At 36.7% G+C, this 72,089-nt stretch overlaps 3 protein-coding genes across 3 annotated transcripts; all 3 read right to left on the minus strand.

The window, feature by feature from the left end:
- Positions 1-20,095: 20,095 nt before the first annotated feature.
- LOC126681916 (uncharacterized) lies at positions 20,096-22,716 on the minus strand. Its single transcript, XM_050377473.1, has 4 exons — positions 22,420-22,716; positions 21,740-22,287; positions 20,976-21,643; positions 20,096-20,799 (listed from the first exon to the last, which is right to left on the minus strand). Exons 1-4 carry the CDS (start codon positions 22,714-22,716, stop codon positions 20,096-20,098), a joined length of 2,217 nt encoding a protein of 738 aa, XP_050233430.1.
- Positions 22,717-30,925: 8,209 nt separating this feature from the next.
- LOC126681917 (uncharacterized) lies at positions 30,926-35,177 on the minus strand. The gene is made up of 3 exons (XM_050377474.2): positions 35,081-35,177; positions 32,022-32,493; positions 30,926-31,973 (listed from the first exon to the last, which is right to left on the minus strand). Exons 1-3 carry the CDS (start codon positions 35,175-35,177, stop codon positions 30,926-30,928), a joined length of 1,617 nt encoding a protein of 538 aa, XP_050233431.2.
- Positions 35,178-39,935: 4,758 nt separating this feature from the next.
- LOC126682942 (uncharacterized) lies at positions 39,936-41,731 on the minus strand. The gene is made up of 2 exons (XM_050378721.2): positions 40,601-41,731; positions 39,936-40,460 (listed from the first exon to the last, which is right to left on the minus strand). Exons 1-2 carry the CDS (start codon positions 41,664-41,666, stop codon positions 40,108-40,110), a joined length of 1,419 nt encoding a protein of 472 aa, XP_050234678.1. The 5' UTR covers positions 41,667-41,731; the 3' UTR covers positions 39,936-40,107.
- Positions 41,732-72,089: the final 30,358 nt, after the last annotated feature.

The raw sequence follows: 72,089 nt of genomic DNA on the forward strand, positions 1-72,089 counted from the left end.
AGTTCCAGACCTTAATGAAGATAATAGGACAATTAACCGTAGATACGTTAGGGGTTTGGGACTCGAATTTGATGAGCTATATGAGTATGTTCACAAGCACTTTGGGACGCTCACTATGATGGCCCGTAAGATCGAGGCTGGCCGCGAGTGGGATGGCAATCCTGTTCGACCCTACTTTTTCAGACGTGCGTTCTATTCAGATTATACTAGTCGATCCTCTGGTATTAGGACTAACCCCCACTCCGTGCATAGAGGCGGAGTCAACTCCAGTAGAAGAGTTAAGGGTCGACACATTGGAATAGTTATTAGGAAACCTAGCGTTCCACATCAGGCACCCTTAAGTATAAATGATTAATATGCTTTGAGTATTTGTGTTTATATGTTGCATTGTTGTGTATATGTTTACTGCATGCATGATAGAGCATAACGAGTAGAATGTACCTATAGGATAATACCTCAGATAGGTAGGGCCTATAGGAAGCGATATTGACAATCACGTGCTTAAGAAATGAATATATAAACATAATTTGCAACAGCAATCATATAATAAACGATAAATAATACATTTATCGCGAACGTAATTCCTGTATTATGTTCTAGAAGTTGTGAAGAAAGAGATGGGTTACCAACAGGGAATCGATGTGAAACATCGGTACCTGCGTTTGTATAGGACATGGTACAGAGTGTTAAAGAAGTGGTTGTGGTGATTACAGCAGTAGAAAATGTTGAATTAAATTAAGTTATCGGAGATATGAAGAAAGAAATGAAATGACAGAAGAATAGTCAGAGAAGACGATAATCAGTGACAGCAATACAAAAATTTGAAATGTACCCAATAATAATTAAGAAAGCCGTTAATAGTCGCAGAGTGTCCAATCTAGAGTAAACTTATGTTTTATGAAAAGTATGAAGAATTTTTAAGATTTTTCAAAGTACAATTGTGCTCTGTCATCGCATATGACATCACATAATCATGATAGGAATGCGTTAAAGAATGATTTTCAAAGCATAGACCATGCCTCATATTTTCGCAATGATGAAGAAAATGCAATTTGAGCAACTCTTTGGTGATGAGAGGTGTCATCACTCTGAGCTACAATTGTATTATCGATTTCAAACGATTTTAGAAAAATAATTTAAAGTGCTAGCTAGCCAAAGAATGTTTTGAAATCATTTGTTGAGTAAGTGAACTCAGATGTGAAACTCTGCGACGAATAATAAAAGATTCCTAAGAAATAAGAATAAGACTTGTAAAATAAACCTCAAAAACAGAATAAAGCCATGTTAACAATTAATTACAGTAAAGCTAGTGAAGCTAAAGGAGAATGCGAATAAGGAGTTACAGCCGAAGAGCATACGCAGTTAGGATGCGATGCGCTAGCAATGTCTGAGGATACAATATTTATTCTCATGATAGAATAAAGAACGAAATGACAGAGAATTATGTTAGACGAAAGAAACATACGAGTACGCAAGGATGAAGAATATAACGATTGTTCTTATGTTGGGATAGGTAGCGTGACGATCGAAAATTATATTGGAAAAGAAAAATTGGAAGTATGAAGGACGAAAAGACGATAATATGAATGAGGAATATCGAGAGATATTTTAAGGATATGTAACCTTATGGATGTCAGTAATAGAAAGTACAGAAGTAGAAAGAAAAAGGATACAGACGATAAAGAAGATAATCCAGTAAAAGTGAAGGTTAAGATTAGATAGATCAAGAGAGATAATGACGCTAATTGACTGATATTAAGTGAAGTCATTAATATCAGCATTAAGAGCTATAGATTGCGTTAACTGAAAGGAGAAAAGTTAAATTGTAAAATTCTAGTATAAGGAGAAAGGCACACGTATAGGCATACGTGTCAGTAAATGTAAGAATTGTGGATAATATGAAAGAAAGTATAATGAGGAAACTCATATACCTTTAAGATTTAGTAAGATGAATAGAGGAGAAAGTTCTAGAAATACGTCAGAAGGATCATCAGAATAGAACAATAATAATGGAGCTATTATAAATGGAGAAAAGACGTAATAAATACAGTAAGTAAGGGATAAGATGATACTTCATTGCTATTAAACAGATAGGAGTGAACTGTATCTAAGAAGTCGTGATGTCACAAGAACGAGAAATGATGCTAGTGCAGAAAAATTAAGTTATTTAAAGACAATGAGAACCATGTTATAAGTGCTAAAGAAGCATAAGGTGTATAGGACAACAAAATCGAAACTATTCCCTAATTTTGGAATTTATAAGGTTGAGTATAACTTATACATTAGGAATAGTCGGAAACACTTCAAGAGGAAGATGAGAGCCAGAGTAAAGACAAACTAAGAAATGATTGTAGTCAGTGCCAAGAGGATACCTTGAAAAGTGAGAACAACGTTGTGAAGCTATTCGAGAGTAAGAAGAAGAAGTGTAAGATACAAGAGAAAGTTGTTTATACAGTAAGGAAGAATAACGATAAAGAAAGTAAATACGTTATTAAGGATCTACTGAATTTGTTAAAGATTAAAGGTAAAGATGAAGTTAAGCGAAGGCTAACTAACGATAAGGATTCTTGAAATAGTTAAATGTTAAAAAAAAAATAAGATTCTTACGAGATCATCATGAAAAAGGAACGGTAACGCAAAGGTAAGACATCTTTGACTGGAAAGTCAATAAAAGACTCGAGACGTACCTCAAAAGGGTAATGAGAGGGAAGTGAAAAGGATAAGAATACGAATAGTATTAGTAACAAAGGCAACTGTATAAGCCATACGATTAAAAGTAACATGAAATGAAACGTTTAAGACAATAGTAAAGGATGAAGGATCACGACCAACAGAACGACGGGAAGTTCACGATAGATTAAAGGAGCAAAGGAAAGAGAAATGGAAGATAGTGAAAAGAGTATTAAGTTTAGCTACGTTAAGAGAAAGTGAAAGTATTTAACATAACGCAAGTTGAGAAAGATTGGTTAATGAAGAATAAAGTGTCAGACAATGATAGAAAGGAGTGAGAAATGACAAGAACCAGTTAAGAAAGGAAAGTGATAATTACAGACGATAGTAAAGATCATAACTGTAAATTATGATTACAAGAGAAAATACTCATAGGGAGTATGAATAAGGTAAGTACGTCATTAAGATGAAATTGACACGTCGTGACCATTCACGTATAAAGGAGACGAGTAGCAACCCTATGGCTACTAAGAATGAAATGATGAAACGAGAAAACATTCGATTATGATTAGTGACAACTAGGTGGCAATGATGTAAGGACTATGACATCAAGAATACGTCCAAGGACTATTCTATCTCGGAAAAGAAAACAGATGAGACGAAGGTACCAGTAAGAGAATTCTCAATGACGTAACAGCAAGCAACTATTAAGAGTTGAATAGACAATAGATTAGCAACAAGTATGAAGTTATAGCTGTGCATGGAAAACTAAAGTTAAATAAAAGGAAAAGCTGTGATCAAAACGTATTAATGGACGTCAAGGAAACTGTAAGGATAAGTTAAGATCCCAACAAAATTTATGAAAATTCGAGGACGAATTTTTATAAGGGGGGAAGAATGTAATACCCCAAAATACTTAATTAGCTAATTGGACCCGTGTCCAGTCTGGATTCGCCAGAATGGCGAAATCAGAAAGATTTCCGATAAGACTAAGATAAATAAATTTTAGTAGGTCGGTATTAGAAAAGATTATTGCGGAGAAATTAATATCATATTTCAATTATAAAGTTAGAATTGGAATTAAAAGGAAAAATGGCAAGAAAAGCCCAAAATAGAGTACAGGGACCAAAGTGGTAATTTAGCCACTTTGTGTCGGAAATGAAAATATTGGATTTTGACGGGAAAGTGTTAATATCGAGCCTTGTATTATTTATCAGATATAAATAATACGTAACAGTAATAATTTAAGAGTTTATCGATTTAGTTATGGACTAAATCGTATGAAAGAAAAGTTTAAAAGATAAATGATAACAAATAAAAAGAACAAGGATCAAAGTGGCACTTTAGCCGAATTATATATGAAATGAAAGATGGAATTATAGAAGCAGAGAAGGATCGAGAGAAATGGGAAAACCTTCGACGATACCGTCGTTTCGCCGCCGTTTCGCCGTTCGACGTCCGATTCGAGTGATTTTCGCGGCGATTTCTTCAGAATCGAATCCTCTATCAATCCCGAGCATCAAATCAAGGTAAATATCTCGAGAATTTATACAAAAATAGGATTTTATTGGCTGTTTTGATGGAATTGAGTTTTAGGATTGAATTCGACGTTTTTGAAGTTATTATAGCGTTTTAATGAAAACCGAGATGCGGGTTTTGTATAGTTGAATGTATAGCACGTCGAGATGGCTGAAAAGCCCCGAAAAACGACTTTCCGGGGGGCTGTCAAGGGTGTGCGTTCGCACACATTGAGTGTGCGTTCGCACACTCCTTGAAATTGAGGGTGTGCGTTCGCACACTCATTGTGTGCGTTCGCACACTACCCTAAACTTGGCAGATTCAAAATCCCAACGGTCAGTTTATAGATTTGCCTCTAAGGAACGCGTCTGTCAAATTTCATGTCGATCCAACGGTTCAATTGGGAGAGATCGTCATTTTACTAAACAGTGTCAGTGTGCAGGCAGCACCTGCACATTGTCTTGAAAACTCCTTAAAACTTCATTGAAATGAAACTAAACCCTAAAACTTAAAAGTATTATACGTATAGGAATACGAGATTCACGTCTAATCATTAAACATTAATTATTTATCAGACGTGTCAGAGCAGAGAGGTCAGTAGACATGGGATAGCAAGGGCATATCATTTCATCGACCATATTTGTGATTGGATTGCGGTCACTGTGAGTTGTATTTACTTTCGTGTATTATATATTAAAGTTATTTTATATAGATATATATACTGTTTACACGCATCGCATTACATATAATTGATTGAAATGTTATATGTTTACTTAATTTCTATATACGAGAACTAGTATGCGATCCGAAGAAACTAGCTACCTATTGGGTGTCAATAGGCTGTGTGATCACCAGTATCGAGTCAGTCTAGTATGTTTGCATTTGAGAAATGATGTGACACAGCTGGGAGCTGATGATGATTATGAAATTTACGATTGGGTATATGATTTTGATACGAGTGAGCACTCGGCTACGGTGTAGTCTGGAGTCCCCGTATCTAGTGGCTGGGCCACCAGCGAGTTGGACTCGCAATTGATATTTACGATTGGGTTGAATGATATATGATTATTCGAGAGATGTGTCGCATGCTAGGATATTAGTTTCGTACGGATCAAATACCTATTTATATGTTTTATATTATTGTTTTATTGAGATGCGATGCTATGTTTTTATAATAATACCGTTAGTAAACTGCAAACTCACTCAGTATTTTCCCAAATACTGACCCCTCATCTTTGATGTTTTCAGGTGCTTAGTATGTGGACCTAGCTAGAGGCCAATTTTGAAGTCCAGAAATCAGCTGTGTATGTTTAGTTTCTGACTTCTGTGAATGCTGCAGTAGTGGTCCCGCGTTAACAGAGTCGTAGCCTAGACAACAGTATATTTTTGATTGTGTATTTCACTTGCTGTCTTGTTTATATGTTTTGATAGGCTACGTATAACATGATTTTTCACGGCACCAGATGCCGATGATAAGCTTGAGACACTAACTGATGTATGTAGTACCGCGAGGCCAGTTCGTACAGGGTACGGTAACTAGAGCCCGCGAGGTTTTAAACAGTTAGTGTATATACTTGGTTATATGTTATATATGAGTATTTTCTTCCGTTGTTTGTTATTATTTATTTATTATTTGCGAAAAATTAATTGTGGTTTGAGGCTTGCTACGGGTTCCGGAGCTACCACTCTCGTTCCCTAGCGCCGGTTGCGGCTCAATATTTTGGGTCGTGACACTTGCTTACGCTGGTATATGACGAGGATTTATTTCCCGTCCACTCTGGGTTTATCAGTATGCTATGTCATACTTACGCTGGGATCATTTCAATAATATTATTCCATAATTATATTATTATTAGTATAAAAGGTTTTGATTTAAGGGTTTTAAACTTAATAAATGTAAATAGTATTGCGAACTCATCTCAGTATATCTGACCCCGTTGTTTTCCTAAATTTTCCAGGTTTATTATTTTGAGCGAGTCTGTTCATCTCCGAATATTTATTCCTCGGAGGTTTATTTTCTTCTAATAAATTGTCAAACTACTTTTATTCTTAGACCGCAGTAGTAAATTAGAAGTCTATATTATTCTAGTCTGTTTGTCGGATTTGTCTGACTGGCTTTATTTTTATGCTTTGGAATTATTATTGTTTAACTCTGGATATTTTTATTTAATGGAAGTACTTATATTTAAACTGTTAGTTTAAGTTGGAGTCTCGGTTTCCCCCGAGCATTAGATTTTCTGCAGGTTTATATGATTAGTGGTTTTCCGCAAGGCTTGCTATGGGTTTTGGCACAACCATACCCATACCATAGCGCCGGTCACGATCCATGAAATTGGGTCGTGATAACTCTGCACGGTCGTGCAGCTTCAGTGCTGCACGTTCGTGCAGCCTAGCTGGACATTCGTGCAGCCTAGCTGCACGTTCGTACAGCTCCTATGATGCACGTCCGTGCAAGCCCACTGGCTGTACGACGTGCAACCTCAGGGTGACTCCCCGGGCTGATTTCCGACGTGCTCGAATCCATTTTTCTGCTCTTAACACTTAAACTCAATCCAAACAATTCAATTCTATAATTAAAACGTCGAATTGTTACGTACGCGATCGATTCAATACGCTTACGGTTTAATATCGAATATATAATTAATATATATCGAAATAAACATCGTATAAGAGATTAATACTTCGATTACTAACGGATTCATTGAAGAATCGAAGTCATCGTGCCGCGACGGCCCGTTTGCTATGACTAGCCAGCACCTCAGTTTAATAACTGAGGTGAGCTTCTGAGTCCCCCCCTCTATTTATAGAGAATTAGATTTGGATAAAATACCATTTGGTACTAACTCAATCATGCACTTTAACTCTGATTTTAATTAGTCGTCCGTAGTGCAAACGGAGACTAATTCCAAATTTTACGAAACTTTATCCAAAAATTCAATAAAATATAAAACGAATAAAAATATAATTTTTTATTCGCATCCGACTTTTATTTTATTTTCAATAAATCCCGGAAGATTTATTTGATCCAAATCAGTCCCACTTAATTAAAATTATTATGTCCAAATTCCATAAATATTTGACGGTAGCTTCGTCAAATTATTTCGCAGATATTAACACCAAAATTATTCGCTCGGGACTTATAAATTATTTTATTTTAATTTGGACTAACGAATAATATGTAATTAGTTAATAATCAAAAACTAATTGAAGTAAAAGTTTAGAGACTAAAATGGACAATTGTCTTTACTTGCTGCCCACAAGTGCAGCCTCTCCTTTTAATTCTTTTTATCTTAATTTATATTCGTCCATAACTCGTCGAGCTTTCCGAGTTTTGACATTTTAATTTCGGGATTTTATCCAAAATCTTAAACTCTCCAAATCATTTTAATTTATATTTGACTGAGTTTCATACCCAAATCAAGCTATCGGATGCCATTTTTCGCTCACGGAAGTCCCCGGAGATCGGTGTTGAAGTAGGGAACGTCGTGCTAGCTTGGCACATCGTGCCCTTCATTTTTCATGAAAGGTACGACGTGCCCTTCACTGGTGCACGTCGTTCACCCTTGTGGCGCACGTCGCGCACCAGCACGACGTGCTGAAGTGCAGCACATCGTGCACCAATCGGGTGCGACGTTTCCCAGCGTCTCCGGACCATTTCCGGAGCTCCAAAACTCCCAAAATCAACACCAATACATACCCACTTCATTTAAACACTTATCTTATCATTTTACAACTCAAAAACGTCAAAAACAACTCGATTCCTAACCGTACGATTCGAACGTAACTTTCTATACAAAACAGCCCCTTAATCTTCATTTTTCGTGGTAAAAATATGTAACTCACCTTGTTTTAATGCTTGGGAGGGATAGAGGATTGAATTCCCAAGAGATCGACGCGAAAATCGTCCGAAACGGACGCCGAACAGCGAAACGGCGAAGTGACGAAGTGAATCGGCGAAATGAACTAAATCTCTCGATCTTTCTCTTCTCATCCTGATCCTTTTCTTTCATAATCAATCCCTTATATATATAATGGTCAATGTACCAATTAAATCCTTATTTTCTTTAGTTGTTACTAATTATCCTTTTAACGTTTCTTTTGTTCAATTTAGTCCATAACTAAATTGATTAATCCTTTGACCAATTTTCATACGTATTATTTATATTCAATAAACAATAAGAATTCCAATATTAATATTTTCCTGTCAAAACTTATAAATTTCCATTTTGAGACAGTGGCTAAATTACCACTTTAGTCCCTGAACTTTATTCTATAACTTTAGTTGACATTTTTCCTTTTAACTCCAATTCTAACTTTAGAATTGAAATATAACATTAATTTTCGCCTCATTACTTTCGCGAAGCCGACTTAAAAACTTTATTTATTTTAATTTTTTGGAAGGTTTTCTGATACCGGCACTCCGACGACTTAAAATTGGGGTCCAACTAGATAATTAAATATTTTGGGGTATTACATATGATATACGTTTATAGATATTTATAAATTAAATTTACGCTTAAATTTAATTTATATATTCCCGGCTAAAACATTCTTTACATGTGGCTTATAGAAATACGGGGTATTACATTCTTCCCTCCTTATAAAAATCTTAATTACTCTTACTCTTAACCTCTTAATTACTCTTACTCTTTGGATCAGTGCCCTTCATCTTTTAACGAAGTATAAATCTCGACACTATTCATTCGTATGCATATACATGATTTGTATATTCTATAGCCTCTCTTTCTTTCACTTCTCTTAACAAAAGGGGGATCAACTAGTTTGATTCCATAATACTTTCTTATAGAATTACTTCATGAGTTGTCACGACCCAAATTATTGAGCCGAGACCGGCGCTAGGGAATGGGCAGGAAGCCTAAAATCACTATAAATTTTTCGCGAATAAAAACATATTATTATATATAAAATGCTTCCACAAAGCTTTAATTACATTTATCAAATCTCGTATTCATTTTCTAATAACAAATTCGGATATAACAACTTTTCATAAAAAAACTCATTTATAAGTCACATCAGAGTTTATTATACAAAATACCGTTTGAAATTACGTCATTACTTTAACACTAACACCTACTGACTACTGCAGCTCTAAGAACTTGGACTTTGTGCAAGTCAGAAGACTTTCAACACAAAGGAGATGGTCTGTCTGATCCGACTCCGATCACCTGAAACAAAACATTGTGAGTGGGTCAGTATTTGGGGAAATGCTGAATGAGTTTGCAATTATAGAAGGTATTAAACATATAAATTGCTTATTCAGAAAACGTATAGCAAACAATTAAAATACTCGATGACTGAACACAAAAATTCAATACAAAGTAATTAACCGGTAAGCAAAACAATTATCCGATCCACAGATCAAGTGTTTGCACAGTAAATCAATAATCTGATCCAATAGAAACCCTAATCCTGAATCTCAATACGATCTATAACTTATATACGATTCTTACGATATTAATCAGTTCGATCGATCCAATTGGTCGGGTCCCGAGATAGTTCAACCGAGTTAAACCTCTACCGTCGCTTAATCCTAAAGTGTGGGTCCCGAGATAGTTCAACCGAGTTAAACCCACTAGATACGAGTCCCGAGATAGTTCAACCGAGTTAAACCTCGTATCCAATTCAATATATATATTCCAACTTCGATACGATACGATACAATACGATAACGATGATTGATATTCGATATAATTCCATAGCACGATAACAATCTAGACACCCCTACACTGACATGCTCACCGGTGATCACACAGTCCTATTGACGCCCAATAGGTAGCACGTTTCTTCGGATCATCAAAATCGCAATCACAATCACAAACAAGCTTTCCACGATTATATCACAATACAAGCTATTCGTGATCATATCATAATGCAATTCATATAATAAATAACGAAATCAACATCTCAATAAGACAATAATCAATTTATAACGATAATACGCAAGCATAATAAACAAACTCATAGTAACTGATGCCTTCTATATCCAAATGTAAGCTCCATGCGTCATTTAATTTATTAGTTACTCCAGCTCGTCGGTCTGGTAGCTCGTCGATATATCCATTTCCTATTCAAATCGTGCGTACGTTTAATTTATAAACATAAACTTAATGTCGAAACCCTAAGTTTCAAACTTAGGTTAATACGATCTTATTCCAAATACGACACTAAACTTGATATTTTTTTAGCCGTATTCTTCTACTTAGTCGAGATACTTATTATACTCATCGATCTCCAACTATAGGTTTTATACATATCAAAACCCTAGTCGTATACGTCGTGCTCTATATCCAAATTTTATGTTTTCGGAGACCGTACGTCAATATCGAGTTGAAATGCATCGTACGGGTCTCGGGATGGTATTCCCGAGAAAAAACAGGCTTGGCACGTTGTGCCGATGCATGTAGCGTCACTTAAGGTTGTGTAGCGTCGCTACAGATGGTGTAGCATCGCTCCACCCTTTGTAGCATCGCTACACATGGTGTAGCGTCGCTTGTAGCGTCGCTCCAAATGGTAAAGCGTCGCTACAAACCCTAACGTAATCGCTTTTGACAATCTGACATGTTCCTGACATGCTTATAAGCTTTATTCACATACCCATCACTATATTAACATAAAACTCAACTCATCTATCATCAAAACGTCAAAAACGACGTGGTTACGATTGATTCGATTATCAAAACGTAACAACCCCTAACTCTTCGATTTCAGCACCCAAAACAATAAACTCACCTTGATTCAAAGCTTGGGGAAGATAGAGGATCAAATTCTTGATCCAACGGCGCGAGAATCACCAGATTCGGACGAGAAACGGCGAAACGGCGACGGATCGAAGTTATTGCCGTTTCCTTTGCTCTTTGAATCATCGTTTCCTCTTTTCCTTACTTATGAGGAAAGGTTTATATAAGTTGGCAAATTTGTCACTTTGATCCTTTGTTTCTTTAACTTAAACCATTTCTCTTTCAAACTTTTTATTTTTAACCAAACGGTTAATTATTCATTTAAGCTCGAATATATACGTATTATTTATATCCAAGTAAATAATACTAATCCAAAATGATTATTTTCCGTCAGAAATCATTTACTTTCTATTCTCGAAGATTAATTGGCTAATTTATACTTTGACCCTTGAACTTTTCAAAAGTTACAATTTAGCCCAAAATGTATCCGCGTCCAAAGTTTAAAAGGTCTCTGATTGACCCAAAACTATTACCACTATTACTATAACATATTTCGCGGACTTTGGCGAAATAATTTCCATCACGGGATTTATATTTTATTTTATATTAATTCTCTAACCTTGTCCTCAAATCCCGCTAAAATGCTTAACAAGAATTTGTCTAAATTCCTGATACTATTAAATTAAATCCATCCTGATTTAATTTATCAGACTTCGTGACACGTGGCACGATTTAATTGCTTTAAAATATTTGGGGTATTATGTTGGCAATTAATCGCAAGTTTACGATATCACTCAAGTAATATAACTTGTAAGACCAAGTATCGATCCCACAAGGAACAATGAATTAAACAACTAATTTCTAGTATTCTTTAATTGCCTAGTAGAAAAATAAATGGATTTGTGTAAATTAATTAATTAAAAACTAAAGTAAACTAGCTCAAGTAATTAGACTAAAAATCTGAAATCAAATAAATAAATTGAGGTTTAAACAATAATGACAAAAAGCTCAAGGATTGGTAATTCCAAATAAACTAGTCAAAGAGTGGATTAAAACTTATTTAGTGAATTTATTATGAATCGAGCTATTCTAATGCACCAAATCCCGCTTTCTCAAGCCTCAAATATTAAAATAAAATCACAACCTAATTAACTAATCAATTATTAACTTTCTCTCACAATATTAAAACTGAATTAAATAACTAAATTGTAATTATGAAGCAAACTCAACGACTACCTAAATTCCAACCCGCTCTCACGGTGTTCTCCTCTAAGTTTTTAATTACCTATGTCTATTTAATTAACAATCTCTCAATTAGTTAATTAAACATAAAATCATGAACTAAGTGATCAAATTAATTCAAGCATTAGTTGTAGTAATTAAAACACAATTTTACTCACTTAATAAATCCTAATCCAATTTGAAAACTAATCTAAGTGTTCATATCAATCTTCGAACAAAGGATTTAGTTACTCATGCTCAAACTTAAATTAAACAAAGAAGAAGATGAAGAATTTAACATAATTAGAACAATAAATACCGGAGTTGTCAATTTCGGAAGAATCGTCTTGATTAAACTTGAAATCTTCACAATCGTTCTTTCCAGAAACTAATAATAAACTACTTATAAACTGCTGGAAAAAGAAGCTAAAACGCTATTTTAAGAGAACGAAAATATAACTAATGCAATCTAATGTATTAAACTAGTCTATTACAAGGTCTTTATATAGTGAAGGAAGCTCTGTAATCTTCTAAATTGATTTACAAATCGAATTTGTAATAGGAGTCGCGTTTGAAGTCGGAAAAGGAGATTAAGTCCAAGTCCAAGTCTGATTAGGCAAATTTCACCTCTTTCTCGTTCGTACCCTTGATTCCCGTTCGAGACCTAAGCCAAATTTCCATGGTTCGTTTGTCCTTTGCTTTCTCGTTCGAGAATAAGAGTTTCCGAGAACAAAATCTCGTTTCCCCTTCCTTGGTTCGAACGAACCCTTAAGATTTCCTCTTGAGTCTCGTTCGAGAAACCCTTTCTCGTTCAAGACTCATGCTTTTTCTTCATGGGTCTCGTTCGAAATTGTGTTTTTCGAACGGGACTATAGCTTTGCTGCATAAGGTACGTTTGATACTTTGATATTCCTGTTTGAACCTTTCTTTACGATGTTAATTTCTTCGTCCGCAAGCTACGCTTTCACTCCAACGCTTAATCCATCATTAATTAGCTCCAAATACTCGATAATCACCTAATTTCCACTAAAACACTAACAAACACTATCAAACATAAAAATGCCAAATAATGTATGAAATTAATACTAAATGTGATAAAAACCGAGTACAATCGACCCTAATTATAAGAGTAAAATACTCCTATCAAACCTCCTCACACTTAACCTTTGCTTGTCCTCAAGCAAGATATAAATCTCACTCTAAAAAATATGTTAGAAATCCTTAGCATATATCTAAGCAATGAATCAATAAAAGAAATCCCCCAATCATATGAACAATATGAACAATCAAAGCTTGTAAACCCGACAATTAAATAATGATGCAATCAAATAACAATAATAATTTTAAGACATAATTCAATCTAACAACGGTTACTAACTCATTAGTCCAAGGTCAAATTGAATCACACTTCAAGCTTCTCTATCACTTGCGGGACATGGAAAATAATCAATTTTTTCACTTAGGCAAATCATAGCACAATTTAGTAAAAACTAAGCTAATGGCATCAATATATCAACAAATAGGGGTATATAACAAAGAAAAACTCACAATTGAAAACATGAATACTCACCATAAGCTTGCTCATAGTCCCGAACTCCACTACTTGATTCGGTAATCAACAAAAATCATATGGTCTTTTATGGGGTTGTAATGTGGCTAAGGTAAAAGGGTAGGTAAAAAGGATAAAACAAGGCTAAAATATCAACTTAATAGACTATTTATTACTACTATTAACTTCTAGGTTGATCTAACTCCGCTTTTGCGTTTATGTGAACTCATAACTTTCTTTTCTTTTTGAATTACGCTTTACTTATTGATTTTTTGCAATCTTAGAATTTTTCTTCTTTTTGAGCTTTTGCTTGCAAATTTTTATCTCTCTCTTTTTTTTCTTTCAATCTTTTTTTCAAAGCGCAAACTTAATCTTTTAAGCACAATGTAGTTCACTTTCTCTTTTCACTAATCTTGAGTTTTGAATCACTTATATTCATCATAGTTATAATAAATTATATATTAAGTCGATAAGGTAGACAAAAGAGGTAAAACATAGAATGGTAAAAGGTGTAAAATATGGTAAAAACAATAAAAGGTTTAAGGCTCAAATTGGTGTAATCTAGGGGATAAAGGGTTGTCTATTTAGGTGGTCTAAAAGAAAAGGGTATACCTAATTGCCATAATCATCTAATTGTTGAAAACTCAATCGTGTAACTTTAAACGAACACCGAGCAAGTTCTAGGAATAAAACATGAAATCAACACTCACAACAAGGAAATTAGGCTGAAAACGCTCAAATGTGTGTAGTGTTATGCCATAAAATCAATTCCTACAAAAATTATGCTACTTATGTCAAAAGTTTAAAAACGACTATAAAAATAAACAGTTGACATATCATGAAACCGCATCAAGTTATTCAATTAGGCTTCAACTATTTGAACAAGTCTAAATTTTGAATTCACCCTTATTTCATCGGATTATGTAAACGAATTATTAAGTCATTAAGCAAGCATCGCTTATCAATAGTCGAATTAAGAAGTCGTGTTCATACATTCATCGATTCGGGGAAATCTAAGATTGACAAATTATTTAGGATACACACCAAATCAACTAACACTTTTCATATTTAAAGACAAAGTTTAGAGCAATACAAGACTTTGAAAATAAACTACTTTAACACCCTAATAAATTCTACTAAAATTAAAAATAAAGCTGAAAATAACTACTTCAACATCCTAAAAACCAAAAATAAAGCTGAAAATAAAGAAGATAAACACCGAAAATAACCCAAACGAAAGATAAAATTTTCTTCCCCCCTCCTCACACTATTTCTAGCTATGTCCTCAAAGCTAAGAAATAAGAAAAGTAAAAACAGAAAATTAAAGGAGTTTGGGTTAGAAAAAACAAATCTCGCTCTAGTCAAAGGCCGGTGGATCCGGTGATGGTTCCGGTGATGGATAACGAGCTCCGTCGGCGGCATTAAAATAACCCCGAAGAAAATCCTCTTGCCGATTAAGCCGTGCCCTCATTCGATCTTGCCTCCATTGAAGTTGCGCAAGACCAACATGTTGCTCATGTCAGATGTCTTCAAGTAATTTTTGGTTAGTTTCCCAACCAACCCGGTTTTGCTCCCATTCTGTCCGGTTTTGTTCAACCAACTGAGAAAACCGTTGATTAAACCCGGAAACATTAGCCGCTTCTCCGGCTTGAGAAGTCTCTGCGGGTTCTTTTCCCGCCCGCCTTCCTACTCTTCCTTCTACTTCTCTTGCTTATTCTTCCGCTCTCTCCTCTTTCACCGCCGCTTCTCTTTCGGCTCTAGACAACAACCGCATCCTTCTATGATAGGGAATAATTCTCCCCCGCTTCACGTACCCGGTCACATCTAAATGTGACATGTTGATCATCCGCTCCGGAGTAGCTTAAAAAGTTGCCAAGATAGAAGCCGTGGGCATACAATTGTATTTCTCGGCTAAAGCTGGAATAAACCATCCATAACCAAGCTTTGAAGATTCTTGTGGAACCGCTATCACTTCAAAAGACGATAAGCCGTGTTTACTTGGTATGCATCAACTTCCGGATGTAAAATGGCATTCAACGCCAAAAGATCAATCGTTGCCACCTTGGAGTACTCATGACGCCCGCCAAAAGAATGCCCAAACCACTTCAAAAACACCACAATAGCGATGTCTTTTACTTCATTCATTTTAGACACCTTAGACTTGTAGTCGCTACGATCCGTCAATTCTCTCCAAATTGCCACTTGATCAAACTCTTGTGATCAATTGGCTAATCCCGTTCCCCTCATTCCAAAAGTTCCACTAAATCTTCAACACGAAGGAGATGACCCGTGTTGTTGATGCGGAAGGTGATGGAAGTAGGAGAACCTTGAACCGGTTGAAGAGTAGAAAAGAATTCATAAGTCATTTCATCGTAAGAATGGTGACGTACCTATGCTTACGCCGTTAGACCCAATATGTCTAAATACCTCTCATTTTCATCTTTTATCCCAAGGCGCTCCATATCATCAAAATCAATGAAAAACGGAACTGCTATCTCCCTCTCCTTAATTTCCAAATACAAGTCACCTTCCTCCTCCGTATGGATTTGGAAAGGGGCCTCGTGGCGAGATGTCAAAATCGCCGTGGTGCTAAGTCTAGCGGCGGAGGGACCGGTTGATTTTGAACGAATTTTTCCAACGGCGGGTAAAGATGGAATCTCCACCGCTTGATTTCTAGCGCTTGATCAACGGATTGGTTGATTTTCGGCATGAGAATTTTTCTAAGAAAAAATTTAGAGAATAAGAAAAGAAGAAGATTAGAAGATGAATATGTGTGAATTGAAAAATAAAAAAATGCAAGGTATTTATAGGGAAAATATAACAAACCTCAAGATTTCCCACCAGCAAATTCAAACTTTCAATTTAATAACTTTGAATTGATTTAACGGTTTAGATCGAAGCCATGTAATCAATCCAAGTGAAATTAAGCACTAATGAATGGTTCGGATTTGCCAACTCATCAATCCAAGTGAAAAATTTAAATTTTTCAAACACAAATCTCAAAGAAACACAAGTCCCAAAAGAAACATAAGTCCCAAAAGAAACACAAGTCCCAAGAAATCTACTACACTTTAATTCAAAAGTTTTAAATGAAAAATTCAAATTTCCCACAAAAATTAATCAATTCTCGAACGGGAATAAGAAATTTCGAACGAAAAAAATTCAATTTTTAATGTTTGGATCGTTTGCTTCAACTTTTTCCCGTTCGAAACCTTATCGATCCCAAGCAAAATTGCCTTGGTTCTCGAACGAGAAAGGCATTCTCGAACGAGACCAAGGCAAATTTCGCCTGGGTACGAACGAGAAAGCAAATCTCGTTCGAAATCCTTTAGTCCAAAAAGTACCGAGAGCTTTTAGCTCTAAAAATTTCGCTTGGTCTCGAACAAGAATGGGATTCTCGAACGAGACCAAGAGGAATTCAACATTTCTCGTTCGAAATTTTTGTATTTCGAATGAGAAAACCCTTACCTGAGCTATAATTGAGCAATTTTGCAAGGGTCTCGTTCGAAATTTATTAATTTCGAACGAGACCAAGGCAAAATAGCTCAAAAATTTTCTGGAAACCCTTCTGAAACTTGATATAAACCCTTTAAATACCTGTACTATCAAAAACAAAAACTCAGCCCGGAATTAAACGGAAATAAAAAAAACAAAATAAAATTAAAACATATTAAAAGAAAAAAAAGACAAATAACTATAAAAATACACGAACCTCTCGGGATTGCCTCCCGAGTGCGCTTTATTTTTAGTTAAAAGCTAGACCGTGGCCCGGAATTTATGGAGGAGTGGTGAACATGATTTTTTCCACCACTTGATCCGTCAAAGGTCCAAGATACGGTTTGCACCGTTGTCCATTTACCTTGAAGACTTCACCGCTAGCATTCTCCAATTCCAAAGCTCCATGACTTGCCACACTTCGAATTTTGAAAGGACCGCTCCAACGAGACTTCAATTTCCCGGGAAATAATTTGAGGCGTGAGTTGTAGAGCAAGACAAACGACCCTTTCGAAAAGGTTTTAGGAACGATATGAGCATCGTGCCATCGTTTCGTCTTTTTCTTGTAAAGCTTGGCGTTTTCATAGGCATTTAACCGAAATTCGTCTAACTCATTGAGTTGAAGCATACGTTTCTCCCCCGCCGCTTTAAGGTCAAAATTGAGCTTTTTTATGGCCCAATATGCTCTATGTTCAAGTTCCACCGGAAGATGGCTAGCTTTCCCAAAAACAATATGATATGGAGACATTCCGAGAGGCGTTTTAAAAGCCGTACGATACGCCCATAATGCATCATCTAATTTTAGCGACCAATCTTTCCTTGTGCTATTAACCGTTTTCTCTAGAATTCTTTTTAGCTCACGGTTAGAAACTTCAACTTGCCTGCTTATTTGAGGATGGTACGGAGTAGCGACCCGATGATAGACTTTATACTTCCGCATCAAAGCATCAAATTGCCTATTGCAAAAGGGAGATCCACCGTCGCTTATTATTGCTCTAGGAGTCCCGTATCGATCCATCAAACGTTTGAGAAAATCCAACACAACTTTGGCATCGTTAGTGGGTAATGCTTCCGCTTCTACCCATTTTGAAACGTAATCTACGCACACCAATATGTATTGTTTTCCAAACGACATAGGAAACGGACCCATGAAGTCTATTCCCCAAACATCGAAAAGCTCCACCTCTTGAATGGTGGTAAGAGGCATCTCATCTCTCTTAGATATGTTCCCCACTCTTTGGCATCTATCGCAATGACTAACAAAGTCTTTGGCATCTCGAAATAGCGTAGGCCAAAAGAATCCGCACTCTAGCACACGAGCGGCGGTCCGTGATGTACCATAATGACCCGCATAATCCGATGAATGACATTGACTAAGTATAGGCATCATCTCTTGTAGTGGTACACATCTCCTCAAAATCCCATCTCCACACACCTTGAAGAGGTACGGTTCCTCCCATAGAAACCGTTTAGCGTCGCTTAAGAACTTCTTCCTTTGGTGGTAAGTCAAGTCCGATGGCATTATTTCGGAAGATAGATAGTTTGCAATATCCGCATACCATGGCGTTTCCACCTCCGAAAGTACAATCAACATCTCATCCGGAAACGTTTCATTAATCTCTACACCACTTAAAATTTGTTCCGGAATCTCTAACCTTGACAAATGGTCGGCGACGACGTTCTCCGTTCCTTTCTTGTCGCGGATCTTGAAGTCAAACTCTTGCATGAGAAGCACCCATCGGATTAGTCTCGGTTTAGCATCTTGCTTTGCAAAAAGGTATCGAAGGGCCGCATGGTCCGTGTTGATGATAACCTTAGAGCAAAGTAAGTACGACCGCAATTTATCCAATGCGAACACCACCGCAAGCATCTCTTTTTCGGTGGTGGTGTAATTGAGTTGAGCACCCGCCAATGTTCGGCTTTCATAGTATATCACATGAAGCTTTTTCTCCTTTTGTTCCCCCAATACGCACCCGAGTGCTATATCGCTTACATCACACATAAGTTCGAAAGGAAGAGTCCAATCGGGTGATGAAATAATTGGGGCCGAGATAAGAGCTTTCTTCAACCTAGAAAAAGCAACAAGGCAATCATTAGTAAATTCATAAGGAATATCTTTAACAAGCAAATTAGTTAAAGGGCGAGCAATGGAAGATAATTTTTTGATAAATCGTCGATAAAACCCGGCGTGCCCTAAGAAAGCACGAACTCCCTTTACGGTAGTTGGTGGTGGTAATTTCTCGATGATTTTCGTTTTCGCTCTATCTACTTCAATGCCGTCCTTGGAGATTTTATGTCCCAAGACAATTCCTTCCTCTACCATGAAATGGCACTTCTCCCAATTCAAGACTAAATTGGTCTCCTCACACCGGGCCAACACTCGTTCAAGATTATTCAAGCACATCTCAAAAGAGTCCCCGAATACCGAAAAATCATCCATGAAGACCTCTATAATATCTTCAATCATATCGGCGAAGATGGAGGTCATACATCGTTGAAATGTTGCCGGTGCATTACAAAGACCGAATGGCATCCTTCGGTAAGCAAATGTTCCATAAGGACATGTGAAAGTTGTTTTCTCTTGGTCATCCGGGAAGATAAGAATTTGATTGTACCCGGAATATCCATCGAGAAAACAATAATAAGCATGGCCCGCTACCCGCTCCAACATTTGATCGATAAATGGCAACGGAAAATGGTCCTTCCTCGTCTCCGTATTCAACTTGCGGTAGTCAATACAAACACGCCATCCCGTTACCGTCCTTGTGGAAATTTGCTCACCCTTCTCGTTTTCAATCACCGTCATACCCCCTTTCTTTGGAACACATTAAATGGGACTAACCCACGCACTATCGGATATGGGGTATATAATTCCGGCGTCGAGAAGCTTTACTATCTCTTTGTGCACGACCTCCTTCATATTTTGATTCAAGCGTCGTTGTCTTTAAGCCGATGCTCTTGACTCCCTCTCTAGATGGATCTTGTGCATGACCACCGATGGACTAATTCCTCGAATGTCCGAAATTTGCCAATTAATTTCCAATATATGTTGCTTGACCACTTTGACAACTCTCGCTTCTTGTGTTTCCGACAAGTTGATTGAGATGATGATGGGAAGTATCATGTTGTCGCCTAGAAACGCATACCGTAGGTGAGAAGGTAGCGTTTTACGCTCAACTTTTGGTGGAGTGATAGAAGAAGGTGGTGTAACGCTTTCTCTTCTAATCAAATTTTCAGCTTTCGGCTCATCTTCCTTGGAATATTCATCTCCGGTGGTCTCATGTGTCTCATCGGAATGGAATGTGACTTTTGAAACCGGGAAAAGTTCTTCCACGATTCCATCAATCATATCCAATCTCATGCATTCTTCCTCCTCAAAAGTGTTACGCATGATCCTTTTCATATCAAACTCCACTTTGTCATCATCGATACGCAAAGTGAGTCGTCCGGCGTGCACATCTATCAATGCCTTCCCCGTGTTCATGAAGGGACGCCCAAGAATCATAGGGCATGTTTTATCCGCCGCATAGTCAAGTACGACAAAATCCACCGGAAAGATGAATTTGTCTACTTTTACTAGAACATCTTCTACCACTCCGTATGGCTTTTGAGTTAATGGTCCGCCAATTGAAGCATCATCGATGTTTGCTTCAATGTTTGATCACCAAAAATATCCCTGAAAAGAAACAAAGGCATTAGATTGATACTTGCCCCTAAATCACATAGAAAATTAATTGAATTTAAATCGCCTATTTTGCATGGAATTGTAAAACTCCCTGGGTCCTAAAGCTTGGTGGGCAAGTCACTAAGGATGAGTGAGCTACAATTTTCCGTTAGAGAAATTGTGCCTTTGTCGTCCCAACTCTGTTTCTTCGTTATGATTTCTTTGAGAAATTTTGCATATTGAGGCATCTCACGCAAAGCATCCGCAAAGCATATGTTGATTTTGAGTTTCTTGAAGATTTCCAGAAATTTATAGAATTTTTGGTTGTCCGGCGTCTTTTTCAATCGTCCCGGAAAGGGGACCTTTGGCACGAATGGAGGAGGAGGTGGCGGTTTGACATATGGAAGTTCAGTTACTTCCTCCTCATTCATATCAGTTGTTAGATCAACCGCTTTCTCTTTGCTTGCATGTGGATAGTCAAGTTCTTTCCCGCTTCGAAGTTCAATGGCTTTTACTTGCTCCCTCGGATTTGATTCCGTTGTAGAAGGTAGACCGCCTTGAACTCTATTTTGAAGCGAGATGGCAAGTTGAGAAATTTGTGTCTCGAGATGGTGATTAACGGAAGCTTGGTTTTTGAAACCGGCTCTAACTTCCTCAATAAGCTTGTCAATTTTTCTCCCTTCATCCGCATTTCGATTTTGTTGACAACCGGGCGGGTGTTGTGGTCGGTAGTTGTTGAAGTTGCCTTGGTTTGGTGGACCACGGTTTCCTCCTTGAAAATTTGCTCCTCCCATGTTTGGGTTGGCATGGGCTTGACCCGAATTGTCCCTCCATGCAAAGTTAGGATGATTCCTCCATCCCGGATTGTAGGTGTTGGAATATGGGTCATTGCCTTGCCTTTGCCCATTGACATAGTTGACTTGCTCATTTGAGTTTTGATGTAGAACGGGGCAATCCATTCCCGAATGATTGTGCCCATCGCAAGTTTCGCAACCCATTTGAACTACCGCAAGTTGAGCATTCCTTTGATTAGCTTGTTGTTTGTACATCTCGAGTTGTGCTAGAAGTGTCGCATTCTTTGCTTTCATTGCTTTAAATTCTTGGGTTTGCTTGAGGGTCATTATACCCTTTTGAGATGGTTGCCTCAACCGCTCGGTTGACCAAGAACAACTATTTGTAACGAGTTCCTCTAGCAAGTTGTTGGCCTCATCATAAGTTTTCTTCATAAGTGATCCTCCCGATGCCGCATCAATAGTTGCCCGCGTACTCTCATTGGTACCATTGTAGAAAATAGAGACAAGATGCTCCCTTCCTAGATGATGATGCGGACAATTTCTTTGAAGCTCTTTGAAGCGTTCCCAAACTTGGTATAGAGATTCGCCATGTAATTGGAGAAAATCTATAATTTCCTTGGTCATCCTCGCCGTTTTTCCCATAGAGAAATACTTATTGAGAAAAGCTTGTGCCAATTGCTTCCATGTTGTGATTGAGGTGCTTGGAAGTGATTGAATTCAATTCCTCGCCTTATCCCTCAAAGAGAAAGGGAAAAGACGAAGCTTGATTTGATCCTCCGTCACATTATGGATTTTGAATGTGTTGCACACCTCCGTAAATTTTGAAAGATGGGCGTTTGGATCCTCGCGTTCCAACCCATTAAATTGGCAACGACTTTCGAGTAATTGAATCGTTCCCGGCTTGATTTCAAAGTTGTTAGCAAGGATTGGAGGTGCATAACATCCGTAGTTGGCGTTGTCTACGTTGGGTAAGAAGAACTCTCCCAAGGTACGTCTTTCCAGATGGGGGACAACCCTTTCGTTTGCTCTATTAAGAGCTAGTCCATCATGTGGTGGTGGTGGAATAACCCCATCATGATTCAACGTAGGGTAACGGTCATCTTCCATTGTTTTGGATTTCCGAGCTGTTTTTCGGATACTTCTTTCGAAGGACGTTAAGTTTGATTGAAACGGTTCTAGCGGTTTTTTGGCACGTCGTGTATTAGGCATACACTAACCAAAACTCCTGCGCAAACACAAACAAGAAAACCAACGTAAAATCCAAGAACAATAATCTCACAAAGTATAAAAAGAAATAACTAAAAGAAAATAAAACTAACTCAATTAAGAATAAGATACTCTTAATTAATTGAATCGCAATTGATCCCCGACAACGGCGCCAAAAACTTGTTGGCAATTAATCGCAAATTTACGATATCGCTCAAGTAATATAACTTGGAAGACCAAGTATCGATTCCACAAGGAACAATGAATTAAACAACTAATTTCTAGTATTCTTTAATTGGCTAGTAGAAAAATAAATGGATTTGTGTAAATTAATTAATTAAAAACTAAAGTAAACTAGCTCAAGTAATTAGACTAAAAATCTGAAATCAAATAAATAAATTGAAGTTTAAACAATTATGACAAAAAGCTCAAGGATTGATAATTCCAAATAAACTAGTCAAAGAGTGGATTAAAACTTATTTAGTGATTTTATTATAAATCGAGCTATTCTAATGCACCGAATCCCGTTTTCTCAAGCCTCAAAGATTCAAATAAAATCACAACCTAATTAACTAATCAATTATTAACTTGCTCTCACAATATTAAAACTGAATTAAATAACTAAATTGTAATTATGAAGCAAACTCAACGACTACCTAAATTCCAACCCGCTCTCACGGTGTTATCCTCTAAGTTTTTAATTACCTATGTCTATTTAATTAACAATTTCTCAATTAGTTAATTAAACACAAAATCATAAACTAAGTGATCAAATTAATTCAAGCATTAGTTGTAGTAATTAAAACACAATTTTACTCACTTAATAAATTCTAATCCAATTTGAAAACTAATCTAAGTATTCAATCAATCCCCGAACAAAGGATTTCTCATGCTCAAGCTTAAATTAAACAAAGAAGAAAATGAAGAATTTAACATAATTAGAACAATAATTACCGGAGTTGTCAATTTCGGAAGAATCGTCTTGATTAAACTTGAAATCTTCACAATCGTTCTTTGCAGAAACTAGTAATAAACTACTTATAAACTGCTGGAAAAAGAAGCTAAAACGCTATTTTAAGAGAACGAAAATATAACTAATGTAATCTAATGTATTAAACTAGTCTATTATAAGGTCTTTATATAGTGGAGGAAGCTCTGGAATCTTCTAAATTGATTTACAAATCGAATTTGTAATAGGAGTCGCGTTTGGAGTCGGAAAAGGAGATTAAGTCCAAGTCCAAGTCTGATTAGGAAAATTTCACCTCTTTCTCGTTCGTACCCTTGATTCCCGTTCGAGACCTAAGCCAAATTTCCATGGTTCGTTTGTCCTTTGCTTTCTCGTTCGAGAATAAGAGTTTCCGAGAACAAAATCTCGTTTCCCCTTCCTTGGTTCGAACGAACCCTTAAGATTTCCCTTTGAGTCTCGTTCGAGAAACCCTTTCTCGTTCGAGACTCATGCTTTTTCTTCATGGGTCTCGTTCGAAATTGAATTTTTCGAACGGGACCATAGCTTTGCTGCATAAGGTACGTACGATACTTTGATATCCCCGTTTGAACCTTTCTTTACGATGTTAATTTCTTCGTCCGCAAGCTACGCTTTCACTCCAACGCTTAATCCATCATTAATTAGCTCCAAATACTCGATAATCACCTAATTTCCACTAAAACACTAACAAACACTATCAAACATAAAAATGCCAAATAATGTATGAAATTAATACTAAATGTGATAAAAACTGAGTATAATCGACCCTAATTATAGGAGTAAAATACTCCTATCATATTACATGAGTGCTCTATCATCGGTTAGGTTTTTCTAACTCCATAGTCTTTTATACACTTGGGATGTGTATACTCTTACTATTGGGTTTACCCCTTTAAATAGTATGCTACTTATGGGCAACAAACGATACTACTGTCTATTTGCTGATCCAAAACTTTTCACAAGTCTTACTCGTCCGTAGACTTCACCTTTATCGTTTTAACTCTCATCAACTTGCTGTTATTTGCAAAGTCTTGAGAGTATGGAATATATGATCTTCATCATACTGTTCACAATCACTGATATTGAGTCAAAATTTTCTCGATACCAAGATATTATGACTACAAATCCTGTAACATCTTTACTTATTTCCATTCTAGTTTTGGAAATAGTTGCCAAATCAATATAGTCATTGGCATTCCAGTTTGACTTACTAGTCTTGTAGACACTTTACTATCGTCCTTGTGATATCGTTCTACAGATACATATTCATACCCCTATAGTACCTCTTCGTGGTACTGAGACAAAACATTTTATGTGATATTCAGACTATGCATGTTTGTTCAACGGTCTCGGGCTATAAAAAGAGCGAGGAAGGCTATGTGCTCCCTGTAACCTAGGACAACGGTCTCGGACATGAATAGTTTGATGAAAAGGCCGTAGTTCCTCTGAGACTTGGTAAGGATGAACTTTGGGATGGTAGCCTTAATATTGGGTATGATGCGCTTGCCGTTGAGAGGACGTTGAGAATAAGGGCGAGATCTAGAAGGGTGATAGTCATGGGTCCAGCTTTAAAACAGAAACAGTTGACGACGCTTGACTAAAACAGAGAGGCACCCATAGCCTTCCTCGCCGTTGAGAGGGACGTTGAGAATAAGGGCGAGATCTAGAAGGGTGATAGTCATGGCTCCAACTTTAAAACAGAAACAGTTGACGGTGCAGATAGTCATGGGTCCAGTTTTTAATTATTATTTAATCATATAGAATTTAAATAAGGTAAAATATTTCTAATGAATTACTATTTTAATTATTATTATTGATGGAAACACGTTTTATCAAGACTATGACAGTGAACCGAGTCTTGTCAAGGTTCGGCCAACGAAGCCTACCTCAGGGCTCACCCAGACATAATCAGTGACACGTATTGGCACGGCCGAATCCTAAGAGATCCTCCTGTTTAAGAGCACGCTCGTACACACTTCGCCTATAAGATATTGACCAAATCCTCAAGCGATTGGCAATGCTCAAAACACCGAACTCTAAGGATGTAAATCTTGCTAAGAGATCGAATCTAAAATCAACTATAAACGCTATAATTGCGGAGCGAATGCAGAAGATAAGATCTACTAAATATATCGAAGATTGTCTCCTAAACGGGATCAAAGACTAAATCGGGAAGACATTCCTATTTAGGACTATTCCCTTAATAGGACAAGATTTTAGATCATACTATAAAGTAGGAATCTCTTTTCTACTTCAATCCTACTTCCTAAAGGAATCACTTTCCTTTTAGAACTCTACCAGGTCACATCACACTACTATAAAAGGAGATGAGGTAACGCCTATACACAAGATTCAATAATACTACCTCTCCAGCTTAAACCCTTAAATGACTTAAGCATTGAAGAGTCGACTAACCATCTATCTTGTTTTGCAAGTTACGACCATTAAATGGAGCTCGCAATCCATCAATTGGCGCCGCCTGTAGGAAAAGCTTAAACAAAACTTCATTGAAGGGGATTTTCTGCGAAAAAAACAAAATTATTGAGAAGAGATGACTACCAACAGAGCTGATATAAGAAATAAACAATCACTAGAATCGAAGGACAAGCAGCCCATGGATCCAAAAGAAACACACATCATCACCCCACCTCCGACACTCCTGGTGGGAGGAAGCGGTACAATTCTAACGGGCAACACTCCCGATAACACATAAGAAAATGTCTCTAGGAGAACCTCTGTCACAACCAAAATTATTGAGTCGAGACCGATGCTAGGGAATGGGAGTGGTAGATCCAAAACCCGTAGCAAGCCTAAAATTACAATGAAATTTTCGCAGACAATCAAACATGTCGTGACTATACAAACATATCAAACATGTCGTGACTGTACAAACAGAAGCAAAATCGACTTCCAATCAAAAGGATGGACTTCTAGTCAAGTCCAAAGTCTAGGTACCTGAAAAACATTTATATCAACTGAGTTAGATATACGTTACTAACGGTATTATAAAAATAACATCGCAATTCAAAACAATCATATAGTCAAATTACAATTTTTCATAACAAGTATTTGATCTGGAGGAAACCTTAATCTTAAAACAATTCTTTAACTAGGTACTTCCCTAGTTTTATTGAGAGTACTGCTCAAATCCTTTTTTGGTAAGGTCCCGAGATAGTTTGACCGAGTTCAACCTATACCAATTGGTACAGTCCTGGGATAGTTCCACCGAGTTCAACTCGTACCAATACTCATATCCAAATTCATCAAGGTGAGTCCCGAGATAGTTCCGGCGAGTTTAACTCCGTAGTCACAGGTCCAGAGACAGTTCCACCGAGTTCAACCTCGTGTTTCATTCAAAAAGCTAGTCTATCTCTATTCTCTAAGACCGACTTGGCGCTGGTGATCACACAGCCTATTGACACCCAATAGGTAGTTTCCTCGGACCGCAAATCATATTCATGAACATATAAACAAACCACAACGTAACACAAAATACGCAAGTTTATTTATCCACAAAACAATCAATATATATACATCTTATTTACCAATTCCTACAATCAATCAATATATATATATATATATACCTTTAGCTATAAAATAACTCATATGTCGTGTATCTCATGGTAGAATAATAATTTAGTTCGTACAATTTCAAATCACGATAAATTATCATATAAGCGATGTATTTTATGAGTTTCATACAAATATTTACTAATATATTTATAGCTTAATAATAGGCGAGAGTATAGGCGAGAGTATAGTATACTCACGTAAGAAGGGTTATAAAAGATGGGTTAAATGATGAGTTATAAAGCATTTTATAGAAAGAAATTCATTTGAATAAATAAGGTCTAGTGGTATTAAAAACCTAAATTTTTTCTAACTTTTTGAAAATATATCCAAATCTTTCAAAAGTTCTAAATCTATCCCAATTTGGTTAATTCATTCAAAATCTATCCAATTTTTAAAAATAGGTTTTTTTTTTCAAAATTGATTTAATAATTCCATGTGACATCCTAAGTCAGAATTCTTGTTCATTTGATTTTTTAAAAATTTCACATATTCAATTGCTATTATAGAGATAGTTAAATCAATTTTTGTAAAATGGATAAATTTACAAGGAATTTGTCAATATAAATAGGTTTACAATTTTTAAAAGTTCTGGATATATTTCTAGAAATTCGAAAAGGTTTAGCTTTTTCACACCATTACGCCAATAAGTAAAAGTAATGCAATATAACCTTCCTATTGAAGCCACCTGACGTGTCATTAAAAGAGTGTATGTCTTAAAACATGTTTTTTAAATATACATTTTATAGGGAAATTGGACGAATAAAATACTAACACGTAAGGAGGGTTATAAATGGTGGGTTATAATACATTTTTTATAAGAGTAATGTTGTATAACACCTTTTTAGCCCAAGATGTTGAATTTGTACTTTCCAAATCACATCATAGTCATAGATCCAGGCAATCAACAACCAATCAAATATATTTCGTCCATGTAGATTTTTCATTAAAAACTTAGTTCAAGATCTTTTACATATGTCATAATTTACGATTTTATCTTTTACGTTTGAAAATCAAATGATATTGTCCATCACTTTTGTTTCGTCAATTAATTTCCGTTCATTTTTTGTGTTAGCCAGTCAACCAAAAAACCTAAAATTTCAAATTTGTTTTTAAACTTATTTTTGACACAAATATAAATGTAAAAAATTCAATGCCTTAATAATTTAATATTGTAGAAAAAACATCAAAACAATTTATGATTTAAAAGCAAAATGTTTTTCTCTTAGCATCGGAAAATGAATCAGGATAAAAAAGATAATTTTATGAAGTTCAGATACCAGGGAGAGGCGACAATAGAAGTGAATAGTGAGAATGATGAAATTTAAACAATAATGGGTCTCAAGCTTTTGGAGTATCATTCTCCTTGTGAAGTTCCTGTTAGATGAAGCAAAAGAAAAGAACAAATGAAAGTATGCTTTGATCTTTTCTGTTATTAATGGATTATTAGCCAAAATGATATTCAATTTGTATATCTTGTATCAAAATCATATCTAACCTATAATTTTTATTTTTTTGGTAGCATAGCTTATATAATTTGTTGCATATCAGTTTTTTAATAAAATATGACCAAGTTTTAATGACGTGGTATCCAGAATAAAATTTTGTTTTATTTGTTTTCACATCAAATGACAAATCAAATAAACTAACAAATACCCAACAATATAAGTTATGGTCAATCTAATGTATCAATTTAATGTGGAAAAAAAGTTTTTTCAGCTGCCACGTCATTAAAAGTTGCCTGATTTTATAAAAAAAAGGCCAAACCCATTTAGAAGTCCCTGTACTTTACACTTTTTTTTCCGTAGGTCTTATACTTCATTTTTGTATTATTTGATCCCTCTACTTACCTATTTTTATTTTTCAGGTCCTTTTTGAGTTTTTTTTAGTCATTTTGTGTGACTGGAGGAAAAAAAAATTGTAAGTATAGGGACTGGAGGAAAAAACAATTGTAAGTAGAGGGACTGGAAAAAACTCAAAAAGAACCTGAAAATCGAAAATAGGTAAGTATAAGGACCAGATAATACAAAAATGAAGTATAAGGATTTACGGAAAAAAAAGTGTAAAGTACAGAGGCCTCTAAATGGGTTAAGCCTAAAAAAATGGATGTGAAATAATAATAGAAGTCACGATACCAAAAAAATATAAATTAAAGTTTGGGTATCATTTTTATACAAGGTATAAAGATTCGGTACCAGTAGTACTAAGCCAATTTCTTTAGACTACAAAACATCTTAATGAACAAATAGAGAAACAGTGGGTTGATTCACTTCAACCCTAAAATGTTTATATTCATATTCGTCTTTCAACAGTGATGGGGTAATTGTTACTGACTAAGGGGCCATTTGTTTCGCTTGAAAGAGGGAGAATGAAAATGAAAATGGGAATAATTTCTATTGTTTGTATTTGTTTTGTCAAATTGCAATAGGAATGGGAATGTGATTACTCATTTAATGGGAATCACTCATTCCCCTTACCCCATGAGAATGCACTTTTGTGAATGGCAATCAGAATTTAATAAAATATTTTAATAAGAAATATATAATTATTATAAAAACTATTTTTAAATATTTATTTTAAAAAAAATACTGAAAATCAGTGACGGACACAGGAATATCAAACAGGGGGGTCCAATTTTAAGTATTATATTATAAAAAAAAATTATTAAAAATTAATACTAACATAGAAAAGGTAATAATCATTATATTATACAATATCATAGAATTCCTCTTCTATTTTTCATGTTTTGAAATCGTTGCATAATCGTCTCATTGGTGATGCCTGCAAATATAGCTTTCTCAATATAAGTTACCAAACAATCATTTAATAATTTATCTCCCATTCGATTGCGCAACGGACTCTTGATAATGTTCATGGCAGAAAAAACTCTTTCCACTGTAGCAGTAGCAACCGGTAAAGTTAAAGATAATTTTATTAACAAATAGACCAATAGAAAAACGTCGTCTTTTCTTGTCGCGACCATCTTTTGAGCGAGACCTGCAACTCCCACCACTTCACAAAACTTTTCATCCAAGCGTATATCAATAATGAAGTTATCCAACAGACATTCAAGTTCAATTAGAGAAATTGGAGAGAAATCCCTTGGATATGATTTTGCTAGACGTATCAACTTAATTTTATCAAATGCAAAAAATGATTCTTTTGGATCTAAACATGCCATCGATAGAAGCAAATCTGTATTCACTTCATTGAAACGATTGTTCAACTCATACAACTGAGTTCAATCACGGAGTAAAATAAATCAGCCTGGTAATAATGAAGATTAGTGATTGTCGCAATTCTACGTCGTGATCTACCACGAGTTGCATATACGTCTTGCATACTCAGTATATTTATCTCTTCCATGCTACAGAATGTAGAAACTGTAGATAACAAAGTCTCCCACCCATTATCTCTCATTTCTTGTAACTGTAGTTTTGACACCTTAACGAGATTAACTGCATTTATAATATCTTGGTCTTTTTTCTGTAGAACTTGTGACAGTTCATGTGTGACTCCCAATATTTTTCTCATAAGATGCAACACAAACACAAATTAAAAACGAGTTATAATATCTAACAAATCAACTGCTTCAGCCTTTTGTGGATCATCTTTAACATTTTCTCCAATATATTCAAGAACATCGGTGATCGAAGAAAAAAGATGTATAAGGTTCATTAGTGTACCATAATGGGAACTCCAACGAGTATCTGACGGTCTTTTCAATGACCTTTGCTGATTAAGACCCCTTCCAGTCATGATTTCATCGTTTTCTATTCCTTGAAGAATCTTCTCCAATTGCTTCTCTCGAAGCATATCCATACGCTTACAAGAACCACTAACATCATTACACAAACGTGCAACAGTATTAAAAAAAGAACTAACACTTACATGGTTTTTAGCAACAGCAACAAGTGTAAGTTGAAGCTGGTGAGCAAAACAATGTATATAATAAGCTTGTGAGTTCTCTTTTAGTATCAAACTTTTAAGCCCATTAAATTCTCCTCGCATATTACTGGCTCCATCGTAACCTTGACCTCTCAAACTAGATATGCTCAAGCCATATGTGGAAAACAAAGAATCGATGCCTTTCTTAAGTGATGCAGCACTTGTGTCATTAACATGCACAAGGCCAAGAAAACGTTCAATAATACATCCACTTTTGTTGACATACCGAATAACGATTCCCATTTGCTCTTTAATTGATACATCTCGACACTCATCAACTAGAATAGAAAAAAAATTATTCCCAATGTCTTCAATTATAACATTTGTTATCTCGATTGCAGCTGCATTGATAATATCTTTCTGAATATGAGGAGCTGTAAGTTTAAGATTATCAGGAGCATTACTTAAAACAACTTTATTGATATCCTCATTGCATGAAGCAATAACTTTTAGAAGCTTGATAAAATTCCCTTGATTCAGTGAGTTTTCAGTTTCATCATTCCCTCTAAAAGCCAATCCTTGCATCATAAGGTAGCGTAGACAAATAATCGATGCATTCAATCTACAACGATAATCAAGCTTTGCTTGTTCGGATTGTTTAGAAAAACATACCTCAATGTGCTGAGCTTGATTCATTAAATTTTGGCAAGTCAACCTACATTTATTATGATCACTGTCATGGTCTCCAACATGGTCTCACAACCTTTCCTTCTTGCGCCAGGCATTGAAACCTTCTGTTACAAAAGCATCATGGCCCCTTTCGCTGCGGCCAGCTGAGAAAAGATAACAATATAAACAAAATGCAGCATCTTTTGCGATACTATATTCCAACCAAGGCTTGAATTCGTCAAACCAAGTGACAATAAATTTACGCTTTCGATTTCCATCCATCCTTTGAGGAAAAATATGTTGTCGCGGCTGACATGGTCCTTTTAATAAATATTCTCTACGAACTTGATCTCTCACGTCAGATGAATAACTCATTATATTTGGTCGTAATCCAGGATCGCTAGGAAGGTTATCTAAATCAATCTCCATCTCAATTGGTATCGGTGAAACATGAATAGTAGGTTGATCGCTTGATTCCACCTCAACATTTAATTTCTCTGCTTGATTTCTTGGTGGAATTATTGGCTTAGTAGCATCCGATATTTTTTTAAAATATCGCTCCATAACTGAAAATAGAAAATTAGATCAACTGGTTAATTTAATTGTAAAAATAATTATTCACTAATTTAAGTATAAGTTTAAATATAATCTAAATATAGTAAAATTGTACAATATTAATTTTAGATAAATAAAGAAAATAAAATTAATAGTTAACTGAGAACTTTATATTAAAATTATTACTTTAAAGTGAATATTAATAATTTTAAAAATTTGTTAAATAGACTTACCTTTTAAAGATTAGAAATTTGGAGTCGTCGAATATTTGAAGACGACTGGTATCACGACCCAAATTTATGAGTCGCGACCGGCGCTAAGGAATGGGAGTAATAGCTCCGAAACCCGTAGCAAGCCTAAAATTCTGTGTAAATTTTTTTCGCAAATCAAATCATATTTCATATATCAAAATACATGTGACCCCATTTAACGAAAAACATCAGAGTTAAAATGCGTTGTACAAATACACATACAAAAAGATCTAGACTACTGCGGACCGCTAGAATGAAAACCTTCGTTTTCGTCTTGTACAAATCACTTCCGAGAATTAAAATTTCGGAAGATTGACTCTCCAAATCATATTATGCTATCCCTGAAAAAAAATGGGAGGAGCAACGGGGTCAGTATAAAACTGAGTGAGTTCACCAAATTACACGCAATATCACATAAAGGGTTAAAATCCATTGAAAATCCATTTTATATATCAAAAATAATCTTTTGACATCATGTTGCGTATCTTCTTTACTTTCCTTCATAACTCTTTGTTTATTTCATAAACTTATAGTTTATAAGTATTTGTCGTTCTTGATTTCTTATTATGATATTGATATTTTTCTTTCTCGTTTTGTGACATTAGTTTTCGACCGAATCTTAAATCCAAGTTTATATTATCATGATTCTAAGTCGAACTAAATCATTGGCAAGTCTCTTGTGACTTGATCCTTATGATTGGGTCCCGAGATAGTTCAACCGAGTTACCAATAACCATATGGTACAGTCCCGAGATAATTCAACCGAGTTACTTGTACCATTTCTCAATCCCAAACGATCGATAGGAGTCCCGAGATAATTCAACCGAGTTACTCCTTACACACGGGTCCCGAGATAGTTCAACCGAGTTACCTTCGTGTCTGCATTCGGACTCTGCACCCTGCAGGTCTTTTGAACTTAACTGTCGATTCATATGATTCCTATTGACATTTAATTGGAGTGTTTGTTCACATTGTGTCTCGATCTTGTTTCGTATTGATTCTCGATGTATCACACTTACTTTTTATTTCGTATGAGTTCCGAGGATTATCATCGAGAATGGATGAGATACAGGTCCCGGGATAATTCTACCGAGTTCAACCTTGTATCTCAGTTCTTATTATTTTGTGTACCATAGTACAATTCTCATTTTACGTTTTTGTATTTTTCGTTCTGTTGTATTGATCCTTTATGGACCATGGCATGCACATTACAATCTACAAGCATACATCTATAACACACGCACGTATGGGTATTTATTATGTTTGGTAGTACATATCGGAATGTACTATATTTCCTTATTCATATTTGATCTGATACTTGTATATTATTCGACATTCGATTTATTAGTACATATAGGAATGTACTGTACTTTTCTTATTTGTATTTGGTTCAATTCACGTTATTTTACTTTACCCATCCCCGGTACCTTAACATTTATGTTATTATCAAATTAACACATTACGATAAAACATCATTTTCAAAATATACATACGTATACAATTTAAAAACAAACTTTTCAAATATATAAATATTCATATAGCTTTTCGTATTAAAATACGTAGCTTTATGAATATTAGCGAGTAATTTAAAGTGTACTCACCACTTGCTATTCATAATCTTTAAAACGGCTAAGCGATATCACGATCTTCCAAATTCCGTGCCTTGTCGATAATCGTCTCTTCGGGTCTACGTAAACATAATAATAGCAAGAATTAATAAAATTCAAGCTATATCCAATTAACTAATAAGTTGGTTTTCTAGCCAACTTCGGCTATTAAAAACGCTCACTTAAAGTAGTCCAATTCCTAAACAAAATCAACATTCTTAAAGTTTGGAATGTCGCCTACAACTTTTGTTTAGGTCTCGGACTAAAACTAGCACCCAAAGGTGTCGGAAAATGAGTCGGAAGTTGGTTCCCTGATTTACACATTTTGGGGCTGCACAAACAGTCCACTAGGGCTGCCACTTTGGGCCCTAAAACCGAGCATGTATAATGATCATTTCTCAAAACAAACCTAACATACTTAAACTTCACATTCATACCTACAACTTCCGTGAAGACTTCGACTAGTTTCGACATCTCGATTATTCACAATAAATTTCCAAAGTTGACTCTTTAATTCATTTTAATCCAAATTCAGCATTTTTCATGCGGTTTTGAGCTTTAGATTCACTTATCTTAAAGCATAAAAACTGTGATTAAATTGTTCATATGTAATATATGTAATACGATCTACAATTTCTGTTTAGGTCCAAACTTGATTCGTTATGCGTAGGGGGTCGGAAAACGCACTCGAACTGCCTATCCTGCACTATTTTAAAGCTGTTGGCAGCCCTTAAAACTACTTAACAAGCCTACTTTGGGTTGTTGTGGAGGGCATATTCTGCCTCGTGGGGCAGAACCGAGTTGTTCGGGGTTTAGTCCGACATGCACCCACGCCATACGTACAATTTCGGACATGAAAGATAACCCTAACGACCTCCGAAACCGCTCTCAAACTTAACCCGAACACAACTTTTAAAACACTATTTTATTAACATAAAATACGTTTAACCCATTTTTAATTCAACTTTTTCGAAGCCTATGTCCTTTTAACTCCGATAATTCATAGTTTACACCTCCGACTATCCACTTTATTTTTCTTATAATTTTTCCTTAAAATTAATTAATTTTCTAAAGTGACTAACAAGTCAACTTTGAGCCAATGAACAACATACTTAAAAATGTCGAACGGCTGAACAAATCATACACTTTATTCTCGAATACCCCGACTACAACTCTTATGAAGGACCAAACGAGCACCGACGTGTCTACGAGCGGCTGGGGGCTGCCAAAACAGCCCCCCTGGGCTGCCCTGTTCTGGGTAGAATCTGCCCAGAAACAGGGTAGTGTCTGCTCTGGTGAGCAGGGCTGTTCTGCTCACCGGAGCAGACTGGTTCTGCTCGCCGGAGCAGAATCGTCACCGCCATGCTGTACTCTGACACGCACACGACCAATCCGACTAATTTTCTGCCATAAAAACCGACTCTAAGCCGACCAAAACGCTGCTCAAAGTCAACTTCTTAAGAAAGTTCAAAACAGTTTTTATACTTAACTTAATCTCAACCAAACTCAATCAAACTTTCACAAAACACATCAAAACCTCCATAAGCTATTAAACTCTAGAAATTACCTTGAGCTTGATAAATTAACCTCTTGGTCAAACCAATTCCTTCAAGAACTCATCATCAAAACTCCAAAATTTGCTCCAAAAACCATAACTTTTCACCTTACAAACATCAAACACTTAACATCAACCTAAGCTCAAAAACCTTAATTATTCTTATCAAGATACCTTCAAATATAATCATAGAACTTAAAAAAATATTAGCTTACCTTGGTTCCTCATTGTCTTAGGATCATTTGGCCTCTAATATCATCAAATTCCATGAAACAAATGATGAACTAAGTGATGGTGATGATGATCGGCATTCATGGAGCAAAATGAGAAGTTTTAGGTTTTCTATTGCTTTTTAAAATCTGAATTTAGTCTTGGCTAGAGAAATGAAGAGGTGGGGGTAATATGTGTCTTCATTTCCTTAGCCTTGTGAGGGAAATAATCCATGTAAGTGCTTCAATTTGGCACCTCTTTCAAGTTAATCCTTCAACTTTTAATTTCCTCAATTTAATACGAAATTTCTTTTTCGTAATTACACGAAATCTTGACGGTTATTGTTTATAGATAAATAATGGACTTTTCGCCTTAATTATTTTTTTCGAGCCCAATAATTTATTTATTAAATTTTATTTTTCCGAATATTCAAATTCCGCTTAATAAAATATTTTCGTCTAAATTTCACAAAATTTAATCTTATATCCATAAATTTATTTTACGATATCTATCGTAAAATTGATTAGCTCGGGACTTTCCAATATTTTATTTTATTTTCTTTAGTCCCGATTAAATCCAATTTTATCGATAATAATTTTCCATTAACTTATTATTTTTCGATAATTCCAATAGACCTGCTTCGGTCTAAGTCCTTATTATCCAATCTTAATCCGATATTCTCGTCCTTAATCCGATATTCTCATGCTCCACGACACTTACGTCATATTTTAAAAATTTGGATTATTACAGCTGGAAATTGAAGATCGCTGAAAATTTAACACTGTCTAACACTTTATGTAGCAATTTAAAGAAAAAAATTAGATCTCACAAATATGTGATGAATTGTTGACAAACAGCTATATAGAGATTATGATGTAAATCCAAATAGGAAAAAGAGAAAGAATTTGTATGCAAAACCAATTAGGAATAGGTAATGCGTATGTTGACTTGTCCAAAATTAATTAGGAATAGGTAATTGTGTCCAAAACTAATTAGGAATAGGTAATTATATGATGTAATATTCTAAAATTGTGATTATAGGTGGGTCCATCACAAATGTGTGATTATATTAATATATGGGTTCTAAGTATATAATTGAATATAAAAAAATTAGAGTCTCTGGCCATTTTTTGAGGGGGGGCCAGTGTCCCCCTTGGCCCTCACATAAACCCATCACTGCTGAAAATACTAAAAAAAATATTTTTTGAATATTATTTTAAAAAATAAGTTTTGTTAATTTTTTTAAAAAATATTTTTTTAATATTTTTTTCAATTAAAAATAATTTTTTAATTTTTGTTTTAAAAGTTTTGTTTTAATTTTTTTTTAAAATAAACTTTTTTATGTAAAAAATATTTTTAATAAGTAAAATATGTTTTTTTATTAAACTTTACCTATTTTCATTCCTATACTAATTTTGAACCAAACAACAAATGAAAAGAATCATTTCCATTCTCATTCACATTCGTCACATTCCGATTTCCCATTTCCAGCCTTAAACCAAACGGCTCCTAAAAGCGAATAGCTAAAAAGATTATGGATTAAGGCTTATTTGGTCACTATAGACCTAGAACGGCCAATGTTGTTTATTTTGTTTTGTCTTCTAGAAATTGTGTGTCTTTGGAAGATAATGAGATGCTCTGCAAGACTGTCATATAAGGAAATCAAAGCTATTAGATATTTTTTTGAGTCCAACATCTTACTCAAGAAGCTAACCATTATAACCGTTATTCCTAAAATCAATAATGGTGAAATCCTTAGTGATTTTAGGCCTATTTCATGCTGTAATATTCTCTATAAGTGCATAACTATACCAGCCAAGCTTAATGTTGTTCTATTTGGGATGCAAGTTTATTTGAGTTAATTTTTCTATCAGTTCAGCTTGGAGCTATATATTTAGAGAGGTGAAGCCTAGTGTAACGTGGTGGAAGGTGCTTTAAAAATCAGTCAATGTTCCAAGGCACAACTTTATTGCTTGGTTAGCTATCAGAAGAAACCTCAAAACTAGAAATAAGCTAAAAATTGAGGCTTCATTGGTGAGAATTCTTGTGTTCTTTTAACAATGTTGTGGATTGAGCATTTGTTTTTTAACTTCCATATTTCCTAGAAGATTCTTAAGAATGTTTTGCAACCTTGCTTAATTGATAGAGATACAACCACATGGTTCTCCAGAAAAATAGTGAGGAAAAGATAAATATTGAAAGAATGAAAAACATATGCATAATTTAAAATATTTGGAAAGGTATTAGTACTAGATTTATTTTTGCTAATAGAATTGCAAATAAAAATATTGTTTTGAGGTGGATTATGAAGGATGTTCTTCTAAAGACCTATAGTAATACGAGTTTAACTTCTAGCTTTTTGCATATTTATAAAAACTGCCAGAGGATAGCAGATGGGTCCGTTTTTCAACGAAGAACAGATCTGAAGAACAGCCGAATAAAATTCTGGCCGTTTAAGCGGCGGCTAGTGCTGGCCTGAGAGTGGCGGGTGGTGGTGGTCGGAGAATTGTGGGTGGGTTAGGGTGGTTTGGTGTGATTCAATAGGGTTGGGTTTAATTAGGTTGAGTTATCCACAATGCAATGCTAAATTGGCATGCTAATGCTATAATTTAACATTGAGACATAAAGTTCAACTTCAATGCAATGCTATACTACATGCTAAATTTAGCATATGCTATATTGCATGTTAAATTTAGCACTCATTACAGCATATGCTAAAGTTGAACAACCAATCAAAATTCATTTTTAAGTATGATTCTACTATTATTTTTTTTGCGTTGTTTTTTTATTTATTTTTATTTTAACTTTTATGCTCTCTTTTTTATTTTTACGATCTCGATTGATTAAATTTTTTTAATTATAGACCGCACGCCAACATATTAAAATATTTTATTTTTAATTTATTGATTCACATAACAGTTCTATTTAAAATAACTCATTATTATATCAAATTAAAAATAATTATTATTTGTTCCATATTGCCAAGTCAAAGAGCATCACTTCTATATGTGGTCGTAGTATATTGTAAAAAATTATAAAAATATATGATTAATTTTTTATAATATAATAAAAATAATAATAAATAATTATCATAGTAAGCAATTATAGCATTATTTTAAAATTTTGCATTGGAGTTAAAATTAAAAAATTATGCTAAATCTAACATTTTGTCATTTTTTCATGCTAAATTTAACATAAAAATTAGCACTCCATTGTGGATGCTCTTCGTTTAATTTTTTTTAGTTGGATTTTGGAGATATTTTGGATTTTTTTGGGTTTGTGATGAGGTATCACTTGACACTAGACATGGGCTGACATGAAGTCAGATTTTTGTTGGTCTAACATCAATAAGTGTACTGATTTGTACCTTTTGTTAAAAAAATAATATTAAGTTATAACCTTTTTTTTTTGTAATTTCAGTGATGCCATGTAAGCAAAAACGCTATATTTTTTGCGTTTATGACAATGACTCGTTGTAATAAAACTGTAAGTGAGATCTTTTTAACGATTTGAAACATTGTACTCCTTCTGTAATTTCTGATAAAACGAGTGACCCAGAAAGTTTGATATCCTATTATTTAGATAATAATTTAAAAGCAATAATTAGAAGCATGAAGACTACCAACATGCAAGACACCAACACATAATCCAAAATAAAACTAAAATTCTGCAAAATGTGATCTATTAGCTTTAATTCTGTATTTTCCAACTTTCTTTTAAAGTTTAGGTAAACATTTTCATTAATACAATTCCAATGTTCAAATTCTGAATGAATTTGCTTTGTGAACGAACGTTTTATCATCCTAGTATTGAAAATTAGTTGTACGTAATTTAATTGTAGTAATAATATAACATTAAACTGAAACAATAAAGTACAGAATCATCAAACAGACCATCATATAATGGTACTAAGAGAAGCAAACAAAGCAGAACATAAAGAGTTGCAATAAGAAACAAACAACACATTTATTAAAAAGAAAGAAACAACACAACACTTCGATTTTAATCACTCTCTTGCAGGCTTCTAAACTGAGGCTGGTCAAAGTGGAAGCTGAAATAATTGACACCAGTATAAACACCATCGTTATTATGACTAAAACGAAAACTCCCATCAATAGAATCCTGATCGCGCTGCGTGTACGAGAAAGGAATATCGCACTTTCCTTCTGTTGCCACATAGTGAACTATTACCGTGCTCATTGGCGGCACAACTGTTGTATATGTAGCCTCTGCGGTGACTGATCTCGACACTTCTTCTCCTACCTCCACCGAAACAGTTTGCTCAGACGATATTTCGATACCTACCTCCGTGGACACGATGCGTCCAAAACCAGCAGTAACAGAGGTAGTAACTCCTGTTGATAATGACGAGATGAGTTAGATTAAGTTGCAGGAGTACTCTACCTAAGACCAATAGGTCTTCGATATGAGTCACTGCAACGGAACTAGGAGTTAAATCTTTTAATTTTTCGAGATAAAAACAGAAAAGAGGTACCTGTCGATAACGAGTTGCTGTTTGAAAAAGTATAAGAGCTAGTATCTGTAAACGTAACGGCAATACTTTGAGTAGCTTCTTCTTGTCCGCCGTTAGTAGAACGGCCAGATCCTGTTACGACAGCTCTGTGACCGTAGATCCGAGCATTGTCCATGTGATAAACAACATCATAAATTCGCCTCCCCATAACTAGTTCACTCACTGTGAGTCTAGTTTGTGTAACGAGTCCGGTAGCCTGAGCAGTGAGGCAATCTATCATATTCCCCTGTGTAAGGCTTCTACATATTCTGTCGTTGCCTGCGCTGCGAAGCGCAATTACACGACCACCAACCTTGACCGGCCAGAACAAAGTTTCTCGGGTACGATCCGGTATCGATTGCCCTATCCAATCATCACGATTTCGTCTCCAGACCTCATCTGTTTCGAAGGCTAAAGGCCTTATACGGACATGTCCATCTCCAATCTCGATGACCTCGTAGGACGTTTCGCGGGAATTGCTTTCGTCTGAAGAGAATGAATGGTAGACAAGTCCTTGCAGAGTGACAGGTTTGAGGAACTTGTTATTATGTCCTTGGAATGTTATATACTTGGGCAGCTTTGTAAATGTATCCCACTCTGTCAAGTAGAAACGAAAGAACTGATCCACACCTCCAGGGCCTAGATTATCAACAATGACTCTACGGTTTCCGTTCGTTACTCGAACATGCCTTCCATTGTGAACGAATCTGATGGAATATGTTCCTCTCTGTGCATCAAAAACTGGCTCAAACAATGTACATGTCTGCTGGGATGTATCTTCATTTTTTTGGTCGGACACTGCAACAATTGACGATGAGTATGGACTGGGGAGTGACCAGTACCTGTTGCTAAAACAAAATCGAAAGTGAAAGAAGTTGGGATTGCTTGCTGCTCTCTCAAATTCCATCTTCACCGTCGGAGCAAACACATCCGTTGCCGAAATTTCTACGAAATTACGATTTGGCTCCGGTTCGGACTGTCCAAAGAGTCCTTCAAATCTTGCTAGGAATGCTGTTATGACGCCAAAAGTTGGAATGTTATGTGCCATGATAATGATCACAAACTGAAGAGATTTGCTAGCTTACTGAAAACTGAGATATGACTTCCATGAATTGTGTTATCTATACTTATATATAAAAATACAATGGGGACAATCACTTTTAAATTAATATTTTTAATGTTATTTTAATTGTCAATATAATTTAATCAATAAAATTAATAATTGTATTGTAATTTAACTAATGCAGATTTTCAGTTTGTAAAGTTTGCTAATGAAATGATTGTCCATTACTACTAATTATAACATTATTTTAAATAAAAAATGATTATCCATTACTACTAGTCAGATTTCCACTTTTTGAAGATTTTCATAACACTAGACGATACTCCATCCAATAATCATTCTAAAGAGAAATCGAATTACCATCACCCACATTATACTTGATATTTGAGATAAAGAGACCCCTAACTTTCTTATACAGACAACAAGTTTTTCGAATATTTTTTCAAATAAATGATAATTTTTTTACATCTCCATTAATCAGACACTCTCATCTGTTGAAAGTCGAGCAAGTCGAACCATCACGTGTCGTTGCATGATTGGTCGGGGTATCAATTTGCCAAAAATGAAAGTTAGTTACTGACATTGCAAGTTTTAAAGTTCGTGTTGTAATTACAAATTAGGCTAATCCCCTGAATAACCCCTCACCTTTCAACCCCCTTTCGTTTACACCCTCATCCTTTAAAATCGCCAATTTTATCCAAATTACCACCTTTTATTTTCAATAGCACCCTCAAAGTACTAAATTGACATATTTTTACTGGAAAAAGTTCAAATCAATACTTTATATTTCAACAAATATTCTAAATAGTACCCGATGTTACAATATAAACAAAAAAACCATCTTCTCAAAAATTAAATCTAATTAAATCTAATTAATCTTCAATTTTTTTTAATACAAATTTACATTATCTTCTTCCTTAAAATTTGTATTCAAAAAAATTACGTTTTTTGTGGGATAGTTTAATTGTTAGTTGAGTCATCCCATGATTGTCAGTTCTTAATTTTGATTCTCATTTGACTAAAAGATTATGTATAAGCAGTTAAGGAAATCAATTCTAGAATTAAGTTAATTTTCAAACACAGTGCTTCAGATTCTTTCGATTGTTTTAGTCCAAGAAACATCAATAGGTATCTGAGCTTCCATTTGGGGAAAACAATGGTACCTTTATTTGCTGAAAATGGAAATGAAGATGAAGACGTTGAATTAATTGTCTTGTCCTTTTAAGTTACTATAGTTCTGTCATGAACATAGCTGTTAGCTAAGAAAAGACAGGAACTAGGATGTAATTTCTTAAAAAAATAAGGAAATGTGGGAACAAATTAAAAAATTGAATTAACCTTGTCAAAGATTTGAGTCTAACACTAGTAACCAAATCCAAAAGATATAGGCTATCGATATAATTAAGTTTTCTTTATTGTTTTGTATTAAAAAAAATTAAGATTAATTAGATTTAATTTTTGGGAAGATGGTCTTTTTGTTTATATTTTAACATTGTGTACTGTTTAGAATATTCGTTGAAATATAAAGTATTGATTTGAACTTTTTCCAATAAAAATATGTCAATTTAGTGTTTCGAGAGTGCAATTGAAAGTCAAAGGTGATAATTTAGGTAAAATTGGCGATTTTGAAAGGTGAGGGTGCAAACGAAAGGGGAATGAAAGGTGAGGGGTTTTCTAGAGGATAAGCCTGCAAATTATGATAAAATTCGTGATTTAATTTGCAATTAATCCTATCTCTTACACATGAAATTTAACTATTATTTTTTAACTTTGCATTTTCAAAACGGAATTAGATTACCATTAATTTCCTTTTTTATAAGTTATGAATATAAATAACTTTTTTTATTTTTAGCCTTAGATAGTATAATTAATTAATCAATTAAGTTATGAGATCTTTCAATTTTCCATCATTAGAATTTCGTGAGTTATGATTATTACCAATTGTTCTCATTCTGAATTCTTTTTACCAACTCTTCTCGTTCTTAATTTACTTTTCATTTCCATCAATTTATTTATTTGAAATCTTTCAGTTTGTCATGATCAGAATTAAATTCTATTCCTATCAATTTTACATCTTTATGAGTTATGATTATAATCCTTTTTTTTGGCAAAGATAAAATTAGACTAGGTTAGATGTTAATTATCAGTGTTAAATCTTTTAAAAATTACATTTTATCAGCCCACTGGGTGATAGAGGGGTGGATCAAACCTAAGCCCTCTGCAGATGCATAGTGAACTGCGGCCAGCCGGACAAACAGTCACTTGCAATTATAATCAAATCTTCTTATTCTTTATTTTTTTTATTTACACCAACATAATTATACTACTTGATTTTATATTAATAATTGATTTGTTAATAAATCAAGTATTAAAAGATCATGTTTCAAGATTTCTCTTATTTTTCAAATGAGTAATGCTATATAACTCAAATTTTTTAACCCATTTTATACCGCCTGACGTGGAATTAAAGAGTAGATTGATTAAATTCTGTTTTTTTGAGAAATATATACAAAGGGAATTCGACGAATAAAACCTTGAAACATAATTTCGGTTAAAAAAGCTGAGTTAAAAAGATGGGTTATAAAACATTTTTCTATGTAAATCAATTTACTCTCACTCCTGACTTTTGAGGAAGAATTTTTTTTAAAATTATGTTCATTAATTAAATCAATTAAGATATAGATAATATTATTTTTATCCATTTATTTCTATAAAAGTTGTTATATTTTCTTTGTAATGCTTGATTCATTTTCATTGTATATTCTAGCTATCGATTGACGCTAAGATATTTGAATTGTATAGATATTGCCGTGTTGGAGTACGGTTGTAGAATTTTACAACTATGGAATGAAATATATAAATATGTTTGAGCGGAGCGGGGTTCAGGGACCTCTCGTCTAGACATATGAGTGACTTCGGATTTGGTTAGATTTTAAAAAATGGAGTCCCCACCTAACTAAATTAGGAAATGTCTTTTCTATCGACTAGGAAATCTCATACGTTTATGGGCGAGATCCTCGTGCATCAGACCAAAATACTAGGTGTGATAGACACTACCAAAACTCTTGTATTTGGTTTATCGACTGAATTCATTTACTAGGCATATCTGATATATCTCATCTTAATCATACATGGAGTCCAGTGGATAATTTACTGGAAAATAAATAAGTCAGGAAAGCTGGTAAACTAAAAAATCTAGAAATCATGTGAGACGTGCATATGACTCGATCGCGACTGACATATAAGGCAATGTAGCAAATACTTCTAAACAAGCATCTAATTCTGGATTTCTATCATGTAGCAGATAGTGGTGGGTCTTGGTCATTTTACATGCACAAAGCGTAAAACGGATGTATATGTGAGATTGATTTTAATTAGGTCATCTTGAATGCCTATACAACCACTGATTACATTTTCATAGAAATCCTAGAATTTTTAAATGATTTGCTGGACTTGTTTGATTTGGAGTTAAGTTAATGTGGTTAAGTTATTAAGCATATTAATATTGGACCTAGACATGCTTTGGAAAGTGACTAAACAATGCAAACATACCCACATACAGTTTACATACATGAAAGGATAGAAATACTTTTGAACCTTGAAAAACCAGAGTGTATGGCACTCTTCGGTCATCTGGCTATTTGTACCATCAAAATTAGGATTCGGTTAAAACATGGAAGTTCTTTGTCTGGTCGATACGAGTCAACTGGTTCAAACCGGGGGTTGATTCCGAATTCAAACAAATGATGTGGCAGCAAATAGAAATGGGTTTACGGCCCGATACAAAATGGGTCTAGCCCATTACAGCACAAAATATAATTCTACAAGAAAATACAAAACTGTGGGCTAAAACGAGGCCCATTTTCGAGTTCAAACTAACCCGGAAACGCAAAAACATTGCTACAACCATGAATCGAAGATCTTAAGATGTTTGGAGCAGAAGAACGACGGCGCTAAAAGAACAGGCATTGGCGCCAAGAGAAGGGGCGGATGTGCAACCTTAATGTCGCGGTGGCCCCACAATAAGGTGGCAGCAGCGCCACCATAAAATGGTCCGCAAAAGTTCATAGGTTGGTTCGATTTTCAGTAAAAAATGTACAAGAAACACAAAAATGCATAAGAAAACATACTGGAATGTTGTGGATTCAAAATATATTAATTAAAACTGATTAAAACATCCTAAAAATATGTTTCTAAGTTTCATGGCAATCATGGCAGAAACATAAAACATGCAATTATGACAGTTAATAGCTAAACATGCAATTCTAATGGCAGGTTTTAATAGATACATACAAAATTTACATATATGCATAATAAAGTGATAAAAGATGAAATTGGATCCTCAAATGTACCATTTTGAGTCCTTAGCTTGTTTTTTAGCAGTCCGGATTAAGAATTCAGCTTAGGTTCGAACAGTAGCAATGCGTTCTTGAGTAGATTAAAGCGTAGAAGCTTGTGTTTTTTAAAGGAGTGTGTGTATGATGGTAGTATATGGTTCAGATATGCTTAGTAAATTAGGGTTCTTATTTGTGTTTCTCTATTAATTGTGTATGTCTCTAGTCCAGTCCCTAGGTCAGTTGATTAAGATGAGTTTTTATAGTGATTATGTTAAAGTTAGGGTTTTAAGTGTTTGAGATCGATTAAGAATGTGAGAGTGAATGAAGTGATTGCTAAAAGAGATAAATACAAGTTAAATTCGTATTAATTAATGGATGTCATGAAAAAGGCCGCTAAAGGGCTATTTTGGTGCCTAGAAATGTCAAAAGGACTTTCAGGGCCATAAGGGTTTGGGTTGGTCAATTTAATCCATCAATCTTGCAAATTAACCTATATACTTCTAAGGCATAACAATTAGTCCAATTTTTATGCGCTATTTGCGGCTAATTACGCTTCAGTCTGTCAAGTTCGTCGCCCTATACTTGAATTCAAACATGCCGACCGCTAGCTCGTCACTCGGACGAGTTATAGGACGCTTCAGTCCGTTATCACTTTTTACCTGTCCAGAAAATAGGTGTCTATAGTTTTCCACTTCTTTGATAGGAATTGCCAAAGTATGTCAATTCTTATCAAAGAATGAGACTCACTATTCGACAAGCGACAAGGATAATGCCCACCAATAAGGGTACTCGCTCTCTGGTTGTTTGGTAATCCCATGACTTGAGAATTACCGGTTGTGGTGCGTGGTTCTGATTCCATGCCTCTTAGTTCTGGTTTACTCTCTATCCAAGAGTAATACTTCTCAACTGTCTTGAAGGTCATTCGTTGGGTTCAGACTTCCCGTAGTGTGTCCCGTGGAATGGAGCTATAAACTCTTAGCCATCTTAAGAGTGTTCCAATGGCTTGGACCCCTGGTAATTATCATGTCCGGTACTTCTTAGATTTGTAGAAGGGACATCATCCTCTTAGCCATCTTATTGCATGGATGCATGGTCATTATCCTATTAGGTACCTCCAAGGTTTTAGAGGGAACAACATCCCCTTGGCCGTCCCAAGGGTCATCCTATTGCATGGATGCCTGGTAAATTATCTTGTCTGAAGCCTCTTGGATTTGTAGAGGGGACATCATCCCTTTGGCCGTCCTAAGGGTCATCCTATTATGTGGATGTCTGGATTCCTTAGTTATTCCACAACTATAAAAAATGTCTGAAGTTTATTTGAACTATTACAGACGAGTCTGTAATGTCTTCTTAACAATAATGTGCTTCTCCTCTAGAATCTCGCATGTACGGTTAGACCGTTGTTATTATGTTTACTAGTTCTGGATATTTTGGTGTTTTTTACCGATGAATGTTCAAAGCTAAAAATCCAAACTCTAGTATTCTGAAGATCTGAAATTCTGAACTATGGTTCTTTGAAGATCTAAAAACCCAAACTCTGGTACTTTGAAGATCTAAAACCCAAATTATGGTGCTTTGGAGATATAAAACCTAAACTCTGGTGCTCTAGGGATCTGAAAACCCAAACTCTAGTGCTCTAGGGGTCTAAAAATCCGAAATCTGGTGCTCTATGGATATGAAAACCCAAACTCTGGTACTCGGAGAATTAGAAAACCTGTCACGACCCAATCTCAGAGTCGAGACCGGCGCTAGGGAATGGGAGTGGTTGCTCCGAAACCCGTAGCAAGCCTAAAAACGTAAAATAATTTTTCGCGAAACATAAACGTCATGCATGACATAAATAAACACGTGTCATGCAGAAGCACACATGCCAGGCACATATATCCTCTGGCAGTCACCATATATAAATAACGCAGCAAGCGTAAAACGTTTAAAACTTTAAAACGTTAGAGTAATATTTACAGAAAACTATATATTACAGCTGACTCACAAAATACTTATCTACTGCAGCTCTAAGAGTAAAGTACTGTTTCTTTACATACTCAAAAATACAGACTTCTGGAAGTAGGATAGAAGTCCGTTGCTTCAAAGCGTCTTTATCCTGAAAGGAAATCTGTGAGGGGTCAGTATATTGGGATATACTGAGTGAGTTCATATATTTACTAATAAGTATTCAAATAAAACATAAAGTCGTAATCAATCATATGCAGCCAAGTACAAGATCCGATTGAAACCTTAATCCTCGAACATACTAATAATCAATCGATCAACCCAATTATAAATATCAATCGCGAGTCCAACTCGCTGGTGGCCCAGCCACTAGATACGGGGACTTCCAGGCTACACCGTAGCCGAGTTCACTCTGCGTATCTAAATCATAACCCAATCGTAAATCTCATATTCATCATCAGCTCCCAGCTGAGTCATATCAAAACTGGTGATCACACAGTCCTATTGTCGCCCAATAGGTAGCACGTTCCATCGGATCGATACTAGTTTCAAATCAAGCATATGCAATTCGTATAAAAGTTTCGCATATAAAACATGCAGTTTAAATAATAAGCAATATAATATAATTGCTTAAGTAAATACTTTAAAAGCAAATCGTATAAACTCACTGAAAACGCTTATCCAAAAATACGTCGGGGCTTTAGAAACGTCAAGCTTCCCGAGCTCCTGGTCCAGCTCCTTCTTGCCTCGCTGGATCTAAAACAATTTCAAAACATTTGACTCACATCAGAATCTTATTCTAAGATTGACTCTAGACTCGAGACTCGACACATTGAACTCTTATTAATCGTCGTGCTTCTCACGCATATCCCATTAAACGATATCAAACTCGTTTACGGATCGCTAATTACTTCCAATTCAATCTTCTTATAACCTCATTAGGTTAACTACTATTCGATTTCTGATTCAATACGTGAATTCCATTAATTCAATCGAGGTACGAAGACTCAGGGTGCGAGAATCGAAGGGTGCACGCTCGTGCAGGGAGGTACACGTTCGTGTACCTTGGTACACGTTCGTGTACCATATGATGGTACACGTTCGTGTACCATATGATGGTACACGTTCGTGTACTTTAGTACACGTTCGTGTACCATTGATGGTACACGTTCGTGTACCTCAAGTACACGTTCGTGTACCACGGTACACGATCGTGTACAGTCGTGCACGATCCCCCGGAATCGATTTCCGGGGTTCCCGACCTGCTATAAACGTAAAAACGCTCCAAACTCAACCAAAACGCGTATTCTAAGCTCAAAACGTTATATATCAATCATAAACTCGATAAAACGATAAAATCGTTTCGCGGCCTAAAACTTTGAATCGATATAACTCAAAATATAATCAACGAAACGGTAAAACGTCAAGCTTACCGTGATTACCCGTCGAAATACGACCGTTTGGAGTTATAGAACGTCGGAAACGGACGAGAAACGGAATCGAGCGATGGAACCGTACGAAAACAACGGTGAGAATAAGAAAAAGAGAAAGAAGATGAAGTCTGGATCCTTCATCTTACTGATGAAGGTTTCCTATATATATAATGGTCAACTTACCATTTGGCCCTTGAAACTTTTCAAAACTTACAATTTAGTCCAAATCGAAATCAATTAATCTTTCTATTAATTCATATACGTATTATTTATATCCAAATAAATAATACTAACTTAAAATATATTATTTTCATCGAAAATCCTCCAATTTCTATTTTCGGGCTTAATTGGCTAATTTGCACTTTAGCCCCTAAACTTTGCATAATTTGCAATTTAGCCCCAAAATACCTCCACATCCAAATTTTCAAAATTAATTCCTTTAATCCCGCTAATTGACTCATTAAATTTATTCTTGAATTTCCGATATAATTAAATTAAATTCTCCTTAATTTAATTTATCGAAAATCTCGACACGTGGCACGACTTAATTACCTTAAAATACTTTGGGGTATTACATTCTCCCCTCCTTAAAATAAATTCGTCCTCGAATTTAAAATTTAGCCACGTACCTTGAGTAAAAAGGTAAGGATACTTCTGCCTCATATCCTCTTCTGTCTCCCATGTGCACTCTTCTACAGATCGACTTCTCCAAAGAACTTTCACCATTGGAATTCTTTTCGTTCGCAATTGTCGTATCTGCATATCGACAATCTGCACTGGTCGTTCTTCGTAAGTTAGTTCCTCGCTCACGTCCACCACTTGTGGTTGAATTATTCGAGAAGGGTCTGGTACATACTTCCGAAGCATGGAAATATGAAAGACCGGATGAACTTGCGACATCTCCTGTGGCAAGTCTAGCTTATAGGCAACTGAGCCTATACGCTCCACGATCTGATACGGTCCGACATATCTCGGAGCCAATTTACCCTTCTTTCCGAAACGAATTACTCCCTTCATCGGTGATACTTTGAGAAACACGTAGTCTCCGAGCTGAAATTCGATATCCTTCCTCTTGGGGTCCGCGTAACTCTTCTGTCGACTGGAAGCAGTATTCAGACGTTGCTTTATCAACGGTACTTTTTCTGACGTAATCTGGATGATCTCTGCTCCAGTGAGCTTTCGTTCACCGACTTCATCCCAACAGATAGGGGATCGACACTTGCGACCGTATAATGCTTCGTAAGGAGCCATCTCGATGCTTGAATGATAGTTGTTGTTGTAGGCAAACTCGACTAGAGGTAGGTACGTATCCCAACTACCTCCGAAGTCTAATACGCAAAGTCGAAGCATATCTTCTAACGTTTGAATCGTTCGCTCAGACTGTCCATCCGTCTGAGGGTGAAACGCAGTGCTGAAATTTAATCGCGTTCCTAACGCGTCTTGTAAGCTTTTCCAGAAATGAGAGGTAAATACGGAACCTCTATCTGAAACGATTGACACGGGAACTCCGTGTAGGCTCACGATCTTATCGATATAAATCTCTGCCAACTTTGCTGCAGAATAAATCGTCTTGATAGGAATGAAGTGCGCTGACTTCGTCAAACGATCTACGATTACCCAAATAGAGTCGAACCCTTTCTGCGTCTTGGGTAATCCGATTACGAAATCCATCGTGATCTGCTCCCACTTCCACTCCGGGATGGGTAACGGCTGAAGAAATCCGTAAGGTCGCTGATGCTCCAATTTGACTTGCTGACAAGTCGGGCATTTCGCTACGAACTCTGCGATGTCTTTCTTCATTCCGCTCCACCAATACGTTGATTTGATGTCGTGGTACATCTTCGTGGAACCAGGATGAACGCTATAGATCGTTCCATGAGTCTCCTCCATGATCTTCTGTCTTAAGTCTTCCACATCTGGAACGCACATTCGACTGCCGTATTTCAAGATTCCGTTGACGATACTGAAATCTTGACTCTTTCCTTGTTGAACTTCCTCAATTAGATGCTTCAATTGAGGGTCGTCTGCTTGCAATTCTTTGATCTGATCTATCAACGTTGATCGTATCGTTAACTGAGCCATTAGGTTTCCGAGAGATGAGATCTCGAACTCCACTCCTTGGCTAAACATCGTATGTATCTCGTTGATCAATGGCCTCCGCCATGTCGTTGTAACGTGCGCGAGACTCCCAGCTGACTTCCTGCTTAAGGCATCTGCCACTACGTTGGCCTTGCCTGGATGGTATTGTATCGTGCAGTCGTAATCTTTCAGTAGTTCCATCCATCTCCGCTGTCTGAGGTTTAACTCTCGTTGGTCAAAAATGTACTTGAGACTCTTATGATCTGTAAAGATCTCGCACGTAGCGCCGTATAAATAATGTCTCCAGATCTTTAGCGCGAAGATCACCGCCGCTAATTCTAGATCATGCGTCGGATAGTTCGTTTCGTGCTTCTTGAGCTGTCGCGAAGCGTATGCAATCACTCGACCGTGTTGCATAAGGACACATCCTAGTCCAACTCTTGACGTGTCACAGTAAACTGTGAATCCTTCCGTTCCTTCTGGTAACGCTAAGACTGGTGCCGTTGTCAGACACTCTTTCAGTTTCAGAAAACTGAGTTCACACTGGTCCGTCCAGTTGAATTTCGCGTTCTTTTGAGTTAACTTCGTCAAAGGTACAGCGATCTTTGAAAAATCCTGTACGAATCGTCTGTAATATCCCGCTAAACCAAGGAAACTTCTAATTTCCGTAACTAATTCAGGTCGTTTCCATTCTATCACAGCTTCAATCTTCTTTGGATCAACCTTAATGCCGCTTTGTGACACCACATGACCTAAGAAAGCCACTTCCGTTATCCAAAATTCACATTTAGAGAATTTGGCGTAAAGTTGATGCTCTCTTAGCGTCTGTAGTATTATCCGCAAATGTTGTGCATGCTCTTCTTCTGAACGTGAATAGATCAAAATATCGTCGATAAACTGTTGGTGCAGCGGGACGTGAGGGTCCGAATCGTATATTTCAATTCAAAATTGGAATTCCAACAATTCGGATCTAGAAATTGATCATATCAATAACAAATGGATCGACGTATCATCTAGTAATTAAAGCACGCATCTAGAAACCGTAAGAAGAATACCTATGTCAATTCTCCAACGATTCTTGTAGTCCCGATAGTACGGCGACCTCAAGATCGTCCACACGAGTATGCATCCGATTGAATCCTCGCCTTGAAGTAATCTGCAAGAGTTTCTCTTGCTGAGCAACCCTAGGCTCAAACTATCGCCTCGATTACGTCTTTGCTGGGATGTATGAAAAACTTTCTCCAAGCTTTTCTGTGATTGATGACTACTTGAACTCCTTCAAATATGGTCTCTTAAGTGTGGTGTGTTGTTGTGTTAAATGAGCAAAGACAACCTCTATTTATAGGGTAGAGCTTTGCTTAAGAATGCAACACCTCACATGCTAGGTGTCACACACCAAGCAAAGGTGTTGCCACCATTCGACACCTCACATGCTAGGTGTCACACACCAAGCATAGGTGTTACCACCATCTGACACATCACATGCTAGGTGTCACACATCAAGCATAGGTGTTGCCACCTTCTGACACGTCGGATGCTAGGTGTCACACACAGAGACATACATGACATCATCGTGACATCATCACATGACATCATCGTGACATCATCACATGACATCATCGTGACATCATCACGTGACATCATCATATGACATCATCGTGACATCATCACATGACATCATCGTGACATCATCATCGTGTTATTTTGTATATTTAACCATAATGATTTGGTCTCTATCAAAATGGCCTCCCACTATCTTTTTCGAATCCTACACTTCCAAAATAGGAAACGTGAATCTTTGTTGGAAAAGATTTCAAGCGGGTGATTGAATTCTTATACTCATTTATCTTTCCCTCAAGTACTTAATGCTATTCTTGGGATCAAAATGATATATAAGTGAACAACTACTTGTTCATCATATCTCATATGAGGTTCAATCATTTCCGGCTCCTAATGCTTTCACCCTCAAGTACTTAATGCTATTCTTGGGTTTCCACATTAGTTAAGTTTAACCCATTGAATCAACTAAGATGTATCGATTTGAATAATATACGACTCAGGTACGCCTAATTGCCTTTCTCGCCGTATATTATATCGACTACACCCGCAACATCGCATGCTTAACAATAAACTCGACAACATCTCTTGACGATATCATCTCACCCCTATGTATCCATAGCCGACAAGATGATAACTCAAAGCGTGTTAGTTTATTGCTCCAATGGAGAGCCATTGATAAATCAATTTAATGATTAATCAATATAAACTTAATCCTTTTACTTTTAGGAAGATTTCTTAGGGTTTTAAGTTATTCCGGTCTCACTAAGCCCACAACACATTTTAGCATGCATCTCATACATATTAAAGCTAAAATGAATCATGCAATCACACATGTATGATCATGGACTTCCTAGGTCTCATTCTTTAGCCACAAAAGAATGAGCAAACTATTATTTGTTTCGCATGTTTTGTTGACGACAACATAATGCACAAGCGAGTCATGTATTGTGTTAAATAATCACATTAGAAAAATTCCCAGGATAGATTGGAGGGTCACGAGCGGACCACTTAAGTACCAATCTCCTAGACAGAATTTAATCAAATGTAATTAATGTCACAATATTGTTCGCTCGTTTTTGCAAACAAGACCTAAGCCCTCGGAATTATAAATTACATGCCAATTAATAATTCCTAAGTCCACGATTATTAATACATGCATTCAATCGTAAAGCTTTAATACTTGCTGATACGGTGGCTCTGATACCACTGTTGGTGCAGCGGGACGTGAGGGTCCGAATCGTATATTTCAATTCAAAATTGGAATTCCAACAATTCGGATCTAGAAATTGATCATATCAATAACAAATGGATCGACGTATCATCTAGTAATTAAAGCACGCATCTAGAAACCGTAAGAAGAATACCTATGTCGATTCTCCAACGATTCTTGTAGTCCCGATAGTACGGCGACCTCAAGCTCGTCCACACGAGTATGCATCCGATTGAATCCTCGCCTTGAAGTAATCTGCAAGAGTTTCTCTTGCTGAGCAACCCTAGGCTCAAACTATCGCCTCGATTACGTCTTTGCTGGGATGTATGAAAAACTTTCTCCAAGCTTTTCTGTGATTGATGACTACTTGAACTCCTTCAAATATGGTCTCTTAAGTGTGGTGTGTTGTTGTGTTAAATGAGCAAAGACAACCTCTATTTATAGGGTAGAGCTTTGCTTAAGAATGCAACACCTCACATGCTAGGTGTCACACACCAAGCAAAGGTGTTGCCACCATTCGACACCTCACATGCTAGGTGTCACACACCAAGCATAGGTGTTACCACCATCTGACACATCACATGCTAGGTGTCACACATCAAGCATAGGTGTTGCCACCTTCTGACACGTCGGATGCTAGGTGTCACACACAGAGACATACATGACATCATCACATGACATCATCGTGACATCATCACATGACATCATCGTGACATCATCACGTGACATCATCATATGACATCATCGTGACATCATCACATGACATCATCGTGACATCATCACATGACATCATCACATTAACTTGGTTAAAATACAATTAGGTGCTTACTAATTTATAACTCTTACAAATTAGTCCCTAATTTATACTTGTTTTCATCTTAGATTAATTTCCGAGATATGCTAGTATCTATATGAAATCGATCTCTCGTAAACTCAATCGGTTGCACACCCTATTGTGTGTGACTAACTAGGTTCACATCTATATGGCAACGAGAGTCATAAGAAACGCCTTTCTTATATTAAATAATTAAATCCCATTAATTATTAATTCTCGTAGGTCGTGAGTGACGTCTAGCAACATATCACGACCCCCAAATAGATATGAATGTTTCGATGCATTCTTTATGAACCAATGTTCATAATTACCGTACACTCAAAATTCCCTTCATCTAAGATTCGGATCTCGACTAGTGTCACGGTTAAGTCAAACACTGTTTGTCTTAATCATATGACCTCATCTCAGTTCTTATTCTTGATAAATATGACTTCCACTAGAAACAACTTTCTAAGTAAGTCATATACACCCGCGCAGGTTTTATCATCCATCAAGAACAATTTGAGATAGCATAGAATCTTTTCTCCGTTCATCCGGAGTGATAAATCCTCTCTTGGTTAAACCCCTATCTCTATATACAACTAACTAAATCCAACACATCCCGCGACCCTAGCTCATGAAAGATCTAGGGATAAGGAGTATCAAACTTTAATCACCTATATACAAGATAGTGTCACCGCAAATCAAAGGACATATGTACAATTATGAACTAGATGACATTAAATTGACTTTGATGAAATACCATGTATAAGTCATCTAGCGTCACTTGTTCGACCCACTCAACATCTTGAGTGTCCACATGTTTATCCTGATCTCCATCAAGTAGTATGAGACTCACTACTTCCTATAATTAGTAACTCCTTACTAATCAGGAGAATAAACAGAGGTGACAATCTTTCCGGGATAATACGATGCCCTTATTCGTAGGACCCCATCGATCATGAACTGTTATTTAGATCACATGTATAATAAAATCTGTAACTCATATTCTTAACACCTTAAGAATAGATTCTATCACAATGTGATAAGGACAATACGTAATAAATGAACACTTAGTTGATGAGACACTTAGTTCAATTAGAACATATATATCTTTGCCATTGGGATTAGTTCTACAAATATACATGATCAAATGGCCCTAGGGCACATACTACTAACAATCTCCCACTTGCACTAGTGCCATTGGCAACTATATCTAAGCCCCATCTTTACAAGATGTAAATCTTAATGACTCTATGTCATGTAAACCTTAATGACTCTAAGTCATGGGCTTTGTCAGTGGGTCAGCCGTGTTATCAGCTGATGCTATCTTTTAGAGAAACAATTTTCTCTTTCCAACAATTTCTTTAGATAATATGATAATGCCTTTCCTTATGTTCGGATAAGTTGTGAGACCCAGTTTCCTTTGCTATGGCAGTAGCACCATTGTGGTCGCAGAAAAGAGGAACTGTAGACTTAATGGAAGAAACCGTACTTAGTTCTATTAAGAACTATTTTATCCAAACACCTTCTATTACAACATCTCATGCCATAATATACTCGACTTCTATAATGGAATATGGAGTTGATTCTTGCTTAGAACACTTCTAGCTCACTACTCCTTCATTATAGATAAATATGAATCTGGAGATAGACTCTCTATTATCCATATCTGATTATTAATCAAAATCTGTAAAACGGTCTACTTAAAAATCTCGTTCTCCATTTGTTAATACCATATCTTTAGTTCTATAAAAGTACTTAAAGATACCTTTAACATCCATCCAATGTTCTCAACATAGATTGGATTAAAACCGATTAGTCCCACTAACCGCATAGACAATTTCTAGCTTTGTATGTGGCAACACATACCTCACACTACCAATTGCCGAAGCTTATGGTATCTTTGCTAGATTGTTTCTTTCTTCAGAAGTTTCGGAAGACACTCCCTTTGAAAGATTTATTTTATGCCTAACTAGTATCAATCCTCTCTTAGAACTTCCATATTGAACTACTTCAATATCTTTTCTAAGAAGAGCCTTTAGGAGAAACCAATTATTCTCTTAGATCTATCTATATAGAGTCTAATACTGAGAATTTAGGCTACCTCTTCGTGGTCTTTGATGGAGTACGTATTAGATAAACCAAAGTTTTACAAAAGTTAACATTCCGATATTATTATTTATTAGTAATAAGTTATCTACATACAAGATCATGAAAGTGAGTCTGCTCCCACTAACCTTCTTGTAAACATTGGGTTTATCATCGTTTTTAATAAATTCGTAACTCCTTACGGCTTTATCAAGACGACGAATCTCGAAGCTTTGTTTCCATCCACTAGGGATCATTTTAGCTGACACGCCTCAGAACCTTCTTCGGATTCAAAATCCTCGGCTTGTTCCATATAGATATACTCCTTAATTTAACTATTAAGGAATATGGTTCTTACATCAACATGTCCAACCATAGAATCTACATATGTAGCTATGGCAAGAAGAATCTGGATGGACTTAAGCATGGCTACCAGCGAGAAAGTGTATTCACAATACAACTTCTTGCCTCTAGCAAAACTCTTTTGCAACAAGCCTTGCTTTAAATGTCTCCACCTTTCCATTAGTACCAATTTTACACTTGTTGATCCATTTAAACCTTATTGGTATAATACCTTTGGATGGATCGACTAGCTCCTAAAATTTGGTTTCTTTATATGGAATCCATTTCAGATTTTATTCCTTCAAACCAATTTTGAAGAATCTATATCACATATAGTTTCCTCATAAGTAGAGGGATCAATACTTGATCTTTTACTCCATGACTAAACAACTCTTGTTTATCATGTGGGAAAACCATCTCTCTACGGTGGACGTGATACTCTACTTAATCTTCGAGTTGTTAATGTAGATACATCTTTTACTAACTCCGGCTTTTAGTGGGTTTGATCAATCTTCATTGATTCATTATTTTGTTGGTAACTAGATGACTCCTCATCTAATTCTATATTCCTTTCTTAGTGTCCCTCTTGAATAAACGCTTTATTAAGAAAGACTACCACCGTTAAACAACGATTGTTTGTTCGGTTCGAATATAGAAACAATATCCTAAACTGTATTTAGGATATCCAACATAGCCTTTCCATGATTGATTTTGATTCCAAATATATCGGATATCAGTTTCCTGATATGTTCCGAAAACCCTCAAATCTTAACATCCTTAAGACTTGATTCCATACCATATCTCATAAGGTATCTATGGTGCAAATTTAGTTGGAATTTAATTTAGAATTTTATTTGCGGTAAGAAGTGCTTGACCCTATAACGAGATGGATAAGTCAGTATATAGCTCATTATTGATCGTATCATTTCCCACAATGTACGATACGTCCTTCTTGACAGACGCACCATTCAACCATGGTGTTCCCAAAGAGTAAGTTGAAAAATAATACCACATTCCTTTTAGGAACATACCAAATTCTGTACTCAAGTATTCTTTCCTTTTCGATCACATCGTAAAGTATTAATACCTTTTCCAATTTGATTTTCTACTTCATTCTTGAAGTCATTTGAACATTTCAAAATCTTCATGTTTATTCTTCATAAGACAAACTTAACTATATCGTGATAAATCATCGATGTAGAAAATGAAGTATAAGTATCTACCTTTGTCCGTTTCTTTAAACGTACCATATACATCACTATGTATGATCTCTTAAACGGCTTTAGCTCTACCTTTTTGTCCCATAAAGAATAATCAGGCCATGTTGCCTTTAAGATACGACTCACAAATCGAAAGAGATGCAAAATCCTGATTGCTCAAGATTCCCATTCTATCTAACTTGTTATGTCTATCTTTTGCAATATGTCCTAATTATAAATGCCAAAGTTGTTTAGAAGTTTGATAACTTATGATATTAATTTCCAAAACATCGTTTGCATTAAACATCTTTATTCTAGTCATAAAGAACATTTTGTACATATCTATACCCAACTCCGTATTATCAAACATAATACTACAAACATCCTTTGTAAATAGAAAATCAACTACCAAATATGTCATACAAATTCGGATATGATATTTCTATATATATTGGGTGAGTACAAAAAACTTGTTTAGGTACAACTTATGTTTATTTAAGAAAATTGAAGTTGATCCTATAGCTCTTGTCGCAACGCTTGCGTCATTCCCGAGATTTAAGATTACTTCATCCTTTTCCTTTCTTTCTCACTTTTACTAAATCCGTAAAAGATAAACAAATGTGAGAATTAGCATCGGTATTCAATGCCCAAGCTTTTAAATGAGCAATTGACATTGGAATATGAGATGGACACATTCTTGATGGAATTTTCGTTCCTCTCGTCATTGCCCTTTAAGTATTCACAATACTTAATGTAATTTCCATTTCAATGTCTTTCGGTTTGACAAAAGAAACACTTTCTTTTATTGACCGAACCGCCTTTTAAATATTCCAAATATTTCCGGCTATGACTTATACTGTCCTACATCTTAACAAACGAAAACACTTTTCTTTGTTAACCAATATGCATTTCTTTTTCGCAAAAGCCTTGGAGGCATCTAAATATCTTAATCAATCAAAAAATGGTTTTAAACCACTAGCCGATTACTATCGTGAATGTCACTTAAAAGGATTCTATTTAATCTTATTATCCTTTAGATAGCAAAAATCTCTAATTAGTATTCGTGTTATTTTGTATATTTAACCATAATGATTTGGTCTCTATCAAAATGGCCTCCCACTATCTTTTTCGAATCCTACACTTCCAAAATAGGAAACGTGAATCTTTGTTGGAAAAGATTTCAAGCGGGTGATTGAATTCTTATACTCATTTATCTTTCCCTCAAGTACTTAATGCTATTCTTGGGATCAAAATGATATATAAGTGAACAACTACTTGTTCATCATATCTCATATGAGGTTCAATCATTTCCGGCTCCTAATGCTTTCACCCTCAAGTACTTAATGCTATTCTTGGGTTTCCACATTAGTTAAGTTTAACCCATTGAATCAACTAAGATGTATCGATTTGAATAATATACGACTCAGGTACGCCTAATTGCCTTTCTCGCCGTATATTATATCGACTACACCCGCAACATCGCATGCTTAACAATAAACTCGACAACATCTCTTGACGATATCATCTCACCCCTATGTATCCATAGCCGACAAGATGATAACTCAAAGCGTGTTAGTTTATTGCTCCAATGGAGAGCCATTGATAAATCAATTTAATGATTAATCAATATAAACTTAATCCTTTTACTTTTAGGAAGATTTCTTAGGGTTTTAAGTTATTCCGGTCTCACTAAGCCCACAACACATTTTAGCATGCATCTCATACATATTAAAGCTAAAATGAATCATGCAATCACACATGTATGATCATGGACTTCCTAGGTCTCATTCTTTAGCCACAAAAGAATGAGCAAACTATTATTTGTTTCGCATGTTTTGTTGACGACAACATAATGCACAAGCGAGTCATGTATTGTGTTAAATAATCACATTAGAAAAATTCCCAGGATAGATTGGAGGGTCACGAGCGGACCACTTAAGTACCAATCTCCTAGACAGAATTTAATCAAATGTAATTAATGTCACAATATTGTTCGCTCGTTTTTGCAAACAAGACCTAAGCCCTCGGAATTATAAATTACATGCCAATTAATAATTCCTAAGTCCACGATTATTAATACATGCATTCAATCGTAAAGCTTTAATACTTGCTGATACGGTGGCTCTGATACCACTGTTGGTGCAGCGGGACGTGAGGGTCCGAATCGTATATTTCAATTCAAAATTGGAATTCCAACAATTCGGATCTAGAAATTGATCATATCAATAACAAATGGATCGACGTATCATCTAGTAATTAAAGCACGCATCTAGAAACCGTAAGAAGAATACCTATGTCGATTCTCCAACGATTCTTGTAGTCCCGATAGTACGGCGACCTCAAGCTCGTCCACACGAGTATGCATCCGATTGAATCCTCGCCTTGAAGTAATCTGCAAGAGTTTCTCTTGCTGAGCAACCCTAGGCTCAAACTATCGCCTCGATTACGTCTTTGCTGGGATGTATGAAAAACTTTCTCCAAGCTTTTCTGTGATTGATGACTACTTGAACTCCTTCAAATATGGTCTCTTAAGTGTGGTGTGTTGTTGTGTTAAATGAGCAAAGACAACCTCTATTTATAGGGTAGAGCTTTGCTTAAGAATGCAACACCTCACATGCTAGGTGTCACACACCAAGCAAAGGTGTTGCCACCATTCGACACCTCACATGCTAGGTGTCACACACCAAGCATAGGTGTTACCACCATCTGACACATCACATGCTAGGTGTCACACATCAAGCATAGGTGTTGCCACCTTCTGACACGTCGGATGCTAGGTGTCACACACAGAGACATACATGACATCATCACATGACATCATCGTGACATCATCACATGACATCATCGTGACATCATCACGTGACATCATCATATGACATCATCGTGACATCATCACATGACATCATCGTGACATCATCACATGACATCATCACATTAACTTGGTTAAAATACAATTAGGTGCTTACTAATTTATAACTCTTACAAATTAGTCCCTAATTTATACTTGTTTTCATCTTAGATTAATTTCCGAGATATGCTAGTATCTATATGAAATCGATCTCTCGTAAACTCAATCGGTTGCACACCCTATTGTGTGTGACTAACTAAGTTCACATCTATATGGCAACGAGAGTCATAAGAAACGCCTTTCTTATATTAAATAATTAAATCCCATTAATTATTAATTCTCGTAGGTCGTGAGTGACGTCTAGCAACATATCACGACCCCCAAATAGATATGAATGTTTCGATGCATTCTTTATGAACCAATGTTCATAATTACCGTACACTCAAAATTCCCTTCATCTAAGATTCGGATCTCGACTAGTGTCACGGTTAAGTCAAACACTGTTTGTCTTAATCATATGACCTCATCTCAGTTCTTATTCTTGATAAATATGACTTCCACTAGAAACAACTTTCTAAGTAAGTCATATACACCCGCGCAGGTTTTATCATCCATCAAGAACAATTTGAGATAGCATAGAATCTTTTCTCCGTTCATCCGGAGTGATAAATCCTCTCTTGGTTAAACCCCTATCTCTATATACAACTAACTAAATCCAACACATCCCGCGACCCTAGCTCATGAAAGATCTAGGGATAAGGAGTATCAAACTTTAATCACCTATATACAAGATAGTGTCACCGCAAATCAAAGGACATATGTACAATTATGAACTAGATGACATTAAATTGACTTTGATGAAATACCATGTATAAGTCATCTAGCGTCACTTGTTCGACCCACTCAACATCTTGAGTGTCCACATGTTTATCCTGATCTCCATCAAGTAGTATGAGACTCACTACTTCCTATAATTAGTAACTCCTTACTAATCAGGAGAATAAACAGAGGTGACAATCTTTCCGGGATAATACGATGCCCTTATTCGTAGGACCCCATCGATCATGAACTGTTATTTAGATCACATGTATAATAAAATCTGTAACTCATATTCTTAACACCTTAAGAATAGATTCTATCACAATGTGATAAGGACAATACGTAATAAATGAACACTTAGTTGATGAGACACTTAGTTCAATTAGAACATATATATCTTTGCCATTGGGATTAGTTCTACAAATATACATGATCAAATGGCCCTAGGGCACATACTACTAACATAAACACGATCACAAACTGATCCAAGTATGGTTTGAATATTCTATTCATCAAATCCATGAAGGCTGCTGGGGCGTTCGTCAATCCGAATGACATAACGAGGAACTCATAATGTCCATATCGAGTTCGGAAAGCAGTCTTCTGAACATCATCATCGCGAATCTTTAGCTGATGATAGCCTGATCTCAGGTCAATCTTGGAGAAAAACTTCGCTCCTTGTAACTGATCGAACAAGTCATTGATTCTAGGTAACGGATACTTATTCTTGATCGTCACCTTGTTCAACTGTCGATAATCGATACATAATCGAAGCGATCCATCCTTCTTTTTCACGAACAACACTGGTGCACCCCACGGGGATACACTCGGTCTAATAAAACCACGATCAAACAATTCTTCTAACTGATCCTTAAGTTCTTTGAGCTCTGCTGGCGCCATTCGATAAGGAGGTATCGATATTGGCTTCGTGCCAGGAGCCAATTCGATACAAAATTCAATTTCGCGATCTGGGGGTAATCCAGGTAATTCTTCTGGAAAAACGTCTGGATATTCCGACACAACTGGCACGTCACTTAACTTTGCACTTTTCTTCTCCACGTCTCGTACTATTGCTAAGAATCCTTGACATCCCTTCTTCAACATACTACAAGCTTTAATAGCTGAAATAATACTCGTAGAAGATTCCATCTTATCGCCCTGAATTGAAACCGCTTCAATTCCAGGCGTGTTAAATGTCACCGTCTTCTTTCGACAATCCACATTGGCGTAGTGCTGAGCTAGCCAATCCATTCCTAGTATGACGTCAAAAGCTAAAACCTCAAGTAAAATCAAGTCAACTAACAAATCTCGTCCTTGAACTTTCACAGGACAAAACGGGTAAACGATACTAACTTCCACACTTTCTCCAACTGGAGTAGCTACGGATAAGGGATTCCTAAGATACGCTGGTTGCACTCCTAACTTACTAGCAAAACTAGGCGAAACAAACGAATGCGTAGCGCCCGGATCAAATAAAATTAATGCGTCTTGAGAAGCGATAGGAAAGGTACCTTGCACCACTGCGTTGGAAGCCTGAGCCTCCTGAGGATTCAGTGCAAAGACCCTATCTTGACTCCCGCCAGCCTGCGAAGTCTCGCCAGTACCGCGTCCTCCGCCATTTCTTCCTCCACGATTTCCATAGCCACGGCCCCTCTGGCCAGTAAAGGTACTTCCAGTCTGATCATATCCTGACGCTATCTGATGCGCGGTTCTCTGCTGCTGATAAGAAGGCTGTACTACAGTAGTCATTGAGCCTTGGGGCATCTGCCTCGGGCAGTCTCTAGCGAAATGGCCCCGTTGACCACAATTAAAACATACTCCATTAGCAGTGTAACACGTGCCATAGTGCCTCCTATTACAGTTCAAACATAAAGGAACTCCGCCTCCCATGTCACTCATCGATCTGGCACTAAATCCGGTGCCTGAAGTACTGACTCTAGTTCCATACCGAGCTCTCTTATTTCTCTGTTGACGTGATGGGGGTCGAGAATAACTCCTAACGTATGATTGGGTAGGTGCGCTCTGTGCGCTGCGAAACACAGTATCTCTCACAGGCGCAACATTGGAAGGGTCAGGAATTCTTCCAAAACGGATCAGCGAAACTTCCATTTGCCTAGCACTATCAATCAGTTGCACTAGGGTTCTTCCGATATCAGACGTCAGACTTACAAATTCCGCTCCTAGACCCTCTACAAACCTCGAGTTCACTCTAACAGGGTCTGTAGTCAGGTCTGGTGCAAACCTACTCACTCTGGTAAACTCTGTTACATACTCTTGCACAGATCGATTGCCTCTACTTAGGGTCAACCACTGACTACGATAACTCTCCGTCACCGCATAAGGTAAAAAGTATTCCCTAAAGTGGTTTGCAAATTCAGCCCAGGTCATAGTATCCATGGTTGGCTGAATATGCTGCTGAAACCAATCTTTCGCAGGTCCTTTCAATGACATTTCCACCATAATGATGGTCTGTCTCTCATTAGCTTGCAGGCGTCGAGCATTACGTTCTACTTCTTCGAGGAAATCGAGAGCATCGCCTGTACTGTCAAACTTAGTTGGCTTAAGGCGCATATAAGCCAAAACGATATCTCGGTCAGTGAAAGCCACGTTACGCAACTGTTGCTGCTGTAGTTGCTCACGATGCATATTCTGCACCTCAGCCTGATTGGCTTGCATAGCCGCAATTCCCGTAAGGAACTGATTCAAATCAAAACCCACAACATTAGGTTGCTGGGCTTGCGCTTGCACTCCAGGTGCCTGCGCTTGGGCCTCTTGGCCACCACCTCCTCCATGAACAGAAGACTCATCATGAGCTTCTGGATGGACGTCATGCGCCCCTTCTATAACATTACGTGCTGCAGCGGCAGCTCGCTCTACTTCTTGTCGTTGGTCATCCTGACCAAGACAAACAGCGTTATTTAGCCACATAACCGCATATTATCGCAAACGCATACCGTAATAAACGCGCATCTCTTCACATACGAACACACACATAAGACAGACCCACATCCTAGAGGGAAAGCTGAAAGTTTGAAAATCAAACGAATACGTAACAAAGACAAGACTTGAGTCCTATGTGCTGCAGTAGAATCCTAGGAAAATCAATCACTTTTCTAACATAAGCAATGGTAACTGGACCATGCTCTGATACCAACATTGTCACGACCCAATCTCAGAGTCGAGACCGGCGCTAGGGAATGGGAGTGGTTGCTCTGAAACCCGTAGCAAGCCTAAAAACGTAAAATAATTTTTCGCGAAACATAAACGTCATGCATGACATAAATAAACACGTGTCATGCAGAAGCACACATGCCAGGCACATATATCCTCTGGCAGTCACCATATATAAATAACGCAGCAAGCGTAAAACGTTTAAAACTTTAAAACGTTAGAGTAATATTTACAGAAAACTATATATTACAGCTGACTCACAAAATACTTATCTACTGCAGCTCTAAGAGTAAAGTACTGTTTCTTTACATACTCAAAAATACAGACTTCTGGAAGTAGGATAGAAGTCCGTTGCTTCAAAGCGTCTTTATCCTGAAAGGAAATCTGTGAGGGGTCAGTATATTGGGATATACTGAGTGAGTTCATATATTTACTAATAAGTATTCAAATAAAACATAAAGTCGTAATCAATCATATGCAGCCAAGTACAAGATCCGATTGAAACCTTAATCCTCGAACATACTAATAATCAATCGATCAACCCAATTATAAATATCAATCGCGAGTCCAACTCGCTGGTGGCCCAGCCACTAGATACGGGGACTTCCAGGCTACACCGTAGCCGAGTTCACTCTGCGTATCTAAATCATAACCCAATCGTAAATCTCATATTCATCATCAGCTCCCAGCTGAGTCATATCAAAACTGGTGATCACACAGTCCTATTGTCGCCCAATAGGTAGCACGTTCCATCGGATCGATACTAGTTTCAAATCAAGCATATGCAATTCGTATAAAAGTTTCGCATATAAAACATGCAGTTTAAATAATAAGCAATATAAAATAATTGCTTAAGTAAATACTTTAAAAGCAAATCGTATAAACTCACTGAAAACGCTTATCCAAAAATACGTCGGGGCTTTAGAAACGTCAAGCTTCCCGAGCTCCTGGTCCAGCTCCTTCTTGCCTCGCTGGATCTAAAACAATTTCAAAACATTTGACTCACATCAGAATCCTATTCTAAGATTGACTCTAGACTCGAGACTCGACACATTGAACTCTTATTAATCGTCGTGCTTCTCACGCATATCCCATTAAACGATATCAAACTCGTTTACGGATCGCTAATTACTTCCAATTCAATCTTCTTATAACCTCATTAGGTTAACTACTATTCGATTTCTGATTCAATACGTGAATTCCATTAATTCAATCGAGGTACGAAGACTCAGGGTGCGAGAATCGAAGGGTGCACGCTCGTGCAGGGAGGTACACGTTCGTGTACCATATGATGGTACACGTTCGTGTACTTTAGTACACGTTCGTGTACCATTGATGGTACACGTTCGTGTACCTCAAGTACACGTTCGTGTACCACGGTACACGATCGTGTACAGTCGTGCACGATCCCCCGGAATCGATTTCCGGGGTTCCCGACCTGCAATAAACGTAAAAACGCTCCAAACTCAACCAAAACGCGTATTCTAAGCTCAAAACGTTATATATCAATCATAAACTCGATAAAACGATAAAATCGTTTCGCGGCCTAAAACTTTGAATCGATATAACTCAAAATATAATCAACGAAACGGTAAAATGTCAAGCTTACCGTGATTACCCGTCGAAATACGATCGTTTGGAGTTATAGAACGTCGGAAACGGACGAGAAACGGAATCGAGCGATGGAACCGTACGAAAACAACGGTGAGAATAAGAAAAAGAGAAAGAAGATGAAGTCTGGATCCTTCATCTTACTGATGAAGGTTTCCTATATATATAATGGTCAACTTACCATTTGGCCCTTGAAACTTTTCAAAACTTACAATTTAGTCCAAATCGAAATCAATTAATCTTTCTATTAATTCATATACGTATTATTTATATCCAAATAAATAATACTAACTTAAAATATATTATTTTCATCGAAAATCCTCCAATTTCTATTTTCGGGCTCAATTGGCTAATTTGCACTTTAGCCCCTAAACTTTGCATAATTTGCAATTTAGCCCCAAAATACCTCCACATTCAAATTTTCAAAATTAATTCCTTTAATCCCGCTAATTGACTCATTAAATTTATTCTTGAATTTCCGATATAATTAAATTAAATTCTCCTTAATTTAATTTATCAAAAATCTCGACACGTGGCACGACTTAATTACCTTAAAATACTTTGGGGTATTACAAAACCCGTCTGGCAGTTTGAAAATCTAAAATTCCTTCTAGTAGAACCTCTTTCGGAAAAATAGCTCTGGGCAGCTTTTGTTTTTTTATGGGCTTGTGCCATATAAATCTTAGGAAGGTGGAGTTTCATGACTTACTTTTACCTTCAATTTTCTCTCAATTTGCAAGTATCCTTTTGCTTCATTTTGCATTATGGCAACATGATGGAAAACAAAGCAAAGAATAATTGCAAATGAGACCCTACGAAGTATTCTTTTTTTTGTTTTCCAAATTTTTCTCTTAGATAGATGTTTCAATCGCTCGATTATTCAAAATATCACTCAAAATTGCTCGAAAATAGGCCCGTTGTCCAAAAAAATGATGTCGCTGAGAACTGCCGTCGGCGCTAGGATGGAGTGGCAATTCTGGCGCCATGGTGATGGCGCCACTTCTCTGGTGGTGCGTTGTTTCCGGTCAAATTTTTGATTCCTTAGCCTACTTTCAGGGGATTTCATTACCAACATTAACAAATTTGATGTTGTCGTGTTTTCAGGATACAGACGTATTTCGTATGTCTGGTAACTTTGTCCGAGCTCGGACGTGGTTTAATTTTTTGCCCCGCTCTATTCAATCTTGGATTGACGATATTGGCTTTAGTCTTCTGTCATGCTTTATTTACCTCAACTAGGATTTCTGATGGTCCTTCACTGGATGCTCCGATGAAAAGGTGGATGGATACCACTCACACCGATGACGGTCACTCCTCTGGATTTTGCTCTTATTACTGGACTTGAGTTTAGGGGTTAGCTGGTACCTTTTGATAGTGGTCTCCTGACTTCTAATAAGCGATATGACTACATCTTTGAGATATTGGGCTTTCAAACCGCATGTCTAGTGTCGTACTCTATTGTACACTGAGTTGTATACCCATTATATGAGATGCGTTCCGAGGAGTGCTCATGATATCGACTAGATTGCCCGAGCTTTCTTATTCTATTTGTTGGGGACTATTTTGTTTAGTAACTCGCAATCGACTCTTCCCCTCTGTGTCTTACCGGCGTTGGATGATTTCGATAAGATTAAAACCTATGAACGGGCATCTACTGGCCTTGCTTATAAGTATATCAGTATGGATTAGGTCTTCCATGAAGGATCTCGCCTATATGGGATGTGGCCCGTTGTGCATGTGAGTTCCTTTTATGGCCCTCTTTTTCTGTGAATGATATATTTTTTTTCCTATTTTTAACTTAATTCTGCATTCCCTTTTCAGATTTGGGCCATCCAGACCGGCATCTTGACTGGATTCGGCCCTCTACCTTTGCCAATATTCCTTTATTGATGTCCTAAGACATTTCCATTACTTTGACTCAAGATCAAGGAGCTGCTTGCAGAAACTGGCTGAACGACTTGGCTTGGATTGATGGACACAACATACAACAAATTGGTTAGTGTGTAAACTGTATTTGAATTGTATACTTACTGAGTATTTCTGCGGTTGCATTCGTCTTGGAATACTCCTCTGGGTGCATTAGTCGTGTTGGCTTCAAGGAGCCATGAATAGATCTGACATGAGTTATTTGATGCATGGCCCAAATTGCCGGTCTTGGTTTCTGGGTGAGCGAGTGCTCAGATGGTGATTCAGACCTCGCGAGCGCCTGGTGCCTAAGACGCCGCCATTGACTATGTTGCGTGGCCGAGATGCCGTATCCCCTGGTCTTTGTAGTGATCTAAGGGGTTACCCTGCCAATGACCTTGCGCCTGCTCCTCGGTTGAGATACATGGATGATTTGGCGCGACCCCATCTTATGAGTAGTCTACCTCACGTAGGCGTGATGGCAGACCAGGTGCCGAATGTTTCAAATTCTCTAGTTGAGAAGGCTGCTATTGAGCCTCAGGTATGTACCATTTTTATTGGTCTTTTGTAATTGGGGTCTATTTCCTTCTTTTTCTAACCCCATTTATCTATTTGGAGTCTTCTCAGGAAAGAGTAGACGTGGATCTCGTGTTGGTCGTGCCCCGATGTCAATTCCTGGGTCTCATGGACGAGTCCCTATTAGTGACCCGGCGGCTGCTAGCTCTTCTAAATCCGTTCTTTATTGGATGTGCCAAAATTTTGAGAGAACTGCTTGCAATTGGGATGCTTGTGGGCACACGGGTAGCTCTATATCTACTACGTATGTCGTGAGCTCCTTCGCGCCTCTCGGTTGTACTCATGTGAGTCCATTATTTCATGTTGTGCTTTCGTTTATACAGACAAGAGCTTGCCCCCTTGACTGAGTGCTTACTTCTGGTTTGCCGGTGTCGGTGGATGAGGTTTCTCAGCTAGCGAACAAGGACTAATACTGGCGTGAACAGATTTGCAACGTATCTGCAAATATAAGGGTAAAAATGCAATATGCTTATGCTTTATTCTAACATGTATGCGTGTATGCAACTAAATTTCTTACTGCTCTCTAGGCTTTTGTAGTTTCATCGAGGATCTGGAGGATAGGTTGTGAAGGACTGGGGCCCTTTGGTGAAGGAGCTGGTGACCCTTCTATTGGCGCGCGTGAATATGGAGCCCCTGGTGGTAGAGCTGGAAATGTTTCGGGTGGTGGGAGTGAATTTGGATCCCCCTCTAGTCGTGGAGACTTTGCTTCTTCATTTAACGGTGTATTAGGCTGGACGCAATGATGTCAGGGACTTTGGTAGTAACGATGACGTGCTCTCAGGGAGCAAAGGCGGTGATACGAAGCCGCTGACTCAGGATTGGGAGTCTGATTGTAAGCTATGACTCCTTATGTGCTTGTATGATATTGACATTAGATTATGGATATGTACTTGCATTTTTTGGACTCTGGTGGTCACTTTTATAGTTTTGGTGCTGTACTGCATGTTTGGGTGTACTTATCCTGCATTTTCAATTTTGCGGAAAGTGGCCCAATTTTCCATTTTTCGATGAAATTGGCCTTGTTCTGTATCTCCAGTAATAGGAACCTGATGCCCCCTTGTGTCTAGCGGTAGGACCTCGATGCCCCCCGTGTATGTCTAGTAACAAAAGCCTAGCACCGAGTTCTGGTTATGGAGGCCTGACGCCTAGTTCTTATTAGTAAGGTCTGATGCCTAGTTCTAGTAACCAAGGTATAGCGCCTAGTTTTAGTTGTGAAGGCTTTCCGCCTTGTTCTGGTTGTGGGAACCTGATGCCCCCTTCTTATTGGCCTGACGCCTCTATATTTAGTGTTGCGAATCTGCAAAAATTTGCCCAATTTTCCATTTTCCAATGGAATCGGCCATGTTACTTGCTTCTTCTGGGCTCTGGTTTGGCCCCTCATTGAAGCATTCAGTTTTCTGGTTAGGAACTGAATGATTCAATGAAAAGTTTGACCGTTTGCTCGATTCGTTATGGATTTTGTTGTTTGACCTGATGGGACCCATCTGTTTATTTTTAACAGTGTGCACATTTTAATAGTTATATAATGCGACTAGAAAGTGCATAAGAAAATTTTTTAATTGCAAAATCGTGGCCCATAAAAACCAGAATCAAGAGGCGCCAATCCTATGTTATCAAGAAACACTAAGAATAAGGGACATGCCTTCATTACACAAAGACAAAGTACGGGCAACAGGGGTAATCAAAACCCTTGCAACAAGTGCAGGCATCCATTTAGGTAATCTCCCTCAAGAAACAATAGGCTCTGAGCCTCCATTTACTCCAGAATCAGAACAGGCGCCATCCTCAATCCAGAATCAAAACAGGCACTAGCCTCACTATAGAACAAGAAGACGCATCAGGACTTAGCTTCGAAAGCCACTAGCCAGAAACAATGGGTATCAGGTCCCCACCAGTTAGAAACTAGGGGGCATCAGGTCTCCACTAGCTAGAAACTACGGGATATCAGATCCCCACTAACCAGAAACTAGGGGGCATCAGGTCCCCACCAGCCAGATGTTAAGGGACAGAAGTCTCCCACAATTCAAAACACCAGAATTACAAAATCCTAACTACAAATACCGAAAAAGCTAGGCTGAATATAACAGATAACAAAAACTATGATATTTCTAATACAGATAGGGTACCCATAATACCAAACATACTAAACAATGTACTAACGTACACAGTCATCTTCGAAAATAAACCAAGCATACAAAAAATAAATGTCTACTCGTCAGAGCCCCAGTCCTGCACTAAGGTTTCAAAATCTCCGTAGCAGCTCTTAGAGGGCGTACCGTCAGCACGCGCCCTGCCTGCGCACCACCAGAAGACAAGGCAAAATCTCCACAACCTCCACGGACACCAGGTCCTCGACCACCACGGGTTTTGAGGCCACGACCGCCGACGCGGAAGTCACCACCTCCGCCGTATGGGGAATGTTAGACTCACTATCAGCGGGACCTATCTCGGCCCGGCGCAGTC

This window comes from Mercurialis annua, linkage group LG5, assembly GCF_937616625.2.
Source record: "Mercurialis annua linkage group LG5, ddMerAnnu1.2, whole genome shotgun sequence".
In the NCBI taxonomy this organism is placed as follows: Eukaryota; Viridiplantae; Streptophyta; class Magnoliopsida; order Malpighiales; family Euphorbiaceae; genus Mercurialis; species Mercurialis annua.

Coding starts and splice junctions, on each gene's coding strand:
- LOC126681916 (XM_050377473.1), bottom strand. CDS start 22,716: ATGGAAGATGACCGTTACCCTACGTTGAATCATGATGGGGTTATTCCA. Junction 21,644..21,739: donor CTACATCAAAACTCAAATGA/GCAAGTCAACTA, acceptor CTTTGCATGGAG/GGACAATTCGGGTCAAGCCC. Junction 20,800..20,975: donor AATTTCTCTAACGGAAAATT/GTAGCTCACTCA, acceptor CAAACATTGAAG/CAAACATCGATGATGCTTCA.
- LOC126681917 (XM_050377474.2), bottom strand. CDS start 35,177: ATGGCGTGGGTGCATGTCGGACTAAACCCCGAACAACTCGGTTCTGCC. Junction 32,494..35,080: donor ACCCAAAGTAGGCTTGTTAA/GTAGTTTTAAGG, acceptor TTCTATTTTCAG/TTATGGAGCGATATTTTAAA. Junction 31,974..32,021: donor GCCTGGCGCAAGAAGGAAAG/GTTGTGAGACCA, acceptor TAATAAATGTAG/GTTGACTTGCCAAAATTTAA.
- LOC126682942 (XM_050378721.2), bottom strand. CDS start 41,666: ATGGCACATAACATTCCAACTTTTGGCGTCATAACAGCATTCCTAGCA. Junction 40,461..40,600: donor CAGCAACTCGTTATCGACAG/GTACCTCTTTTC, acceptor CATTATCAACAG/GAGTTACTACCTCTGTTACT.